The following is a 70779-nucleotide window of genomic DNA, read 5'->3' as shown; positions in this document are numbered from 1 at the left end:
TGACTGTGGTCCTGCACTACCGGATTTGTGCGTCCTGCCCTGAGTCCCTGCATCCCCCTGCTTTGTCTCCGTTCCCTGCAGGCTGCAAAAATGTCAGGGGAGGCCACCCCTCCCTTCACTCGGTGCTCCTGCTCATATCGGCCAGCTGCAGCCTCATCTCCTGGAACTCGGGCAGCTGTCACTTGATCCAATCGTACAGTCACATGCTGACTGGCTCCCCTGCCCGGATGCTCTTGTGGAAATCCCACAGGCGACGCTGCAGGACTTGTCACCACTGGTTTCTTTAATGTTGTGGTGTTTCCCCAACTGCCAGAACAAAGCCGCCAACTCACCGACTCGCATCAATCCCCCTGGTTGCCATAGAACCCTCTGCTGCTTTCCCGTTCTGCCAACAACACCAGGCCTCGCCCCCCTGCTCCTTTATCTTGCAAGCTCTGGATGTTCAGCTTCCAATATCCTCTGCCCTGGGTCAGGGAATTGCCCACATTGAGCACACGGTGAGAGCTGCGTGATCCGAACAGTCCATTGGCACCACCCTGCACTGGGCTGTCGACGTGCTCTCCTTCACGGAAATCCGGTCAGTGCGACTCCTGGCCTGTCCCCGCAGAAAGGTGTATCCCCTGCGGATGGTGTGAGCTCGGGTCAGAGGAATAGGAGGCTACCGCCCGCCCTCCACTGGTTCCACTGTGGAGAAACACGTCCTCTAAGCCGACCTCACTACAGACCTGCGCCAGGTAGTGCTCATCATAGAAGAGTTTCCTCTGAGGGTTGGAAAAACAGGACCAGCAGTCCTCAGGCCGGTGCAACAATTTAAATCCCTCACACACCCCTCCCCGACACCAAAAACCATGCAGTCTAGAGGAAGGGAGCCAGTTCCTTCATAGAACTTTCCTTTTACACCTTAACTGGGGACCATACACACTAATATAGCCAGAACCCGTGCCATGGAGCACAAAGCCCCCCAGTAATGCTCTCCCTGGTGGGAGCTCCAGCGCCTTCTGTACTCACACCTTGAATGTGAAGAACACGACTCCAACCCAACCCCATCATTCTTCCCTGGCCTGGAGGACCAGAGAGATGGGCCCTTCCACCAATCACCCTCTGCCCATCAAGCTACCCTAGTGTTGTTAATGTGCATTTCCTGAACACCCACCATGGCCAAGCCCAGCTGCTCCTAGCCAATGAACATCAAGCACCTCCTCCTGGGCCCCCAAATCCCTTCCACCTGGCCACTTTCACAGATGCCCCTTCCAGGGTACTGCCCTTGCTCAGCTGCACAGAGGAGTTTTCATCCCCTTTTCCTGCCTGTCACTGCCCAGCAGCCCTCTGGCACCATTCCTGAGGGTCACCCTGCCTCACTCTCTTCCTGCCATATTGGGTCCACCAATAACTCATGTAGGAGAGACAGTTCCCATCCTTCATTGTTAAAGGTCAGGCCAGCCAACTAGGGGCAGATGCCCACAGTATCTTTTTCTATTGCAGAGCCCAAGCTCAGGGACTTACCATGGGTGCAGGCACAACTGTGCTCCCAGAAAACAAGCCACCAGTGCACAAAGAAGGATGAGAGCACCTACCAAAGCCTGGGATTGAACCAGGGAACCTTTAGCTCTTCAAGTATCAGAGGGGTAGCCGTGTTAGTCTGGTTCTGTAAAAGCAACAAAGAATCCTGTGGCACCTTATTCAGGATGCAACTGAAGAAGTGGGTATTCACCCACGAAAGCTCATGCTGCAAAACGTCTGTTAGTCTATAAGGTGCCACAGGATTCTTTGCTGCTTTAGATCTTCAGTCTAACGCTCTCCCAACTGAGCTCCTTTGGCAGCTGTGTTAGAGTATTTTGGCCTGTTGCTTCTCTGCCCGGGAGGTTTTTGCAGCAGTCGCACTCAAAAAGGACGTCATTGGGAGCGGCCCATGAAGACAAGACTCGCTTTTCCCTGCCTTGCTCAGCTTGACTTGCGGCCTCACCCCGTTCCTGCCCTAGTGCCCGGGTTGACCTGGTGGTGGAAGGGGACTGGGGGCCAGTGGTGCGGGGAGGAGGTTGAGCTGGACCCTGAGCTAGACTAGACCCTGGCAGTGAGAGTCTGGCCACCACTTGCTGCCCCACCCTGTTGTCCTGGCTTCCCCCACTGGGTGTCATGTCGGGAGGGAAGTGGGGCTTCTGCCTCCCCTCCCCGATTTTCACACCGCAGAGGAATGCGAACAGGAAAACGAACGGCTGCTCCACACCCCCACCGGAGGAACCCGACGCCCTTAGCTGTGGGGAGTAAGAAGTGGCTGTTGGCTGACAGGGCCTGTCCCCGAGCAGCTGGAACAGCAGCTGCCGCCTCCCCCTCGGCTCCAGGCTGTGGGAAATGCTCATTGCCTGGCTGCATGGGCGGCTGCTGCTCCGTGCTCAGGAGAGCATCTGTATTGCTCTATCAACCCCCCGTCTTCACTGAGCCGGTCTGGTAAGGTCCCAAGTGCCCCCTCCGGCCTGGCAGCTGAGAGTCTGTGCAGACATCAGCCCCCCTGCCAGCCCCACAGGCAGCAGCAGAGCCAGCCCCCCAGCACCACAGGGGCACTCAATGCACTTCCTGTGGGGAAATGGCTCCTTGGCATCCAGCCGCTAGAGTGAGAGCCAGGAGAGAGCAGTGTCTGGCTCACCTTGGGGGAGAGAAGAGACCTGGTGAGTGCGGATCTCCCTCAGCCTCCCCCGCAAGGCTGGTCACTTCTATTGTCACTGTGATAGTCGGTGCTTCCCTTCAGGGCCGGCCCTAGAGGGATCTGTGACAAAGCCCCCCCTTTCCTCCTCAGGCCCTGCCCCCACTCCACCCCTTCCCCCAAGCCCCCACCCCGGTCCCATCTCTTCCCACCCTGCCCCTTCCTGCCCCATTACTCTCCCTCCCCCACCTCTTACTGTCCCTTCTCCTCCTCCTCCCCGCCCAGCGCCTCCTGCACCCCACTGAACAGCTGATCACTGGCAGGTGGGAGGGGCTGAAGGGGAAGAGGAGGAGCTTGTCAGCAAGGCCTGTAGTGGGGCGGGGGAGGGAGGAGCTGGCTGCCAGTGGGCGCTGAGCACCTATTTTTTCTCTGTTGGTTCTGCAGCCCCGTAGCTCCCATGGAGTCACTGACTCAGCTCCTTTCACACTCTCAAGAGAGGAGCAGAACCAGGGCTATGGCTGATCTATGGGGCACCAGGTGAGTGGCAGAGGCTTCAGGTGCTGAGAGTTTGCCTGACCCCTCAGGGACACAGTGTGAGGGGGTGTCCCAGGGATCTCTATGAAAGGAGCAGAACAGGATTTCCTTGGGGTGGGGAGAGAATTGAGAGTGTCTCAGGGGGTTGTACAGAGGTATTGCCCCGGTGAGACACCTGCTAAAACACAGGCCTCGCTGTGAGCAGGATTTGAACCTGCGCAGGGGAACCCCATCGGATGCAAGAAGTGGGGATTCACCCACGAAAGCTCATGCTGCAAAACGTCTGTTAGTCTATAAGGTGCCACAAGATTCTTTGCTGCTTTTACAGATCCAGACTAACACGTCTACCCCTCTGATACTCTGCTTGGTTTGTTTTTCTCATTTGAAATGTCCTTGATCATTTGTCTGGGAAAACTGTTTGGACAAGGCCAAGGAAGAGTCGGAACAATTACAAATCTCCATGGGAGTGAGGGGGTCTCTCAGCGCCGGGGGAGGGGTGGAGATTTTCATGGAGGGGAGTTGAGGAGATAAATTAGAGGCTTTTGCTCCTGCAGAGGGAGCGGCTTGGCAGGTTCATTTTTACCAAGTGAACCCCCCCCACACACACACAGACGTTGCTCCCCTGCTGCTGCTGCCCCAGCTCAAACCCCACTGTCACCCCCAGCATGTGACCTACAGCTTCCTGCTGACAAAGCCCTTATCTATCAGAGACAAAATCCCCTCGTCTGCCCCTTCTCCCAGCTGAGCCCTCCCCCCACAGAGCCCAGGACAACCCCGACCTAGCCATGCCGGGGGGTCGGGCTTAATCTTCAAGGCCGAGCGCAAAACCTTCAGCCGGGCACGTTTCGCTCCCTTCCCACCTCGGCCCAAGCGACAAGGGAGAAACGGAGGAGACACACCGGCTGGAAGACGCCTCCCTCCCACGTCTCTATAGCCTGCTGTGACGTTATTAATATAAACTGGGACCGTAGAGATCATTGTTGCCACCACTGTTATCTATGTGCAGCAAATATTGTGCAAAGGTTGGCGTGTGAGGTGTCTAGGACAAGGTTATGACTGGCTGGTGATAATGATGCTGGCTGTATGTGTGCACCATTTTTGTATTTGAAGTTATGAATATGGGCTATGTACTTGTATCTCAAATGTATTTGATTCCCAGTAGCCTCAGTGGTGTCAGCCCCCAACTCCTTCAGGAGTCCACAGCAAAGAGACCCCCCCACTGCCCTGGACTCCCTGGGAGGTGCCTCCCACCCCCCAACCCAATGGAGCACCAAGGATTAAAGTGGCAGCATCTAGTGACAGTGGGGTTCAGTGGCTCAGGCCAGACACCTGAGCTGGGGACACGCCCCCATAGCACTGCTCGAGGGCCTGGGCCTGGGGTGTTCACAGCCCCCTCCTCACCCCTCCCTGAGCCCAGCCTGGCTCCTCACCTGGAACAAAGCAGAAGCGTCCGTCGGCCTCGCTGCTGTCTGAGTCCCAGGCGCTGTTGCTGTCCCATGGGGAGCGGGCCGAGCTGCTGGGGCTGGGAGAGGGATCCTCCACCTCCTGCCCTGGGAAGGCTGGAAGGTCCCCACTGACCGGGCAGGGCGATGCCTCCTGCTGGAAATCGGGGCTGGGCTCCTGGGGCCGCTGCTGCCCACACAAGCCCCGGAGCCACTCTGCCTGGTTCTGCTCCTGGGCTGGGTCCTGCCTGCCCAGCCGCATCCTGGCCCAGCTCCATTTTGGCCTGGCCGGTGCCTCTCCCACCTCGGCGCCTGCGCCGGGAGCAGGTTTCCTCTTCCAGAAGGCTGGGCACCTCCACCTCCTGGCCCGGTCGGGAGCTCCTTCCCCGCCAGCGGGGATGGAGGGGCCACTCTGCTCCTGGGGAAGAGAGACTGCTGAATTGGAATTATTTTGCAAACTGGACACCATTAAATTAGGCTTGAATAAAGACTGGGAGTGGATGGGTCATTACACAATTAAAGCTATTTCCCCATGTTTATTTGTCCCCCTACTGTTACTCACACCTTCCTGTCAACTGTTGGAAATGGGCCATCCCGATTATGCCTGCAAAAGGTTTTTTTCTCCTGCTGATAATAACTCACCTTAACTGCTCACTCTCGTTATAGTGTGTATGGCAACACCCATTTTTTCATGTTCTCTGTGTATATCTATATATCTTCCTACTGTATTTTCCACTGCATGTATTCGATAAAGTGGATTTTAGCCCACGAAAGCTTTTGCTCAAATAAATTTGTTAGTTTCTAAGGTGCCACAAGTACTCCTCTTTCTTTTTGCAGATAAATTAATGGCGGTTAAGTCCATGAATGGCTATTAGGCAGGCTGGGTAAGGAATGGTGTCCCTAACCTCTGTTTGTCAGAGGGTGGAGATGGACGGCAGGAGAGAGATCACTTGAGCATTATCTGTTAGGTTCAGTCCCTCTGGGGCACCTGGCATTGGCCACTGTTGGCAGATAGGATATGGGGTTGGATGGACCTTTGGTCTGACCCAGTATGGCCATTCTTATGTTCTTATGAAGGGAGAGGCAGTTACCTATGACAGAGTTTCTGTAGTGTAGTGGTTATCACGTTTGCCTAACACGCAAAAGGTCCCTGGTTCGAAACCAGGCAGAAACATGCTGGCTTGTTTTTCCCAGCTCCTACTGGCCTGTCCATGCTGTTGTAGGAGCAGCAGTGATTTCTATGCTCAAAAGGTCTGTTATACTTCCCCTGCTCCCACTTTTGTCTCCTCTCCCTCTCTGAATGCCTGTGAAGTGGTTTTCCCCTCCTGCTCCCCCCTGGAATGCTCCTGGGATGAATGTTCTGGTTGAAGAGCAGAAGAGCTCCCAGGTAGACAAGGTGTCTGGGACGCTAAATAGGCAGCGATCACCCAGAGCATGGACACTGCCCAAGGTGGGGTGTGACCAACCAGATGCAGCCAAGTCATCTCTAGTCGCAGGCCATGAGGTGCAGGCCCTTAAAAGGGGGAGGGGCCCTGTGCTCAGGAGAGCACTCACAAGCTTGTACCTCCAGTGAATGCCCTTTGCCCGGACCGCCTGGCCAGTGGTTCTCCGCGTTGTATTTCATTGTGACTCAGGAAGACTTACCTTCATCGTACCGTCCATAGCTGCGCTGTGGGACACTTACCTTGCAGAATCCTGACATCTCCAGTGCTGTGCCTGTCCTGGGAGCGTGAGTATGCGAGTGCGAGTGTGACCCCCCCCCCAGCTTCTTCTTTTGAGCTTAGCTGTCATTATAACAAACGTGCTGCTTTCTGCCAAACTCTGTTGGGTCATTAGTTCTCCCTACGCTGACTAGCTGGCCCAATTTTGGGTAACACCTGCGATAACTCCAACCCCTGCATGGCAGAGGGTGGTGAAATGAGCTGAGAAAAAGCCTTGGCATCAGCAGGGGAAAGCTAGAGGATCTTGGCCAGTCACCTTTTGAAGCCTTGTGGTTTGGTCTCCTCTGCCCTTGGAGGTTGGCCGGTGGAGGCCGGCTCTTCCTGCTGCCTCCTCTGTGTGACTTGCCAAAGGAGGGAGTGAGGCAGCAATGGGGCAAAAGAGGAAAGTCGAGCTGAGGAAGGCAGGGCAGAAGCTAAGCGCCTCAGTGTGGCTAAGTGGGGTTAGTAGAGCGTCACCAGTCGTTCTGCAAAGCCTGGGGAGGTGCGGTTGGCTGCTGGGAGGTAGAATCCTGTGCCTGCCTCTTGGCTTCCCAGGGGTGGCTACTTGCAGCTCAGGAGAAGAAGGGAGGTTCTGGGTGAAAGGAAGACAAGCAAAGTTCTGGGAGGAAATTTGGGTGCGGGGTGCAGGCTCTGCGCTGGGGGAGGGGGTTGAGGTGCAGGAGGGGTGGCGCTTACCCCGGGCACTGTAGCTCCCAAAGTGACCGGTACACACAACCCTCCGGCAGCAGCTCCTAGGTGGGCCATGCCAGGGGGTCTCTGTGTGCCGCTGCCTGCAGGCGCTGCCCCCAGAGCTCCCATTGGCTGCAGTTCCTGGCCAATGGGGGCTGCGGTGTTGGTACATGGGGCAGGGGCAGTGCATGGAGACACCTCTCCCCCACCCCAGGGGATGCTGGGACATGCCGGCCATTTCTGGGAGCGGCATGGACGGATGGAGGCAGAGTGGACAGGGAGTCACCTCAGTGCTGCTGGCACATCTCTGCACACCCATGCGGGGAGGGGAGCAGAGGGCCTCCATGTGCTACCTGGGGTAGGGGCAGTGCACAGAGCTGCCTCCCCTCCCACCAGTACTGGATTTACCATGGCGCAAGTGGTGCCATGGCGCTGGGCCCACAGTCCAGAGGGTGCCCAGCCTGCTCTTCTCCGCCCCCTGCTCTCTTCTGTGGGGGCAGAAGCTTGATGCTGCCAGCTCCTGCTGCAGCAGGGCAGCCTCTGCCCGCAGCCAGGATCCCCTCCCCGGGTCTATTACAGGAGAGGGTGGGTGGGGTGTTTTGGCCTGCAAGGTGCAGCAGGTCGGACTAGATGATCACACTGGTCCCTTCTGACCTTAAAGGCTCTGAGTCTAAAAGGGAAGTAAAGGGAAAAAAATTAAAAATCAGTAAAACATTTTAATACCAGGATGACTCCACAACAGCTCACTGTATAGTCCTGCCCCTTTCTTCCTCCACTGGGTGTTTAATGACCTCCTGGGATTTGGGACATTGATTCTCTCATTCCATTGCTAAAGTGATACATTGTGAGTGAAATTAAACCAATTCCCAGGGGGGAAAAACATCACATCCCTGTATTGGCTGGGAATCGAACCCAGGTCAATTGCTTGGAAAGCAGCTATGCTCACCACTATACCACCAATGCAGCTGGTGAGAGTAGCTCTCTTATGTGCCACTTATGCTTGTCAAGTGACTCACCCACCCCACCCCACCCCACACTAAGGAGCTGACCGGAGAAGCTGGAGGCAGCCTGTCAGCTGGGAGCAAAGGCAGGTTCCCAGAGTGACTGACAGATGGGGACATGGGCTCTACATCCCAGCCTGAGGTTGCTCCAACCCCATCTCTGCCCTCAGAGAAGGGAAATTAAAATCAATGACCATAATGGCAGATTTTACCCCAGAAGGAAGGAGACAGCTCCTTTGAAAGCACATTTTGGGTTGGGTGCTGCTACGGACACATGGCTTTGTTGCGGATGATGCCAATCCTTGGGGCTCTGCCCGGAGAAGGAACCATTCAGGCTGTCACTCAAGTGAAGAAGGGAGATGATTTTTTTGACAGGGACGGCTGCCTCGTCTTACGGGTGTTGGCCTGTCACCTTCTAATCTAGTGGGTGCTTGGTACATGCAGGCAGCCCCTGCTCCGGGGTCTCTCCCGAGGAAATAAAGTTTCTACACACAATCCCAAAGCCTTTCACTGAAAGGAGGGAAAGGAAATGGCCACAAGAGGGAGCGAGGACATAAGGAATGTAACACAACCCCGTTCTTAGGGGTAATCCGTTATTTTTTGTAAAGAGCCAAAATTTTTGCTCAGGGTCTAGTCAAGGTCCAGACTGCAGTGTAAATAATAATAAAAAATAACAATAATAAAAATATTTTGGGGTCCATTCAAGAGCGATTTGGCCCACTGTCTGCCTATTGATTACCCCACATTGACTCTGAGAGGTGATTTATCTCCACTCTCTTGGATTTGAAGAGCTGGTTAGTTTTCCCCTGGGTATCCCACCAGGCTGAACATGCCATGCTATCGATGGTGACACTAGGATTGAAGGATGATATCGTATTATAAAAAACTGTAAATAAAGATGTGGTCTGAACGTGAGCGTCCTGTAATGAGAAGCTGGTTCCCCCAGTTCAGTTCCGAATGCTCTGCTAGAAACGCCCCTGGAACCCGGCACTCCCCAGCAGAAGTGAAAGGAGAAACCCTCACTCTCGGTTTCCTCCCCCCCTCCTCCTCCTGTCCCCCATCCCGCTCAGAAGTGTCCATCGTGGTTGTCGGATTGGCAGTGGGGTCACCCCCAAGTATCGCATCCATCTCCCTGTAAAAACGGCAGGTCGTGGGGGCAGCACCGGAGCAGCGGTTTCCCTCGCGGGCTTTGTAATAGGCACTCTGCAGCTCCTTTACTTTAACCCTGCACTGCAGCGCATCCCAGTCATGGCCCCTTTCCAGGATGGCCTTTGATACCTGCCCAAAGGTATCGTAATTCCTACGGCTGGAGCGCAGCTGGGACTGCACAGCTTCCTCCCCCCAAACACTAATGAGGTCCAGCAACTCGCCATTGCCCCATGCTGGGGCTCGTTTGCCGTGTGGAGGCATGGTCACCTGGAAAGATTCACTGATTGCACTCCACACCTGGCTGAGCAAACAGGAAGGGGATTTTTAAAATTCCCGGGGCATTTAAAGGGCGGGTCACCTGAGGCCAGGGCAGTAGAGTGCAAACTGATGAGCAGAGTGGCTGAACAGGAATTCTGGGATATCTCCTAATACCCTGGAGGCCAATAACAGCGCTGGTGTGTGGCCACACCTGACGAGCAGCGCTGCATCACCAGTGCTGCACTCGCTACACCCCAAGGCTTTGGCTACACTTGCACTTCAAAGCGCTGCCGCGGCAGCACTGCCGCAGCAGCGCTTTGAAGCGCTAAGTGTAGTCAAAGCGCCAGCGCTGGGAGAAAACTCTCCCAGTGCTGTCCGTACTCCACCTCCCTGTGGGGAATAACGGACAGCGCTGGGAGCCGCGCTCCCAGCGCTGGGGCTTTGACCACACTGGCGCTTTGCAGCGCCGCAATTTGCAGCGCTGGAGAGGGTGTGTTTTCACACCCTGCTGCAGCGCTGCAAATTTGTAAGTGTAGCCAAGCCCCTAGTGTACAGCCAGTGCTGCAGCCAGGGGGTTGCAGAACTGGATGTGCCTTGCAGGTGTGGACAGTTACTAAGTTGCAGCGCTGGAAAGCCTCCACCAGCGCTGCAACTCTCAAGCGTAGCCAAGCCCTTAGAGGATTGGAACTGATTTCAGCTGGGGACGTGTTTGCTAGGTTTTTATGCATTTGCACAGGAAAACATTGAGTGTGTCCATTCATTTCAGGGATCCCTATTTAGTGGAGCTCCTGAGCAGACTGGAAATTAAATTATTTTTATTAAAGAAACAGGCTTGTAAGGGAGCACTTGGATTTGAACCAAGCACCACTTGAACTACAGTCAAACACTCTACCACTGAGCTCTACCCCATGACATTTGCATATGGAACTCCATGATCTTAAGGATTTTGAAGGACGGGCTCTGCCTCAGAGAGCTCCTTTTCTATTCCCAGACCACAGGGGTTTAAAAATGGGGTTTGATTAAACTTTATATACACATGTAGACACCACAGCTTGCACACCCACCAGCATAGCTTCCCCCACTGACATAGCTACCACCTCTCGGGGAGATGGGTTAACTACACGGACGGGACAGCTCTCTCCCCTCCGCTTAGAGCAGCTTCATTATTTATGAATAGGTGGGAAATAACCTCCTGAATGGACAGGAACCAATGTATCAGATATTGCTGTGTCTGCATTCAATATGGGTAACTGGTCATATTGGGCTGGATTAGTGGGAGCGTTGCCAGCAGATCGAGGGAAGTGATTATTCCCCTCTAGTCAGCACTGGTGAGGCCACATCTGGAGCATTGCGTCCAGTTTTCACCCCCCGCCCCCCACTACAGAAACAAATTGGAGAGAGTCTAGGGGAGGGCAACAAAAATGATGAGAGGGCAGGGGACTGACGAGGAGAGGCTGAGGGCAGGGCCGCCCAGAGGGAGGGCAGGGGGGGCAATTTGCCCCAGGCCCTGCAGGGCCCCCAGGAGAATACAGGATTCTATAGTATTGCAACTTTTTTTTATGGAAGGGGCCCCTGAAATTGTTTTGCCCCAGGCCTCCTGAATCCTGTGGGTGGCCCCTGCCCAGACCGTGGTGCTGTCCCCCCCCTCATTCTGCTCCCTCCGAGGCCCCACCTGTGCTCCGCCCTCACTCCCATTTGGCCACTTCCCACCCCTGCTCTTTGGCTGAGGCCTGCTGGTCCACCTTTCGCTCGCTCCTCTCCTCCCCCAAGGCCTCCTCGCGTCTCTTCACCCCCTACCCCAAGGTCTGCCTGCTGCCCCCACCTCTCTGCCCCCTCCCCTGAGACCCACCCTGCCCATTGCCCACACGTCTCTGCCCCTCCCCTGAGACCTGCCCTGCCCATCGCCCACCCCTCTCTGCCCTCCCCTGAGACCCACCCTGCCCATCGCCCACACGTCTCTGCCCCTCCCCTGAGACCTGCCCTGCCCACACCTCGCTGCCCCTTCCCTGAGACCCACCCTGTCCACCTCTTTCTTTGGAATAAAAAGCTGAGTTTACTCCAGGGTGAGGAAAGAAAGGAGCCACCAACCCCCTGGCAAAGCTCAGTGCCCCAGAGAAAACCTGCCCCCTGCTATCACAATCACTGATGTACTGGGGATATGACGGGAAAGGAACTGTCTGAATGATCAGGGCAGGAAATGGACAACAAGCTACAGCAACATCATTAACCACAAACGCACTCTCCTCATGCTCCAGCCAGAAGGGAACAGAGCAGGAATTCTTGCAGTTCAGCCATGGACACCCTTACACAAGGGCACAGCAGTGGGTGTGTTGTGGAAGCTGGTCTGAGGAAACAACTGGAATTGATCACTCAGTGAGAACAGAACTAGAGTGCAGTGAGAACCACATATCCAGCAAGTAATTGTGGCCAAGTGGTTAAGGCAATAGACTAGAAATCCATCGGTGTTTCCCTGCACAGGTGCAAATCCTGCAACTACAAAGGATGTTGTGGTTCTTTAGTTTCAATGGAGCTGGGTCTTGTCTCACTCTTAAGCTATGTCTACATAAAAGAGTAACATGGCTTTAGTTAAGGTGTTTTAATTGAACAGCTGTTGCATGTCCACCCTATGCCCCTGTGTCACCAGAGCACATCCATGTTAGCATCTCTTGGATTACCGCAGAGAGCAGTGCACTGTGGGTAGCTATCCCACTGTGCAGCTGGCTGCAGGGTGCTTTGGGGAGGGTTTGCAATGCCTCACGGGCTGGTACAGCATCACATGATGCAGGTTTCTATCCCATTGGTCCATGGGCATCCTACTAGATTGCCAGCTGCTTTTCAACTGCCGTGTGCGTGGTGGGGTAGAGAGCATGTGTGTGGGGGGGGAGAGACAGTGTGTGCGTTGCGGAAGAGTGAGTGTGTCGCACACTGTCTCTAAGCTCAGACAGCTGCTGGAAGCAACCAGTCCTGAGGCAGGGGGAGGGGGACAGCCCCGACATCAGCCCCCCTTCTCTCCCTGGCTCAGCTCAGCACAGCACTCTCTGTCACACACACACGTACACACTGCTGCCTGCTTATCTCTATGTCAGGGGGGCTGGAACAGGGGGTTTAGAGGGCCATGGCCGCACCACTCTTTACTGGCTGTTAGGACAAATGATGTCGGGGGGAGGGTGCAGTCTTGGGGAAGAGGCGTCTGTGGGTGTGGCCTCGGGGGGAGAGGTGGTGTGAGTGGGGGTCCTTAGGGAAGGGGTGTCATGGGGGTGCCACAGTTCAGACAATGGTGCCCCCCACACTGTAAGGAAGCTTCTGCCGCCCCTGCTCTGTGTTCGCAGAGCGGGAGAGAGCAGCATCCACAGCAGTGATTTGCTGCCTGGGGCTCTGGCAGGGGGGTTTGGGAGGTGATTTAAAGGGCCCAGGGCTCCAGCCGCTGCAGGGAGCCCTGGGCCCTTTAAATCACCAGCCTGGGGAAGCCGGGCCGGTCTGGCATAACGTACCGGCTCTTGCCGGTACCCCATACCGGAACATACTGGCTTACTTTCACCTCCAGAAGGTCCTCACATGGATCAATAACTGGTTAAAAGACAAGAAACAAAGGGTAGGAATAAACGGTCAGTTTTCAGGATGGAAACAGGTAACTAGTGGTGTCTGTATTGGGACCAGTACTAGTCAACATATTCATAAACAACCTGCTAAACAGTGAGCTGACAAAATTTGCAGATGATCCAAAACTACCGGCTTGCTGCCTAGAACGAACGCTCCTTGAATGGGGTGATCCACAGGGAATCATAGAATCATAGAACTTAAGATCAGAAGGGACCATTATGATCATCTAGTCTGACCTCCCGCAAGATGCAGGCCACAAAAGCTGACCCACCCACTCCTGAAATAATTCTCTCCCTTGACTCAGCTGTTGAAGTCCCCAAATCCTGATTTAAAGACTTCAAGTAGCAGATAATCCTCCAGCAAGCGACCCCTGCCCCATGCTGCGGAGGAAGGCGAAAAACCTCCAGGGTCTCTGCCAATCTACCCTGGAGGAAAATTCCTTCCCGACCCCAAATATGGCGATCAGCTGAACCCCGAGCATGCGGGCAAGACTCTCCAGCCAGACACTCAGGAAAAAGACTTTCAATATCCCAATATTGACCCTCGGTACTAATTACCAGTGGTTGCACGTTATTGACCTATTGACTAAATCACGTTCTCCTATCAAACCATTCCCTCCATAAACTTATCAAGCTTAATCTTAAAGCCAGAGAGGTCCTTCGCCCCCACTGTTTCCCTCGGTAGGCTGTTCCAGAATTTCACTCCCCTGATGGTTAGAAACCTTCGTCTAATTTCAAGCCTAAACTTCCCGACTGCCAATTTATATCCATTTGTTCTTGAGGGAGTAGCTCAAACCTCCAAAGTGCCTGGCCAGGGGCAGGACATTAGTCCAGCAAGGGAGGGGTGTGGCAGTGACATCACAAAGGCCTTTTGCAGGACCTCAGACTATTGGCCAAAGGCGGTGGGGAGGTGGTGACCTCACAGAGAGATGCTGACATCAGCCAGGCAGGACAGGGGTGAGGGGCCAGGGAAACCTCAGAGACCCCTGTGGCTTTGCTTCAGCAAGTCTCCTTCTCCAGGTCTCTCTTTGAGGACTGAGAGTATTCGGGTTCATAGACATGAGCGCCAGGAGGAACCTCTTTCGAGTTTTCTCCTTCCCTTTTCCTGATTTTACTAGAAAACAGACGTCCCTGTTTGGAGGGTAAGAGCCTCCTCGAGGTCTGAAACCTCTTCAGTCTGATCCATCTGGTGACAGTTGAAATCTAGGCATGGAAAACAGTTGAATTCTAGGCAAGGAAGCAGAATTTTATTCCACACCTGGATTTTGTCCCTTAGAATCACTGGGGACATTAGGGTTTGTCCATTTTGTTTCACCTTTTCCTCAATCCATCTCTCCCTCCTTTCTCTTCTTCTCTTGCTTCTTTTGTCCTTTCACCTGTTCCCCTCCCAGCACCAGGAGCGTGTGTGTGTGTGTGTGTGTGTGTGTGTGTGTGTGTGTTGAGGGGGAGTGCTCTGCAGCTCCCACTGTGGGAGGTCCACCCAAAAATGTGGGGCTGAAATAGTGCTCGGGCAGTGATCCCCACCGGTGACCTGGGCCATCCTTTGGGCTCTCTGGTGAAAACCCTCAGCCTCCTGTTCTCAGTCTCTACCCTGATTGGCTGAGCAGGGGGTTGTTGACAGGGAAGAGACTCAGGTCCTTGTTGTTCTCTTTTAAGACCAAGTAAATAAGTCAGATCCAGTTCTATGTTTGATTAATTTTGCTGCTTCTCTGCATTAATTGTCTCTGAGCAGTTCATGATTCCCTCTAAGATTGCAGTGCTCCTCAAATACTTGCTGAATAATTACTGTGCACTGTTGTTGGTCTGGAGCTCACCTGAGAGCACTTTATTCAGGTCATTCAATGTCTGAAATTCAAGATCTGATGGTTAGTTTGAAAATCAGGGCTCTTGGGTCCTATTCCCAACTCTGCCACTGACTGGCCGTGTGACCTAAGACAAGTCAATTCTCCTTTCTCAGCCTTAGCTTCTCCCTCTTTCAAGTAGGGATAATAATGATCCGCTCCTAACTACGTAACGGTGGGTCGAGGATGGGGATCCATTGGAGAGCGTCACTAGGAGTAGTGCATAATATGAGGTGTTCTATCACGTTTACTCCGATCAGATTATGACATAATAGAATAGCTGAAATAGTCGATTTGATTTGTATTTTTTTTGTTTTGAAATTGTTAAGAGCAGCAACTACTTAGCTCAGACTGAAGTATCTTATCTCATGTTTGTGATCTAAGTGTCTCCTCTTTGTGTGCGACGAGACAATTTAACACACTCTGACAAACAGGAGATGCTTTTGTTTTGCAACAAAATATTTTTGCTAAGAACTTTCATCCCACTTGTTTTGATTTTGAGAAACAAACTGGTTTAGTCTGAAGGGGATTTTCTGACAGAAATGGTTTCAATGAAATTTCCCCACCATCTCGATTCCTGGGCTCTATCCCTGCCTCTGGTGGGTTTTGCTGTTTGTTAGAACAGGAGTCGGGACTGGTGGCTTCTCTCTCTGGCTCTGCCACCGCCTTGCTGTGTAGGCCCTTGGGTAGGTCACTTCCCTTCTCTGTACCTCAGACTCCTCCCCATCTGTCCAATGGGAACAGGGACAATTCTCGAACTCTGGGCAGTCGTGAGCCTGAGTGAGATAAGGGGCGTTAAAGCCCTCTGTGAAGGAGAAAGGGGAGTTTCTTGGTGTTTAGCACCAAGGAATTCTAAAGTTTGCTAAAATGTCTAGTCTGTGGAAACAAGAAATGGTCAGAGCCAAACTTTTTAACCATTGCGTTTTTTAAAGCTCATTCAGGGATGTGAGTCCCTGTCTCTTAGGTACCTGGGGTTCTTTGCCAGCAGGAGAGAAGAGGTTCCTGCCTCTGTTTTTGTGGCCTTAACAAACCAGGCGTTGTGCCCCAGTTCTCGTCTGAGATCCCTGAAAAAGAACATCTTCCCATCCTTGAACAAGACAGGACCTATCTTTAAAAGGGGAACAAAGAGACCCCTGGGACTTACAGACTAGCTAGCCTCACTTCCACAGCTGGAGAGATACTGGAATACATTCTTAAACAATCACTTTGTCAGCAGCACCTACAGGATACTTTGGTTCTTAGGACTAGTGAGCATGGATTTGTCAAGAACAAATCATTCCAAACCAATCCGCTTTCCTTCTTCGGCAGGGTTCCGGGCCTAGTGGAGGTGGGTAAACAGTAGATGGGATCGATCTCGGTGTTACTAAGGCTTTTGACACAGTCCCGTAGGACATTCTCACAAGCAAAGGAGGGAAATGCGGTCTAGATGCAATCAGTGTCATGTGGGTGCAGAGCTGGTTGAAAGCCCAGACTCCAAGAGCCCTTCTCCATGTCTGGCTGTCCAACGGAGAGGGTGCACCTAGTGGGTCCGGCAGGGATCGGTCCGGGGTCCGGTACTAGTCAATATTTTCATGAATGATTTGGAAGATGGAGTGGAGAGCATGCTGCTAAAATGTGCAACTGACACCAAGCACTTTGGAGCACAGGACTGGAATTCAAAACGCCCTTAACAAATTGGAGACTTGGTCTTCTTGAGCCAAACTCCATGGCTGGGCCCCTCTCTCTAGACTGGGCTGAAGTGAAACCCCAGAGCCAAACCCTCCCCCTCCTGGGCCGTGCGCTCCGCCCTGGAATGGTCAGATGCTGCTTAGCGCTGTCAGAGCAGCTTTGGCTGGGGGATTCTCCCAGCACTTTCCACTAGCGGGAAGAAGAAGGAGGAGGAGGGGGGGGGAAGGGAAAAGCCAGGCAGAGCGGAGAGGATGGCGGGAGGGTCACAGTGGAGGGGGGGCACTGCGGGGGCCGGGTGGGGGCGGGGGGGTAGGCCTCTGCCCGGTGCCCCCCCCCCCACCGGCCCGGCCCCCCGGTGGGATGCGCACCCCACCGGCCGCAGCGCGCCCGGGGGTGGGGGTAGCGAAGCCTCGGGGCGAGGGAACCGGGGCCTCCCCCAACGCGCCGAGTCTCTGTCCCGCGCTCTCTCCGCCAATCAGGGAGCGGGGAGGGGCGGGGCGAAGTGACGAGTTACGGCCCCTCCTCCAATAGAGGCCGCGTGTGTGAAAGGGAGAACTACGCTTCCCAGAGTGCACTGGGAGGGGGCGCGTTGTCTGAGCAACTCTCCGTCACTTCCGCTCTGAGACGAGCCAGGAACTACAACTCCCAGCCTGCCCCGGGGCGCCTCCGTCCTCCAGCCCAGGTGCGGGCGGGTCCCGGGGGCAACCTGACACCGCCCCCCCCCCCCTCCGCAACGCAAGTCCTCATCCCCGCCCCCAGAGAGACCCGGCCCCGCCCCCCTCTGGCTCCTGACCAGAACTCGTGTGTCCCCCCTGCTTCTCCCTTGGCCTCCCTCTCTCCGACTCAGGGGCAGGGGCTGTTGGATGGAGCCATATGGGAATACGGGGGAGGGGCAGGGCTGGGAGCCAGGACTCCTGGGTTCTCCCCCAGCTCTGGGAGGGGAGTGGGGTGAGGAGAGTAGAGTGGGGGAGGGGCTGGGGTGCCTGCTGCCCTCGGGGTGACCAGCAGAGCCCCCCCCCTACTGCTTGCCCCCCCCCCAACCACGTGCTTGGGGTGCTGGTGCCTGGAGCCGCCCCTGGTTCCCGCCCCTCTGCCCAGGCAGCTCCCGAGCCTGACACACCACCCCACCCCCTGCACCCGCCCCACCCCAGGGCTCCTCAGCCCAGAGGGGAGCCCCCCGGCTGAGTGGGTAATGAGAGCCCCACGTAATTTCCCTGGGACCAGCTTGATCTGCCTCCGCCCTGCCCTGCTCTGCATGTATTCGGAGTGAGTCAGTTTCCCTGTCCCAACATGTGTCCTGCCCTGTGTCTCTTCTCCTCCCCAGTTCCCTCCAAACCACCCCATTTCCCCTGCACCCCGAGCTGGGTCTCTGCCAACCCCCCTTCTCCCCTCCTGCCCCCCATATCTCCCTGCCCCTACGGGTCTATAGGGCTGGATCCCTCCCTCCCCCCTTCTCCCCTCATTTCCTGCCTCTGGGGGTCTATGGAGATGGGTGTCTCCTCTGCCATCCCCTCTCCTGCCCCCCCATATCCCGCTGCCTCTAGGGGTCTATGGGGCTGGGTCTCTCCCCCCTCCATCTCCTCCCCTGCCCCCAATATCCCTCTGGGGCTCTGTGGGGCTGGATCTCTCTCCCTGCCCCTGTGCTTCCCCCTGCACAGCATGTCCTGGGAGTGACTCAGATTCCCTGGACCAACATTTCACACACCCCACCCCCACCCGACATGTCTCCCTCCACTCCACCCCATTTTCCCTGCACCCCAGGCTGGGTCTCTGCCAATCCCCCTTCTCCCCTCCTGACCCCAAGATCCCCTGTCCCTGCAGGTCTATGGGGCTGGGTCTCTCCCGTCCCCCATCTCCCCCCCTCCTTCTCCCTTCCTGACCCCAATATCTCCCTGCCCATAGGGGTCTATGGGGGGTGGGTCTCTCCCTCCCCCCTTCTCCCCCCATCCCCTCCTCCCTTCCCGCAATGTCTCCCTGCCCCAGTCTGTCTATGGGGCTGGGTCTCTCCCTGAAGCCCCGCCCCCAGCGCGGGGCTCACAGACAATCCCCGCCCGGCGGCTGTGACGTGCGCTGGGGCTGTGACGTGCGCTGACGGGCTCACTCTCTGCAGGCAACTCATTCACTCGAGATCGAAACGACAGGAGGTGTCACGTGTCCATGGGCGGGGCTATGCAGATGAGCAGTGTCTGGCGGCAGGACGGGGAGCAGCGAGAGGAACCGAAGGAGCCCGGCGGAGAGAATTCTCTGCGTGTGGACAGAATCCGGTGTGGGGAGTTCGTGCTGTGGGTGCCTGCGCCGGAGTCACTTCGGGGCAGTGATTGCCACTGAGCTGCATAGTGACCAAAGGCGTGTGAATGGGGTGTGGTGCCTGGCGGGGAGCAGCTCATGGTGATAACGAAAAGGTGGGAGCAGCAGATCCTGTCCTAGCAGGGGGCTGGGTGGGGTTTCTTTGCAACCATGAGGGGGATTGTTGTGGGTGCAATTTGACTCCCCCTTCTGTGGTGGGCGGGGCTTCTACTGTCTGCCTTGGGGAGGGAGGAGTCCATGATGTCACAGCCCATGGTGGAGGGGAGGTTGTATCATGTTTCTGAAGTGGGAGAGCAACTTCCCCGGCTCCCACTCACTCTCCACTAGGGGGCTGGGCTGGGATCTCTAGGGAGGGAAGCACAAGAAAAAACAGTCTCCCCTATGGAACCCAGGAGTCCTGGCTCCCAGTCCCCCGGCTCTAGACCCCCTCCACGCCCAGGACCAGGGTAGAACCCAGGGTCCTGCTGCCCAGCCCTCCCTGCTCTGACCACTCAACCTCCCCTCCCAGGGTGGTGCAGGGGTCACTGGGTCTGTGTCCCAGCTCTGCTAAGGGCCGTGACTGATTTTCCCAAAGTGCTTCCTTTTGAATCCAGCACATCTGCCCCCCCCCGCCCGGTCGCTGCCCACCCCCGTGCGGGGGCACCAGCACTGTGCCGGGTCATGATGGGAAATTGTCCAAGCTGGCCCAGGAGAGACGTGTGTGTCCCTGCTGCCCCTGCTGGTGGGGCTGAGCCCTGCTCTGTGTGTGTGTGTGTGGTGGCGGCTTTGCAGAATTTTGTATCCTGCAGCAAGTGACACACACACACATATTGATGCACAAAGACACTCACACAATCCCAAGAACACTCACACACAACACACCCAGAGGGACATGCTAGCCCAACCCCCAAAGAGAGAAACAATCACACCTCCAGCCACACACACCAGAATATTCACAATCATGCTCAGAGACACAACTGCACGCAGTTCACTCTCACTGCTCCCAACACAAGGACCTCCTGCCCCATGCAGCCTGCGCCGAGGCCTGTGGAACTCACTGTCACTGGAGTCCCCCCAAGCACACATCCTCTTCCCCTCGTGCTGGATCATCTGCTTGGCCCCCTGCCCCCTCTTGGGGTGTGCTGTGCGGCGTGGCTGGGGATTGTGCACTGGCCCAGCACCAGGCAATGCAGAACGGACACCACATGCCCTGCCCCACCTCACCTGAGCTGCTCTCCAGGTGCATCGGAGCCCAGTGCCCTGCACCTTGGCACTCCTGCCCCACAGGGGGTGAGCTGCAGCCCCCGCCACACTCCGCAGAGGGGAGAAGGGTCAGGCCAGCCAGCCCTTGTAAGATGGGGAAATCACCACCGGGGTCGACGGTATGGGGGCTGTGACATATAGAGAAACGGTTGTTGCGCAGAAAGAGGGCAGCAGAGCACACGCGCACACACACAGCTACCCATGAGAACGGACCTTTCCAGGAGACCAATAGACATGGCCGTGGTGACAGAGGGGGCTGGGCTCCTAGGGTCTGACCCGGGCAGAGACTGGTTCTGACCTAGAGGGGTCTATCCAGCAAGGGGCAGCGTGACCCACACACAAACCCACCAGAAGTGCCTTTCTTAGCGGGTCTCCCAGGCCATCCCCCACCCTGCCCCGGGGTGGGTAACAAAGGGGCAGCACAGGACTCTGGGCCATGTCACAACCCGGCCCCAGCCCCTCGCTCCCACACGCTGGCGAGTTGGGTAACTGCAGAGGGATTGCACAAGAGAGAGTCAGAGCCAGGGAGAAAACCCAGGAGTCCTGGCTCCACCCCCCCCGACACACACTCTAACCACTGGACCCCACTCCCCTCCCAGGGCTGGAGATAGAACCCAGGAATTCTGACCACCAACCCCCCTCCCCCGCTCTGACCACCAGACCCCACACTCCCCTTTTAGATTTTAGTTCCGCTGCCTCTTCTATCCACCCAGCCCACCTGTCCATCCCTTTGCTGCAGGTTTTTGGGGTGTCACCTCTGCTGTGCGCTCCCCCAGTGCAGCCCAAGGCTTTTCCTCCCCCCAGCCACACATCCTCACCCCCCTCGTGCTGGATCATCTGCTTGGCCCCCTGCCCCCTCTCGGGGCGCGCTGTGCGGCGTGGCTGGGGATTGTGCACTGGCCTAGCACCAGGCAACACAGAACGGACACCACATGCCCTGCCCCACCTCACCTGAGCTGCTCTCCAGGTGCATCGGAGCCCAGCACCCAGCACCTTGGCACTCCTGCCCCACAGGGGGTGAGCTGCAGCCCCTGCCACACTCCGCAGAGGGGAGAAGGGTCAGGCCAGCCAGCCCTTGTAAGATGGGGAAATCACCACCGGGGTCGACGGTATGGGGGCTGTGACATATAGAGAAACGGTTGTTGCGCAGAAAGAGGGCAGCAGAGCACACACACACACACACACACTTGCAAACATGCACAAACACATGCATGAATCCAGCCACACAAACACACACACACTTGCTAATATACACAAACACCCGCACAAATCCAGCCAACATCAACACAACTGCTAACAGATGCAAACACATGCACAAATCCAGCCACATGAACACACACTTGCACAGCCACAAACACAACCCCCACAGCTGTAATAACACCCCCCCCACAAAACCCTTACAGAAAACCACACATATACAAATACATGCAGAAATCAATCCATCCATCCATACACACACATACACACACACACTCCATCCCCATTCTGTGCACACACCTTGGGTCACTGCAACACTGAATACTTCAATTGGATGGGGGGCCCAGCACCATGGCTATTCCCTGCCCCCCAGGGCTCTCAGGGGGTGGATTGGGGGGCACAGGGGGCACAATCCAGTGCCAGCCAAGGGGGGCGGGGTTAGAGGTGGAGATGAGGCCATGGTTTGTGCACCACTCGGTTCCTGGCACAGTCTCCTTTTAGGATTTGCATTTCTTGGTAGTTTTCACCTCATCACCACTTCCTGCCCAGCTCCCTCCTGCTGTGCAAGATGGTTTGGGGGGGGGAAGGGGGGATGGGAAGAACCCAGGAGTCCTGGCTCCAGCCCCACCTGTGCTAAGCTACGAGACTCCACTCTAACCCCAGCGCTGGGACTGGAACCCAGGAGTCCTGACACCCATCTTCCTTTCCTCTAACCACTAGACCCCACTCCCCCCCTTTTGGGGAGCCAGGACTCCTGGGTTCTGGCCCCAACTCTGGGAGCAGAGTGGGGTCTAGTGGTTAGAGCAGGAGGAGCCAGGACTCCTGGGTTTTGCTCTCAGTGCTGCTGTGTGACACTGGGTCTGTTTCTCCTCCCACTTTTTGGGTATGGAGCCTGTAAACTCTCTGGGGCATGGCCTGTATCTTGCTGTGTCTGGGCAGCGCCTGGCCCAACGGGGGCCTTGATTCTGCCTTGTCAACGGCAGCGCAGAAAGCCTTAGTGCCAAAAGAAGATGTGGGGCGGGGGGAGGGGGGAAGCTTTGCAAAAATCGGTCACACCAATAGGAAACCAGCCCAAGCAGTTTGTGACTTCACTTCCCAAAATTAGACACACACACACACACACACACACACAGAACCCTGCTCAAACCGCCCCCTTTGCCAATGCACCACCTCACCTCGTCCAGGGAGGTCTAGGTGGGAAGCTCCATGTGGGAGCGGTGATGGACGGCACCATCAAGGTAGGTGGCGCGGCCAGCGCGGCGAGCGCTGCGCCGCTTCCCCGGGCGCTGGCGCGTCCTTCTTCCGGCTGGCTGGTGCTGCCTGCCGGCCGCTCTGCCGGTCTCAGGAGCCGGGGGGCGGACCTGCCGAGGCCGGCTGCTGCGGAGCTCAACCGAACCGCCGGAAGGGAGGACCGCGCGCAGTCATGCCCCAGGCATGCGCCCGCCGTCGTCCCTCGTCCGGGCTCTGCCGCAGGCATGCGCCGGGCGGCGGAGGCGAGGAAACAAATCGCGCGAACGGCCGCCGCCAAAGCGCCTGCTTGGCGCTGGGGGTAGAGCCGCCCTGAAGGTAGGTTCTGGAGATGGTCCTCCAGGTATGGGCGTCTCGGCTCCAACTGGCACTGGGCTCACGCTGGGCTGCGTTCAGTTCCTCTCTCTGGTGTGCGCCCGGCTCCACAAATGCCCCGCCCCTGCTCTTTCCTTCTGGTACTAAAAATATCCTCTTCCTTCGCCCCAGAGAGACACACCCATGGTGCTGCTCAGCACACGCCTACCCCCACCTTCCCCATTCCCAGGAGCGTGCAGGAAGGGAGTCAGGATTGGGAGAGCCCGTGTCCCGAGGGGAGGGTATGGGAGGGCTTGCCTCCTCCTCAGAGCATGGAAGTGCCAGTAGACACCTATGGATGGTCCCCCAAGCAGGGCCAGGACTGAAATGGGAGGACTGTGCCCCAACATGGAGAATCGGGTGCAACCTTACTTAACGGGTCAGTCTGTCCTTTCTCTGACTCTCCCATTCCAGCTTCAGCTCGCGCTTGTGGTTCATTTGTTCTTTTTGTTTCGTTTCCTTCTCTAGCTTGTATGTTCTTGCTTTCTTTTTCCCCCTCTACCTTTCATGCTGTTCCTTTCTTTCCTCCTTTTTCTAATTTTTTCTCTCCCTTTATTTCTTTCTCTGCCTTTCACGTTCTTTTCGCTCTCTCTCTCTCTCTCTCTCGCTCTCTCGCTGGTTATTTTTTTCATTCTATCATTATCCTATATCCTTCAAAGCCAAGCGGGTTCTCCTCGCACACAGATTTTGACAGGTTTTCCTCCTGATCAGCAAGTGGATTAAGCACGTCTTCAGTGGGGGTTTGCCATGCCAGGGAGCAGGCTGGCTGGGTGTCTTTGTGGCCGTCTGGTGGCCACACATACGCATGGTCCTCTCCTCCTCTGGCCCTGCCCTCAGTTGCTCTGTAGCTTTTAAGCCTTCACTTGGAGCTGTCAGCACCAGCCGCCTCTGCTCTAGGTGCCCAGAGGAGGAGAGGTGTTGCTGGGTCACTTTTACAGATGGCCCCTTCCCTGGTACTGCCCTTGCTCAGCTGCGCAGAGGAGCTTCCATCCCTAATCCCTGCCTGTCACTGCCCAGCAGCCCTCTGGCACCATTCCTGCCTCACTCTCTTCCTGCCATGTTGGGAAAGACAGCTCCCATCTCGCCTTGTTAAAGGTCAGGTGGGCCAACTAGGGGCAGAAGCCCCTTCTATGTTTTCCTACTGCAGAGCCCAAGCTCAGGAACTCACCTTGGGTGCAGGCACTGCTGTGCTCCCAGAAAACAAGGCACCACTGCACAAAGACCAAAGAAAGGGCCTGCCAAAGCCTGGGATTGAACCAGGGGCCTTTATATCTTCAGTCTAACGCTCTCCCAACTGGCTACTTCAGCAGCTGCATGGAAGCATTTTGGCCTGTTGCTTCTCTGTCGGGGATGTTTTTGTCAGCAGTTGCACACAAAAAGGACAGGAAAACGAACGGCTGCTCCACAGCCCCACCGGAGGAACCCGGCGCCCTTAGCTGTGGGGAGTAAGAAGTGGCTGTTGGCTGACAGGGCCTGTCCCCGAGGAGCTGGAACAGCAGCTGCCGCCTCCCCCTCGGCTCCAGGCTGTGGGAAATGCTCATTGCCTGGCTGCATGGGCGGCTGCTGCTCCGTGCTCTGGAGAGAGTCTGTATTGCTCTGTCAACCCCCCGTCTTCACTGAGCCAGGCTGGTAAGGTCCCAAGTGCCCCCTCCGGCCTGGCAGCTGAGAGTCTGTGCAGACATCAGCCCCCCTGCCAGCCCCACAGGCAGCAGCAGCGCCAGCCCCCCAGCACCACAGGGGCACTCAATGCACTTCCTGTGGGGAAATGGCTCCTTGGCGTCCAGCTGCTAGAGTGAGAGCCAGGAGAGAGCAGTGTCTGGCTCACCTTGGGGAGACAAGAGACCTGGTGAGTGCGGATCTCCTCAGCCTCCCCGCAAGGCTGGTCACATCTATAGTCACTGTGATAGTCAGTGCTTCACTTCAGGGCCGGACCTATACGGGTTCAGTGCCCAGGACAAATCCCCATTTCTGCCCTGCCCCACTCCACCCCTTCCCCCAAGCCTCCACCCCTGTCCCATCTCTTCCAGTCCTGCACCTTCCTGCCCCATTCCTCTCCCTGCTCCTCCCCCTCCCCGCCCAGCGCCTCCTGCACCCCACTGAACAGCTGGTCACTGGCAAGTGGGAGGCGCTGAAGGGGAAGAGAAAGAGCTTGTCAGCAAGGCTTCAGGCACTGAGAGTTTGCCTGACCCCTCAGGGACACAGTGTGAGGGGGTGTCCCAGGGATCTCTATGAAAGGAGCAGAACAGGATTTCCTTGGGGTGGGGAGAGAATTGAGAGTATCTCAGGGGGTTGGACAGAGGTGTTGCCCCGGTGAGAGACTGGCTAAAACACAGGCCTCGCTGTGAGCAGGATTTGAACCTGCGCAGGGGAACCCTATTGGATTTCAACTCCAACGCCTTAACCACTCGGCCATCACAGCTGTGAGCACAAAACTGCCCCAATGCCAGAGAAACTGGTAAAGAATCACAATGCCCAGGTGTGAAGTCATCTGAACTACAGGATTCCCACCGCAAACCTGGCTCCCAAAGCACAGGGGGGGATTGGGGGTTTGTTCTCTTTGCTTAGCCATGTGCAGTCGCTCATGCTCCAATACGTCTGTTAGTCTATAAGGTGCCACAGGACTCTTTGCTGCTTTTACAGATCCAGATTAACACGGCCCCTCTGATACTCCTAGTGACACTCTCCGATGGATCCCCATCCTCCACCCACCGTGAGGTAGGTAGGAGCGGATCATTATTATCCCTACTTGAAAGAGGGAGAAGCTAAGGCTGAGAAAGGAGAATTAACTTGTCTTAGGTCACACAGCCAGCCAGTGGCAGAGTTGGGAATAGGACCCAAGACCCCTGATTTTCAAACTAACCATCAGACCTTGAATTTCACACATTGAATGACCTGAGTAAAGTGCTCTCGGATGAGCTCCAGACCAACAACAGTGCACAGTAATTATTCAGCAAGTATTTGAGGAGAACTGCAATGTTAGAGAGAATCATGAACTGCTCAGAGACCATTAATGCAGAGAAGCAGCAAAATTTGTCAAACGTATGACTGGTTCTGACTTATTTCCTTGGTCTTAAAGAGAACAAGGACCTGAGTCTCCTCCCTGTCAGTAACCCCCTGCTCAGCCAATCAGGGTAGAGACTGAGGACGGGACGCTGAGGGTTCTCACCAGAGAGCCCAAAGGATGGCCCAGGTCACTGATGGGGATCACTGCCCGAGCACTATTTCAGCCCCACATTTTTGGGTGGACCTCCCACAGTGGGAGCTGCAGAGCACTCCCCTGCAACACACATACACACACACACACACACCGCTCCTGGTGTTGGGAGGGGAACAGATGAAAGGACAAAAGAAGCAAGAGACAAAGAGAAAGGAGGAAGGGATGGATGGAGGAAAAGGTGAAACAAAAAGGATAAACCCTAATGACCACAGTGATTCTATGGGACAAAATCCCAGGTGCGAAATAAAATTCTGCCTCCTTAAGTTCGTGTTTTCATTGCCTAGAATTCAACTGTCACCAGATGGATCAGACTGAACAGGTTTCAAACCTCGAGGAGGCTCTTACCTTCTAAACTGGGACGTCTGTTTTCTAGTAAAATCACTCAAAGGGAAGGAGAAAACTCGAAAGAGGTTCCTCCTGGCGCTCACGTCCGTGAACCCGAATACTCTCTCAGTCCTCAAAGAGAGACCTGGAGAAGGACACTTGCTGAAGCAAAGCCACAGGGGTCTCTGAGGTTTCCCTGGCCCCTCGCCCCTGTCCTGCCTGGCTGATGTCAGCATCTCTCTGTGAGGTCACCACCTCCCCACCACCTTTGACCAATAGTCTGAGGTCCTGCAAAAGGCCTTTGTGATGTCACTGCCACACCCCTCCCTTGCTGTGCTAACGTCCTGCCCCTGGCCAGGCACTTTGGAGGTTTGAACTACTCCCTGTGGATCACCCCACTCAAGGAGCATTCGTTCTAGGCAGCAAGCCGGCTAGACAGGAAAACATCAGACGCTGCTCCCAATGCTACACTCAGTTTTTCAGAAATTAGTTGACTTTATGGCCAGAAGAGACCATTAGAGCATCTAATCTGACCCCCTGCATATCACAGGCCTCCTGTATGACACAAGAGCTACTTTGGGGCAAACACATTCCAGAAAGGCATCTAGTCTTCATTAAATGACATCAGGAGATGGCAAATCCACCACTTTCCTTGGTAGCTTGTTCCTGTGGTGAATCATCCTCGCTGTTGAATATTTGCATCTTATTTGTAATATGAATTTGTCTTTTTTCACCGTCCAGCCACTGGGTCTTGTTATGCCTTTCTCTGCTAGATTCAAGAGCCCTTTCATATCCAATCTTTTGTCTCCATTAAGGCCCTTCAACACTTCAATGAAGTCACCTTTCAATCTTCTTTTGATAAGCTAAACAGGTTGAGCTTGTTCAATAGCTCACTAGAAGGCATTTTTCTCCAGGCCTCAGAACATTTATTGGCTCTGTTGGTGTCACTAGGCCTAAGTAAACCAAAGTTGTGACTGCAGGCCTGAGTGAACCAGAGGTCTTCCATGCTGTGAACTTTAACCAGCCCAGCGCTGAGAAAACTCTCCCAGCCCCAGTGCTGGGGCTTTGACTACACTGGCGCAGCGCTGCAGAGGGTGTGTTTTCACACCTGCTGCAGCGCTAAGATGCTAACAGACAGCAAGCAAAATGTGTAACTGTCAGCTGTCTCAGCTTGCAAATGCAGGAGTTTAAAACAGCAGAAGCGGCGGGAGGAGGGGAGAGGGGGGCGGAACATCTGTATGCGTTTGTGCTGTAAAGGCCATAGATAAGCATGCGAATGAGAACTTTTCTAACACGCTGAAATGTAATGTTTAAAGTAACTGCTGTTGGGAAGGGAGGGGTGAGGGGGAAAACCAAACAAAATGCTTACACAAACAAGTGGGGTATAAATGCTGGGACCCTGCCTGCACGGGTGTGCAGGATTTGAGATGCTTTTTCTCCCTGGCACCTTATTTGGGCTCAAATAAAACTGGTTTTGCTTCTCCACCCTGGTGTGTCAATTAGTGCTACGCACACCGGGCAATGAACCCTGCTGTTGCTCCGCCTCAGGCTCTTTGAGCTGGCAACAGCTCTTTGGTTATCAGACTCCTGAACTGCAGCTGGATGTGACTCTTGTTCTTCTGCACAGCACAGCTCCTGGAGAAGAGGGATCTGCAAATGTATATTCATATGATACCTTTGTTTAATTGATGAAAACATAAATTGACACTTTGAGGACTGAAACTGATTTCAGCTGATAGACAGCTTTGCTAGGTATTTATGCATTTGGACAGTGAAATGTTGAGTGTTTACATCCATATCAAGCACCCCTGTACAGTGGAGCTCCTGAACAGAATGGAGAATGAAAATGAACATGTTTTCCTTTTTTTAAAAAAAAGAAAGAAGGTTATAAGAAAACACTGGGGGTTGAATCAAGGACCACTTGATCTGCAATCAAGCACTTTACCACTCAGCTATACTCCCATGATGGCAAAAGCATGGACTCATGATCTCCAGGACTTTAAAGGACAGACCCTCCTTCATCGAGGTCCTTTGCCATTCCCAGGCTACAGATAGTTTTAAAAATGAGGTTTGATTAAACTTGTTAAATGTGGTAAACACCACAGCTTGCACACCCACTGATATAGCTTCTCCCACTGACATAGCTGCCATCTCTTGGGGAAGTGGATTAACTACACCCACAGGAAAACTCTCTCCCTTTAGCATAGAGCAGTGGTTCTCAAACTGTGAGTCAGGACCCCAAAGTGGGTCATAACCCTGTTTTAATGGGGTCACCAGGGCTGGCATTAGACTTCTTGGCGCCTGGGCCTGAAGCCAAAAGTCTGAGCCCCACCACCCAGGGCTGAATCCCTCAAGCTCTGGTTTTGCCCTCCCCCAACTGGATAAGAGGGCACAGTGTGAAATGTTTGGGGACCACTGGTTTAGGGTGATGTTCTCAATCACTTCTATGAAGTCCAATAAAAGCTATTCCTCACCCACCTACCCGTCCATCAGGACCGACTAGGTATGTTCTGCTGCCCTTCACTCATGCAGGAAGGATAATAACATTTCATTCCACTCAATCCTAAAGTGATTTGTAACCTGCCACCAGCCAAAACTGGTCATTTTTGGGAAAGTGGCCCCATCATGCTGCATATCTAGGCAGAGTAGGTGTGTCTGTGCAAACACGGTCTGTTCCTGAAGTCTTTCCCCCAGCTCCTCACTAGATGTGAGGAGGGAGCTCATTCAGCCCTTGCTTCCACTTAGTATTTAAAAATGCCTTATTGCCCCTGTCTCTGCCGGCCTTAGATTTCTCCTCCTGTCCTTTTCTTTACAGTTCTGATGAGGTGGCCGAGTGGTTAAGGTGATGGACTGCTAATCCATTGTGCTCTGCATGCGTGGGTTCAAATCCCATCCTCATCGGATGCATTCAGTCTTCACCCATCCTTTATAGACAACCATCTCCCCCTTTGGTACAATGACTGATCAAACAATTGTACTTCTTGTAAACAGAAACTCAGAACTCCCTTACTTTAAATAAAATGTCTAAATCCCAGATTTCTAAAAAAAAAAAAAATTATCTAGTTCTGTATTTCTTAGTTTTTATCTCAAAAGGAACATCCTCCTCATCTCCCTCAACCACCCTGGCACCTCCCCAAATTATTAAAATATCCTCAACCCGAGCAAGCCCAGAGCAGTGAACCAGAGCTAGTGTCTAGACCAAGCTGTTCTGAAAGAGGCAACTCAAACATTTTCTCCCTGCTTCCCTTGGCAAGGTCTGACTGAGAAAACAAAATTCCCCAGACTGAAAATTTTCTGCTGAAACACCCATACTAGTCTGTTTGGGGACGTTGATTTGAATCTATTATTATTATTCTCTTCTGAATCAGTTCAGTTCAGTCTTTGTCCTCCAGGTGTGTTTGCAGCTGTTGAGTTGTGGGGGAGAGAGGCCAAGTCATGATGCCTCTTCCCCCCTTTCATAGTTTCTTCCAACTTGCTAGGAAGCTCCTTTGCTACGATGTGAGTCAAGCAGTGTCCATTGTCGCTGTGCTATCTCGGAGAAGTCTGCATTGTACACGGTTCCTGGGATAGTCCTTGGGAGTGTGGATCCCTTCAATGGACCAGCAGCGAGTCTGGCTCCTCCCTTGTCACACCTGAAAGGCTGGTGGGGGCATTTCCCAACCTCATAACATATCTCAGTAACACACACAGAGCAAAACTTCATAACTTCCCAACCAATGCGAGCACACACAATCCAACACGATATTAATGTTCAACAGATCAAGACTTTTGAAATGACACCTCACCAGGCAGACTTTGTACAAACCATCTCATCATTATATGAGAGTGGTGAATATGGGGCTTGCAGGTGCTGCTTTGAGCACAGCGTGCCACACCTGGGCTTCCATTGCAGTGGAGACGTACCTTAGAGTCCATCTCTCCTGGGATAAAGATGGCAGCAGGGCTGGCCTGGGTCATCTGACTTGGGCTCCTGGAGCTAAAGCTGAGGGGCTAAAAACTGTGGTGCAGATATTTGTGTTCACACTGAAGCCTGGGCTCAGAAACCCTCACCCCTCATGGGGCCTCAGAGACTGGGCTCAAGCCCATATGTCTGCACTGTAATTTTATAGAGGTTGGGAGGAGTTTAGCAAGTGGAAATGGTAAAACCACATTGAGGACTGGGCCACTGACCTATCAGCTCTTAACACCCAAACTTTCAGTAACTCTATTATCAGTGCCTGTGAGTGTAATTTAAGCCATAGGTCCATCTAGCTCTGAATCTTGTCTTCTGACAGTAGCCAATACCAGGTGTCCCAAAAGCCACTCCTGAAGGTACCAGTGGGAGTTGAACCCAGAATCTTTTGTTTACAGGACAGGTGCTTTAATCAGCTAAGCTATGACACCTGTGGTTATTTAAGCCATTGTGTCTGCCCACACCTGAATCTCTGCCAATCCCCACTGGGCCCTGACAAGCTTTGCTCATGTTTGGATTCTGTAAAGCAGAGGAGTAGGTGAAGTTTTGGTCCCAAGGTGTGTGTGTGATTCTTTAGACAGGTCTACACTACAAAATTAGGTTGGAGTAATTACATTACTTAGGCTGACAATGCAGTTATATTAACCTAATTCCAGTGTAAATAGCAGCTCAGCTGTCAGAACTTTCTGGAGCTATGAAAGGGGAGGTACCCAACCTCTGTAACAGGAATGCAAGGCAGGTGATTTCACGGCAGGCATGGTGGGATACTGGTGGAGGCCAGTTATGGTGATATAATGACCAGCAGCATTTACACTGACAATTTGTCACTTTGAGTTTGCTGCAAAAACCTCTAGACCTCTTGTCAAGGTGGTTTTATTTTGTCACCAAAAGAGGGAAGTTTTGTCACCAGACATGGCATTGCAGTGTGTGCACCAGCCACAAGCTGCTGACCGAGGGAGCATTGTGTGTTTTTCACATACCTGAGCAATATAATGATGCTGAAATACCTTTGTAGTGCAGACCTGGCCAAGATATATATATATATATATATATATATATATATATATATATATATATATATATATATATATATATATATATATATATATATATACACACACACACACACACACACACACACACACACAGAGAGAGAGAGAGAGCTTGCAAGGAAAACCTCACCAGCTCCTCTGCTTTGCAGAATCCAGACACAAGCAAAGTTTGTCAGTCCCCAGTGGGGATGGCAGGGAGTCCGCTGTGGGCAGACACGGTAGTTTAGCTACAGGCAGGCACCATGGCTTAGCTGCCTAAAGTGCCTGTCTTGTAAACAGGAAATCCTGGGTTCAACTCCCAGTGGTGACTTGTTGTGTAACTCTTGGAGCACCTGGTATTGGCTACTGTCAGAGGACAAAACACAGAGCTAGATGGGCCTTTGGTCCAGCCCAGTATGGCTGTTTAGATTATACTCACAAGCACTGATAACAGAATTACTGAAAGTTTGGGAGTTAAGAGCTGATAGGTCAGTGGTCCAGCTTCTCACAGATGACCCCCCTCCCTCTGGGACAGGGGCAGGTCTGGGCTCTCACAGCAAATGCTCATTGTGGCTGCCAGAATCTGTGAGCAGCTCATTTAGTTTCCACTGAGGGTTGCGTCCTGCTTCGTGCACCGTGTGTGAGAAAGAAAATCCTAAACCACCCTTTGAAATAACGAATGCAGCAGGACGTGTTATTGTCCCTGCCCCAAAGCAGACAGACCAATGGAGAACTGCCATTGAGTCCAGGGTAATACTCCACTGCCATTTTACCTTTTTTGCTTGCTAAACTCCCTCCCAACCTCGTGGGGTCCCAGAGCCCAGTATTGAGCTTGATCTGAGATGTCTACGGTGCAAATTTACCACCCCATGGCCCTAGCCTGGGAGCCTGCACTGGCACACGACAGCCGTAGGTGTTTCATTGCAGTGTGGACATAGCCTAGCATTATGTCTACACTGCCATTAACACACCCAAGTCACTATTCTCAAGCCCTGGGTCAGTTGATTCAGGCTTGTGGGGCTTGTGCTGCAGGGTTATAAAATTACAGTGTAGACACTTGGGCTTGAGCCCAGCCTCCGAGACCCCATGAGGGGTGAGGGTCTCTGAGCCTGGGCTCCAGTCTGAGCTCCAGGATCCCAAATCAGCTCATCCAGGCCAACCGGGCCAGTGGGATTTTCTCACAGTCTAGATGCCCTCTCAGGGTATGTCTACACTGCAATGTAAGCCCAGGGTTAGCAGAAGTCATGTCAGCAGCCCCAACACATAAACGTAAACCATGAGGGAAAGACCCACCCCCCAGATAAGCTGGGCAGTGTACTTCTCCCTACGGTTCATAAGTCCAGCAAACAAAAGTCCTTTAACATGAGCCATCCCCTCTCTGCACCCCACTCACAGCTGTTGTCCTTAGTCAGTGCAAGCCCAGAGGTGCCTCTGTAGAGTTCACCTGCCATCCTGGGTGGAAAAGGGGGGAAATAAGAAGGCTCCATACTCACTATGTTGTCTAGGGACTCACTCATCTCTTCACAACCACCCTGTCCTAATGTTGGTCTGACACCTCAATTTTAGTATTGAGACCCAGAGCTTGGCCCACTTGGCTTTGGAACCCCTGTCCCTGCCTAGCAAGTGCTATTGAATTGAGGGTGAGTCCTCAATCAGGGTCTGCCAAGCACAGTTGTGCTGCCCTCGATTCACACAACAAGGATAACAACCCTTTATTTCTCCTGCCCCTGTAACATGGAGACTGGGAATCCAACACCAGCCACAAGTGATCATTTCGGCAAGCAACCCAACAGATTTCCAACATATTGTAAAATCCACATGCAGACTCCTACACGAAACCTTGCAAGAAAATCTTCCTGAGGGGGTCTGAAGCACCTGCTGCTGGAGGGAAGGAGGGAGCTGTGGGTTGGGATTGAGGAGCAGCGTGAGGAGAAGGGGCCTGTGGGTTGGGATTGAGGGGCACTGGGAATAGAAGGGGCCTGTGGGTTGGGATTGAGGGGCACTGGGAATAGGAGGGGGCTGTGGGTTGGGACAGAGGAGAAGGGTGAAGAGGAGCAGGCTCTGGTTGGGAGTGAGGAGCAGTGAGCATAGGAGGGACTGAGGGCTGGGATTGAGGGGCACTGGGAAAAGAGGGGACATGGGTTTAGGCTGAAGAGCATCTTCATTTGGGGATCCAGCAGGACAGGGGAAGGCAGCAGGTGATTCTAATTCCTTAGGGATATTCAGTTGTGTTTATATATGTGTGTGTGTGTGCGTGCGCGCAGGGAAGGAACATGCTCTATGCCCAGAGACCTTTATTCCTCCAGGCTGCAAGGACAGAGGGGCTGTCAGGAAGTTGCCCCTTCAAACCCACACACAAAAAGGCCCTTCTGAGGAAAGGGAAAATCCTGAAGAGAAAAAGTAACAAAGAGGACATGAGAAAAACAGTTTAAGATCTTGGGGAGTAGTTTATCACATGACCAGAGACTTGAACTGTGGACCCTCAGATTAAAAGTCTGATGCGCTACCAACTGAGCAAGAAACCAAACAAGTTGGTGTAGAGGAGAAACTAATCAAGAAAACAAGAGTGGGAAACAATAGGGGAAACCTGCTGCTCTCTCTGGCCCGGTCAATACTATGATTTTATATCAAATTTAGCAGCATTAAATCACATTAACCCTGCACCCGTCCACACAATGAAGCCCTTTATATCGATATAAAGGGCTCTTAATACCAGTATCTGTACTCCTCCCCAACGAGGGGAGTAGCACTGAAATCGGTATTGCTATTTCGGATTAGGGTTAGTGTGGCCGCAATTCAATGGTATTGGCCTCTGGGGGCTATCCCACAGTGCACCATTGTGACCGCTCTGGACAGCAATCTGAACTTGGATGCACTGGCCAGGTTGACAGGAAAAGCCTCATGAACTTTTGAATTTCATTTCCTGTTTGCCCAGCGTGGAGCGCCGATCAGCACAGGTGACCATGCAGTCCCAGAATCCAAAAAGAGCTCCAGCATGGACCGTATGGGAGATACTGAAGCTGATCTCTGTATGGGGAGATGAATCTGTTCTATCAGAACTCCGTTCCAAAAGACAAAATGCCAAAGCATTTGAAAAAATCTCCAAGGCCATGATAGACAGAGGCCACAACAGGGACTCGACACAGTGCTGAAACTTAAGAGCTGAGAGCTGAGACAAGCGTACCAGAAAGCCAAAGAATGAAATGGATGCTCATGGAGGGAGGGGCAACTGACGTCTGTAGCTATCCCACAGTTCCTGCACTCTCCGAAAACCATTTGAATTATTGGCTGAGTTCCCAAAGCCTAAAGGGTCAAAAATATTGTCGCAGGTGGTTCAGGGTATATGTTGTCCCCCTCCCTCCCCATGAAAGCAAAGGGAAAAAATCATTTCTTGCCTTTTTTTCCAATGTCGCTGTATGTCTACTGGATGGTGCTGGCAGATATGGTGCTGCAGCACTACACAGCAGTGTCCCCTTCCCTTCTCTAGATGGTATGGTAGGGCTGATATCCCTCATCGTTGTCCCATGAGTGCTCCTGGCAGGTCTTGGTGAGGTCAGTTGGGGGTGCCTGGGCAAAAATGGGAATGATTCTCAGGTAATTCTCTTCTTTAAGCTTTGTCTAATGGAGATTCAGTCCTGCCTGGAATATCATAGCAGCTGGAGGCTTCTCTCCCCTCCCCACTTTGAACTCTACTTGCAGAGGCAATAAAGTCAGTGTTGTTTCAAATTCCTGCATTCTTTATTACTTCATCACACAAATGGGGGGATAACTGCCACGGTAGCCCAGGAGGGGTGGGGGAGGAGGGAAGCAATGGATGGGGTTGTTGCAGGGGCACCCCCTAGAATGGCATGCAGCCCATCATTTCTGCAGGATGTCTGGGGCTCTGAGCTGGAATGACCGTTTGTCTCTCTGGTTCTTTAGGAGGCTTGCCTGATAGTCTAGGCAGGACTGACTCTCCCTTCAGACAAAACTTAAAGAAGAGAATGACCTGGGGAGTCATTCCCATTTTTGTCCATATACTCCTGGCCAACCTCACCTAGGCTGGCCAGGAGCATCCAGGACAGCAGCAGACAGTACAGTATAACTGGTAACTATCATTGTAAACTTGCAAAGCAGCAGATGGTACAGTATGGCTGGTAACCATCTTTGTTAACTTGCAAAAAGCAAGGGAATGCTGCTGTGTAGTGTTACAGTACCGCGTCTGTCAGCACCATCCAGTAGACATAAAGTGACGGTGACAAAAGGCTGAACGGGTTCCATGATTGCTGTGCTATGGTGTCTGCTCAGGCAATCCAGGGAAAAGGGCGCAAAATGATTGTCTGCCGTTGATTTCACAGAGGGAGGATTGACTGATGACATTTACTCAGAATCACCCGCGATGCTGTTTTTGCCCCATCATGCACTGGTATCTCAACCCAGAATTCCAATGGGTGGGGGAGACTGTGGGAACTGTGGGATAGCTACCCACAGTGCAATGCTCCAGAAATCGATGCTAACCTCGGTACATGGACCCACACCACCGAATTAATGTGCTTAGTGTGGCCGCGTGCACTTGACTTTATATAATATGTTTCCAAAAACCGGTTTCTGTAAAATCGGAATAATCCCATAGTGTAGACATACCCTGAGACAGCTTTAGAACCCTCTACCCACTATACGGCCAAGAGACAGCTACTCTCAGATCCTGTGTGGATTGTCTGATGGGCTTGGGGCCAAGAGCAAACTGTGTACCCCCTGCCAGAGCAGGAGAAGTAAAAATAGGGGCTTCCCAAAAAATGGGACAGGAAGAAGAGAGAAGTGGAGAGGCAAATGGAAAAGGAAAAGAACATGCAGACACAGGACCCTACCTAAATACTGAAATAGATTACAAGAAAAAAAAGAGAGAGCAGCATAAAGAAATCTTTAAACTCTTTCAGTAAGTACTGAACTAGAAACTTCTAAAACACCATTTTCACACTACCTTTACTTTTTTTAAAGAGAACTGAAGAAAAGCTTTAAACAAGTTCAGATAATACAAAAAAAAGCCAAAACATTTATTTTTAAACTTGTTTTATAAGGACTAACTACTCAGTCTGTGCTCTTTTCCTCTCAGCTTCCCAAAAGGAAAACAAGAACACTCATCAATAGCAGACAGCAGATACATTAAAGCAATACTATCCACTCACTTCATGCTCAGAAAAGAACACTTTAACTCATTCTCGTGGTTAGCGAGATCATACACTTTCAACCACACTTCTCTAGTTACAAACTATAGAAATGATCCCTGAAAGTACAGTCTTAACAAAACTGTCCTCGGCTACACATCCAGGCTAATATGCACAAGCTTTCTTCCCACGGTGAATGTTTTCATACAATGGGTTTCACCCCCAGCGAATTAAAGAACAAAAATCTAAAACCAGGTCCCCATTTCATTAAAGCACAATTGAGACAGCTTTAGCACACTGGCCATTAGAAGATGTTTATGTCGCTATTTACAGAAACACACCTCCTGATTAGCATGTGGAGCTCCTAGCAACTAATCAAACCCTCTTGCTTTGCCATACCTCTCACAGGCTCCTCCGTACCACATGACAGCTTGTCAGGCATAGACAATCCGGACAGGTCAGCCTTATCTAGCATGCTCCGCAGCTGTTTCTCTCTGGCTTGCTCTCAAATTCATCTGCACTAGACGTTTTTGCAGGGTTCTATGTTACCGGTGGTACCTGCACTAAATCAGTGGCTCTCAACCTTTAGAGACACCTGTACCCCTTTCAGGAGTCTGATTTCTCTTGCATACCCCCAAGTTTTACCTCACTTAAAAACTACTTGCTTACAAAATCAGATGCAATATTTATAAAAATAAATCCCTTGAATATAAGTATTGTACTTACATTTCAGTGTATATAGAGAACAGTATAAACAGATCAACATATGAATTTTAATTTGTTACAAATTTGCTAGTGCTTTCTATGTAGTCTGTTGTAAAACTAGGCAAATATCTAGATGAGTTGCTGTACCCCCCAGAAGACCATTGGATACCCCTGTTTGAGAACCACAGCACTAAATCACCCTTACTTTTAGAACTGGTGCCACTTGACCCAAGGCATTCGGAACCATTTCAGGGCTAGTAAACAGTGGCAACACAGCTGCACTAGGTCTGTTGTTCCTCCCTGCACAATTCCCACTTGGAAAGAAGAGAACTTCTGGTCTGACTTTATTTACTATTGTGAGCTGCATAGGCAACTTTCTCTGTGTTATGTGAGCACCATTCACACAATATATTTACTACCTCTGCAGCCATGGGTGGCAGGGGAGCCCCCACAGCCCCACACCACTGTATATGGACCCTGCAGCTCCCAGCTCCTACAAGTAGACCCCAGAGCTCCCAGCCGCTGTGAGCGGACCCAGGATTTCCCAGCAGGCATTGATGGCGTGAGGACCCTGCAGCCCCACGTCATTGCTAATAGACCCTGCAGCACCGAAGACCTTGGAGCTCCCAGCTGACACAGGCAAGCGAGGGAGCCCCCAGCTCTCAGACACTGCAGGCAGAGCCTGGAGTGCGCAGTCACCATGGGGGGTGAGGAGAAGCCTCAGCCAAATGCCATTGCAGATGGCCCCATAGCTCCCAGCCACTGCAGGTGGATGCCAGAGCCCCCAGCTGCCATCGGGACCCCACGGACCATGGCCACCATGGGCAGCGAGGGGACCCCATGGCCCCCAGCCACCACGGGAAGCGAGGGGACCCCATGGACCCCGGGCGCCATAGGCAGTGAGGGGACCCCACAGCCCCCGGCCGCCACAGGCAGCGAGGGGACCCCATGGACCCTGGGCGCCACAGGCAGCTAGGGGACCCCACAGCTCCTAGCCGCCATGGGCGGCGAGGGGACCCCATGGCCCGGGCCGCCACGGGCAGCGAGGGGACCCCATGGACCCTGGCTGCCACGGGCAGGGAGGGGACCCCATGGCCCCCGGCCGCCACGGGCAGCGAGGGGACCCCCCAGCTCCCGGCCGCCACGGGCAGCGAGGGGACCCCATGGACCCCGGGTGCCATGGGCAGCAAGGGGACCCCATGGACCACGGGTGCCACGGGCAGCGAGGGGACCCCCCAGCTCCCGGCCGCCATGGGAAGCGAGGGGACCCCATGGACCCTGGGTGCCATGGGCAGCGAGGACCCCGGATCCTGGCCGCCACAGGCAGCGAGGGGACCCGCAGCCCCAGCTGCCACAGGCAGGAACTGTCACCCAGCGACCAGCAGAAAACAGCAGCGGCGAAGGCATCAAGCAAACTCTCAGCTTCTGCTGCTGCCACTCCTTCAACTGGCTCTCGGTTTGCCCTGTTCACTCTGCGTCGCTGCTGCTCCACGGCATTGTCCTTCACCCTGCTGCTGAGAGCTCCTGTGTCGCCACTTCCCCTGCAGTCACCTGCCTGTCTCCTGCAGCCACGTAGTGGGGGAACCTCACTACAAGTGCAGACTGGGCAGCCTCTTTCATTGCAACACCATGGGCAGGGCGTGAACCGCCAGCTGGGGGAGACTAACGCCCTGCCCCGCCCCTTCCACCTGAGGCCCCGCCCCTTCTGCGAACACCCCTGTGCCCGGTGTACACCAGCCCTTAGATCCCTCTTGGTATTTCAATGCAGGCACTGACCTGTGAGAGGAAAACATCAGCTCCAAACACAGAGACTGAATTCCCCACATTCAATCTCGCTGCGCTTTCCAGAAAGTCACAACATTCATTTAGTTCTTGTTAGGACAGAGAAAAAATAAGTGACACTAAGTTTTTGGCTTGGTTAAATAAAAGTATGTGTTTAATTAACATAGTAAAAATATGTCCTGATTCCGCTAAATAACACATAACCGGAAATAAGAAGAGACAAATCTTGTCAGTGACGACTAATTTTGCAAATGATCTTCCCATTATTAATTTCCACACCACCCCCGTTGGAGGTCTGGGCACCTCCAGTGTCACTGCTCTGCATTCACCTTCCCCTTAGAATTGTTCTCGGACATTCCCAAATTTGGAAAATTGTGCAGTTCAGAATGTGAACAGTGACCCCGGCTCCTTCCTGCACCTGCTCTACATTGCTCCACAGCAGCTTCTCCCCCTGCAGAGTCACCCCAGCACTGCAGTGCAGCCCAGGGCTTTGCAAAAATTAATAATACAGAGTTTGGAGGAAAGTAAACATTTGTGAGTTGTGGAAATAGCAAAAGGCAACAGTTGTAGTATTACAAGAAGGGCAGTTTTTGGTTTAATAATAAAACCCAGTTATATAAATGTAACTGTATGTGCAGCTCTGTGCACTCACGTTGGATGGAAGCTTAGTAATTAAATTATACAAGAGGGTCAGGTAAAGTGGCTGCTACCATCACTATGTTTTGTCCCGAGAAGCCTTTACAGCCATTCTGAGGGGAAATGGGCCCTTTGCCCACAGAAATGGTCTATAGGGGACGGCTGCAGGCAGCAGGCGGAGAGATAATCTCATCAAAATGATTTGACTCCTGGGTAATGTAATCAAAATCACTACAGGAATGTCAGGGGTTTCTATTGGCACTTAACTTGCCTGCCCCTGGCTGGCTCTGGTTGTACAAGATGGACGTGTAATCGGGGTACAGTTGTGTAAAAAAAAATTATTGCAGTGCAAGGGCTGTTAGACAAAACAAAATGTTTTGTGTAATTGTGTAAGGTTTTAAAAACCTAAACTGAGACTTATGGTTTGTAATATAATGTTATGAAGGTTAAACTATGGAAGGAATGTGCTTTTTCCCAGGACGTGTGCAGTGTATATTGGAGAAAGGGTAAAAGAAATGCAAACAAAACATGGTACTTAGCTCAAACCCTATTAGGGCTCCAAAGGGAGCCACAATAGGTTGAGGTTTCTTTTTCAGATCTGTGTGTTTTGAAGCAGAAGATGAAAGTGGAAAGTAATCAGAACTCGGGTGGAAGTTGATTGTGTCCCTTTTAAGGGCTTGTCTACACTACAGGACTATTTCGAATCTACTTAAGTCGAATTTGTGGATTCGACCTTAATAAGTCGAATTTGTGTATCCATACTAAATACACAAATTCGAACTAATTAGTCCACATTCACAGGGCCAGCTTCGACTTTGGAAGCGGTGCACTGTGGGAACCTATCCCACAGTTCCCGCACTCCCCGCTGCCCATTTGAATTGTGGGATTTCCCCCCAATGCATGCTGGGGGGAAAAATGTGTCGTCATTGAACCGTCAATCCCGCCCTCCCTGTCTTCCTTGAAAGCGCCGGCGGAAATCTGTTCGCCCTTCTCTGGTCGGTTACAGCGTGGACGCCACAGCACTGCGAGCATGGAGCCGCTGCGATCATCGCTGCACTTATGGCCATTGTCAACTCCTCGCACATTATCGTCCACCTCTTCCACAGTCAGATGCTGAGAAACCGGGCGAGGAGGCTCCGGCAGCACGGTGAGGAGAGTGGCGCAGACCTCTCACAAAGCAGGGTACGCCGGGCAGTGGAGATCATGGTGGCAATGGGTCAAGTTCATGGTGTGGAACGGCGATTCTGGGCCGGGTAAACAAGCACAGACTGGTGGGACCGCATAGTGCTGCAGGTCTGGGATGACACAGAGTGGCTGCGAAACTTCAGGATGCGTAAGGGCACTTTCCTTGAACTGTGTGACTTGCTGTCCCCTGCCCTGAAGCGCCAGGACACAAGGATGCGAGCAGCCCTGACTGTGCAGAAGCGAGTGGCCATAGCCCTCTGGAAACTTGCCACGCCAGACAGCTACCGGTCAGTAGCGAACCACTTTGGCGTGGGCAAATCTACCGTGGGGATTGCTGTCATTCAAGTAGCCCACGCAATCGTTGAGCAACTGCTCTCAAAGGTAGTGACTGTCGGAAATGTCCAGGCCATCATAGATGGCTTCGCGCGATGGGATTCCCAAACTGCGGTGGGGCTATAGATGGGACTCACATCCCTATCCTGGCACCAGCCCACCAGGCCAGCGAGTACATTAACCGAAAGGGCTACTTTTCAATGGTGCTGCAAGCTGTGGTGGACCATAGGGGACGTTTTACCAACATCAACGTCGGGTGGGCGGGCAAGGTTCATGACGCGCGTGTGTTCAGGAACTCTGGTCTGTTTAGACGCCTCCAGGCAGGCACTTTCTTCCCGGACCACAAAATAACGGTTGGGGATGTGCAGATGCCTACAGTGATCCTCGGGGACCCGGCCTACCCGCTAATGCCCTGGCTCATGAAGCCCTATACAGGCGCCTTGGACACTGAAAAGGAACTCTTCAACTACCGGCTGAGCAAGTGCAGAATGGTGGTGGAGTGTGCTTTCGGACGTCTCAAGGGAGATGGCGGACCTTACTGACTCGCTCGGACATCAGCGAAAAGAATATCCCCGTAGTTATTGCTGCTTGCTGTGTGCTCCACAATCGCTGTGAGAGCAAGGGCGAGACCTTTTGGCCGCTTGGGAGGTTGAGGCAAATCGCCTGGCTGCTGTTTACGATCAGCCAGACACCCGTGCTGAGAGAATATCCCAGCGGGAAGCGATATGCATCAGGAGGCTTTGAAAGCGAGTTTCCTCGCAGAGCAGGGTAACCTGTGACTGTCCACTTGATTTTAAGAGAGCCTGATCATAAACCAAGTTTTCCCCACTTCCCAAGGACGTTTTAAAACTAAGGACATGTTTTAGTAATTAATAATAAATCTTTCGTTGACTTTGCATTTCTGTTTATTCGTTGAAACATGGAAGCATTCTGTGCTGGTTAAGGTGTGCACTGATGGGTGGGTTTGCAGGAAGGGCGAGGGTGCCGTCCTTGGATAGGGGTTACCATGACGGCTGTGGGTTTGGGCGTTGGAAGGGTGAGGGTGTGGGGAAGGGTGAGTATCTGCCCCTGGATGAGGTCTATTTTTGGGGCTCGGGGCACCGGGAGGATCGTGACTACGGTCCAAATGCATGTGAAGGAAGCCTGCCTTTACATTCGGGGATGTCAGGCACCAGGACCCTGCACAAGCATACACATCAAGGAAAGACCCGGGCAGCATACACCACACAGACTGTCCCTGGTGCCTAGTGACTGCAGTCTGTGTGTGCCCTGCAGTTGACCCTGCAGCCAAGTCTGTAGCATGGCACTGTGGGCTCTGCAGTGACATTACAATTCCCACAGAACAACAGAAAGTCTTCTGACACCAGAAACGTGACGGAAACAGTCAGTAACACCAAACCGCTTTTAATAATGTAATACACAGTGGGGGGTTTGAACTTGGAGTTGGGACTGGTTGATGCTGTAAAGAAAGAGCTTGTACAAATTTACATCGATACAGTTTTCTATAAAAGTATCGGTGTGCTGCGGTGCAGGGACAGTTCTCACGGCCCCTACCGCCCCTCCGTCTTGTCACTTTGGGTGAGGGGGGGACAGGACTTCTTGGCGTTGGAGGGCGGTTGCAGATGCACTGCAGGGGGGCTCTCTCCTCCTGACTGCGGTCTTGCAGAACATCTACAAGGCGCCGGAGCGTCTCCGTTTGCTCCTCATTAGACCAAGCAGCGTTTGAGTCGCCTGCTGGTCTTCCTGCCACCACCTATCCTCCCGTTCCAGGTGTGTGCGATGCTGCTGACACAGGCTCTCCTCGACTGTCTCTGCTCTGCCGCCTCCGCTCTGGAGCTGGCCATCAGTTCCTGGAACATGTCGTCCCTTGTCTTTTCTTTCGGCGTCTAATCCGAGCCAGCCTCTGCGAGGGGGGGCAGTCCGGGAAGGAGCCGAAGCTGTGTGATGTGAAAAAGTAGGTGATTTCCTTGAACACATACATGTTTGCCAACAGTAAACACAGTCTAGTCAGTTTCAGTGAACAAGACCAAAGAGGGAACCAAGTCTCAGGAGATCTCAGAACTAGTCCGAGATTTCGGAATACGCTCTCATTGGCGGCGCCATTGCACTGGAGAGCGCACAAGCGAGAAAGATAGCTGCATCCCTCTTGCACAAAGTCCTGGTAAGCCTTACAGTACATACTGCTTATCAGTTACTGGTTAGCTGTGCTCTCCTGCTAAAGGCAATGTGCAAAGCAGAAAGGATAAGCCTTTTGCAGCCCCTCCGCCAGCGCGCAGGAACGATCAATGCATGCTTGTTCTCTGTGGCCTCGCACGTGGCTGTTAGGCGAGGGTCATTGTTATGCAACCTAATTGTAAACCATTAACAATAGTAACACTACACTAATTGCCCTACTTAGATGCAGTATTTGCAGACCGAGATCACCCTGAGGCGGGTCACTCGTGCCCAGAAAGACCGCATGTTACGGGACGTACTGCACAGACCAGGACCATATGCAGCAATGCTAGTAGAGGCGATGGTTCCACTCTATATTCGGATGTCCTGGCGTGGAAGAGTCTGCTTCCACGGAGCGCCCAACAAGCGACCTCTTCCGACGAACCTCATGCGGAGGCTTTGCGAGGAACTGAATGACACCTTCGTAGAAATGTCGCTAGAGGACTATTTTTCTATCCCCATTTGTGTGGACCTTCTCTTCATATAATTTAATATATATTATAGTTTAATATTTAGAATTTTGTAAATACTGTTTCTATTTTTTCTATAACAATGTTATAAAAAATAAATGTTTATACGTGTGTTGCACTTACCGCCTGATCCTTCCCCTGATTCCGAGTCCTGGTTAACGGGCAGGGACGGTTGGTAGGGGATCTCTGTGAGGGTGATGAAGAGATCCTGGCTGTCAGGGAAAGCGGGAGTGGGTTCGATGTCGCCTGCGCCGTCCTCTAAAGACCCTTCCTCATCTTCCCCATCGGCGAACAGGGAGGGGGAACTGTCCCGGTACACTATTCCGTCCTCGGAGTCCACCGTCACTGGTGGGGCACTGGTGGCAGAGCCACCTAGAATGGCATGCAGTGCCTCGTAGAAGCGGCATGTCTGGGGCTGGGCTCCGGAGCGTCCGTTTGCCGCTCTGACTTTTTGATACCCTTGTCTTAGGTCCTTCACTTTCACGCGGCACTGCATCGCATCCCGGCTGTATCCTTTGTCTTTCATGGCTTTAGAAACCTTCTCGAACGTCTTCGCGTTCCGCTTGTTGGAGCACAGCTCCGAGAGCACAGACTCCTCGCCCCACACAGCGATCAGATCCTGGACTTCCCGGTCACTCCATGCTGGGGACCTCTTTCTATTCTGGGATTGCCCGGACTCCTCTGCTGGAGAGCTCTGCATCGTTGCAGGTGCTGCGGAGCTCGCCCCGATGTGCAACCAGAACGTCAGATTCAAACCGCCCAGACAGGAAAATGAATTCAAATTTTTGCGGGTCATTTCCTGTGTGGCTGGCCAGAGAATCCAAGCTCGGACTGCTGTCCAGAGCGTCAACAGAGTGGTGCACTGTGGGATAGCTCCCGGAGCTGCTAAGTTCGATTAGCATCCACACCAAGCCTAATTCGAGCTAGCAAGTGCGAATTTAGCGTTACTCCACCTGCCGGGGTGGAGTACCAAATTCGAACTAAAGAGCCCTCTAGTTCGAATTAAATGGCTTCCTGGTGTGGACGGTTGAGCGGTTAGTTCGAATTAACGCTGATAAATTCGAATTAAAGTCCTAGTGTAGACCAGGCCTAAGACAGTCTCTGAGCTGCTGATGGCTTTGGATCCAAAAGCCAAGCCCGAAAGCGGGTGTGAATGCAAATGACCTAGCTGATGGGGGAAGGAGAGAACTGCCCATCAGTGGCAGCAAAAAGGAGCTGCAAATAATAAATACATCTGGTCAGCAAACAAGCTACTGGAAGACTCAGATTGTGGCCCTCCAGGAAAGGGAGATGAAAAAACAAGTCAAGTCTGAAAATAAGGGGGACAGTTAACCCTAAGGAGTGTGTGTGTGTATGTACAGTGCTAAAGCTAAATCTAAAGCTGTCTCTCAGCTGTTACCTGAGGATAAACTTAATGCTTGGTACAGCAGAGAAACTATTGCAAACTTGGTCTGTTGTACAAGAGGGAAAACTGAGGCACACCACTTCATGAATTTCATAAATGACCAGTGAGGGGAGTAATTCACTATCTGACTATAGAACAAAATAAGGACAGCCTGGAGGGAATTCTTCTGTTTTTCCTGCAATTAGCAAGGAAATTTGTAAAAGGAAGTGGTATTATTATTATTAAGCACTAATCTGTCCCCACGGCAGGTGTGTGGGTGGAAATTGTTTCTTTTGTTTTTCAGACACTCTACAAGCAAGCTGGTGCCAGCAAAAGACTAAACCATAATACCATGAATCTATGTTTTGTATTGTTTGTCTGTGGTGTTTGTCTTGTTGTTAGCATTGTTGTGTTTCAATGAACAGAAAAACCTCATGACATGAGTGGGGATGGCTTCAAAAGGCTGACCTGGGGGAAGATGTGTGTGGACATTCAAAATGCTCGACAAGGAGGCCAGCACCTGTGTAATAGCTACCGTGGTATCTGGAAGTGAATCGGCAGCTGAGGTGGGCCCCACAAGCCCTATGGGAATAATGAGAAGGGGATTTGCTCGCTGGGAATCAATGGAGGAGTGTGTAAAATGGTGTAAATCCAGAGAAGATGTTTGAATGTGCCCCTCCCTGATGGCCGTGGAGGAGCACACCCAATGGTCCATGGCAAGGGGTGGACAATTGGGTGTACTGTGTATGAGGTGTTTTGCTGGAAATGTACATATTACTGGGGGCACAATTACCCCAGCCCCATACCAAATTCCACACTACACACTGCTCTCTGGGCTTTGGCGCACAGATAGACCTGTGAATCTTCCTGCTGTGAATAATCGAACCAGCGCATATGGCCTGATTCCACAGCACGTGGTTAAGTTGGTTTGGACAATAACCCATTTCTCTGTGGACATTCAATGGACTTATGATATGGACAAAAGCACGAAAACCTGCAGCGGCAGCGTATTGCAACTGGGCGTGTTAAGAGCTTGACCCCGTCGAAGGAGGAGAGGAGGTGTTTCGGTGGTGGCCGGGATGTTGCAGTGCTCAGGTCTCTCGGTGTTGCTGTGGATTGTTACAGTGGCTGGTGTATTGCTAAGTATACTTGTGTTACGTTGCCTATGGAAATAACCGAGAAGTAATGGAGTAAGCCCCTCCCCCCTGTACTAGACAACTTGGACCCAACCTTCCCAGGCCCACTATAGTGGGAAGTCTGGAACGCTAATTGGAACAGGTGTGGCAGCCCGTACGAGAGAAGGTGCAGGGCACTGCACTACGCACGGGGCAGTGGGACAAATGGAATATCAACACCTTCCACCTTGATGCCTGGCCCAGTCAGGAAATGTGTCACCATATGTCCTATGTTTTGCTAAGGGGGAGAATGGGAACAGGGACACAGGCAAGGCTCTGTGGCGTCAGGGCTGGGATGGGGACACCGAGGAAGGAAACTGGAATCATTGCTTGCTGGAAGTTCAATCCAATAAACATCTAATTGTTTGCACCTTGGGACTTTGCGTATTGCTGCTCTGTGTGTATGCAAGAAGGACCCGCTAATGGGAGGGTGAAGGGATAAACCCTCTAACACTAACTAACATCTAACACACATTTCAACCTCTTCTTTTCACACTGTTGCTCATTCTCAGGGGCTGCTTTGTCTCCAGACAGATCCATTCTCTTTCAGGATGGCCTTGCTCTTTCCGTCTGTTTCACTCACTGAGGTGTGGGAGTAAACACTCCTCTTCCCTCTAGTCTCAGACAAACAGTAGCATTAATTGTTTGCTACTGCGGGGTTTAGAAAGCATTTGTCAAGATGCCCATTTCTGGGGCATTTTTCCCAAGATCCAATATTTTGCCTTCAAACATCTCCCAGCTTTCTTGGTGAAAATAAGGCCAAGGTTTCCTTGCAATATAGAGGCAGTTTTTCACCCCAGATGGAACTTGAACCCACAATCTCTGACTTAGAAAGACATTGCCTTGTCCATTAGGCCACTGGGGCCCTGTAGAAAAATGGAAATTCAATCTCCTAAATGCATATTTCTCATATTAACTTGGAAGCCAAATAACCTCTTTCTGCACCTTACAGAAATGTCTGCATCCCCTGGCAGCGAGGCTACTGGGGAGGTCGCTTACAGAGCTGAGCACCACCTTTCTGCCAGCCATCTTTAGAGAAGAAGGGTCTTTCCCCTGACAGCCACACAGAGCTGCCTAGCATCCCGAGAGCCTCCCTCGTGTTCTCCCGCAGCAGCCACCTGCTGGTGTGGGGGGGAAAAGGGACCAGGAAGCAGTGCGGCCTCATTATGGGGCAGGAGGCCCTCACCACCCCCAGGCCTGCCTCTTGCCTTCAGCCCAGGCAGCCAGAGGTGCCGGGGAGCTCCCTGGCAGGCCGCCGCCTCAGCCAGGAAATAAGGAAAAGGGGATGAATGAAGAAGTCAGGAAATAACAAGGAAATGAAGAGGTTTGTCGAATGGGTTTCTGCCCGATTTAACATCTTCTCAGCTACCGCTCAAAGTTAAAGACCTAAAGTCGACCTATCGGCATAAGTACAGATGGTTGGATGGGAATTAAAAGGAGCTGCTGTCACAAGTGTTAGGTGCCTCCAAGCAGCATGCAGACTGTTGAAAACCACCGCAATTAGAGGCTCAGATGAAACGTTTGCCCTAAATCAGAATCGACAATTGGAGGACCAGCAGAACGCCACTCTAGGTAAACGGCCGAGTACTGGAGGCTATTAGAGGCAAAAAGTCATTCCTTAAAATTTGGAAATCAGATCCTAGTGAGGATAATAGGAAGGTGCACAAACTCTGGCCTGTTAAGTGTCAAAGTGTAACAAGTCAGGCCAAGAAAGAATCTGAGAAGCAACGTGCTAAAGATACAAAAGCTAAGCATAAATCCAGTCAATGCGAGTCCTGGTCTGTCCCCGCAGAAAGGTGAACCCCCTCTGTGGCTGGAGTGAGCTCCTCTAAGCCGACCTGCGCCAGGTAGTGCTCATTGTGAAAATGTTTCCTCTGACGGTTGGGAAAACAGGACCAGCGGTGCTCAGGCCGGCTGACACAATTAACCCCCCCCCCCAACAACAACAACGAACACCATGCAGTCCAGAGGAAGGGAGCCTTTGATCTTCCCTCTCATGCCTTAACTGGGGACCATACACACTAATATAGCAGTAACCAGTGCCACAGAGCACAAAGCCACCAGTAATGCCCTCCCTGGTCGGAGCTCCACCACCTTCTGTACTCGCACCACGAATGTGACTCCAGCCCCATCATTCTTCCCTGGCCAGGAGGCCCTTCCTCCAATCACCCTCTGCCTATTGAGCTACCCTAGAGTTATTAATGGGCATTTCCTGAACACTCACCATGGCTAAGTCCAGCTGCTCCAAGGCACTGAACATCAAGCACCTCCTCCTGGGCCCCCAAATCCCTTCCATCTTCCACACGGCCACTTTTACAGATGCCCCTCCCTGGGACTGCCCTCGCTCAGCTGCACCGAGGAGTTTTCATCCCCTATTCCTGCCTGTCACTGCCCAGCAGCCCTCTGGCACCATTCCTGAGGGTCACCCTGCCTTGCTCTCTTCCTGCCATGTTGGGAAAGACAGCTCCCATCTCTCCTTGTTAAAAGTCAGGTGGGCCAACTAGGGGCAGAAGCCCATTCTATGTTTTCCTACAGCAGAGACTCACCTTCAGGGCCACCCAGAGGGGAGGCAAGTGGGGCAATTTGCCTCAGGCCCTGCAGGGGCCCCGTGAGAATACAGTATTGCCACATTTTTTAATGGAAGGGGCCCCCAAAATTGCTTTACCCCAGGGAAACCCTGCTCATCTTGGGTGCAGGCACCACTGGGCTTCTAGAAAACAAGCTGCCCCTGCACAAAGAGGATGAAAGCACCTGCCAAAGCCTGGGATTGAACCAGGGACCTTTAGATCTTCAGTCTAATGCTCTCCCAACTGAGCTACTTTAGCAGCTGCATGCTAGTATTTTGGCCTGGTGCTTCTCTGTCTGGGATGTTTTTGCAGCAGTTGCACACAAAAAGGGCGTCATTGGGAGTGGCCCATGAAGACAAGACTCGCTTTTGCCTGCCTTGCTCAGCTTGACTTGCTGCCTCACCCCGTTCCTGCCCTAGTGCCCGGGTTGACCTGGTGGTGGAAGGGGACTGGGGGCCAGTGGCGCGGGGAGGAAGTTGAGCTGGACCCTGGGGGTGAGAGTCTGGCCACCACCTCCCGCCCCCCCCGTTGTCCTGGCTTCCCCCACTGGGCGTCAGTTCGGGAGGGAAGTGGGGCTTCTGCCTCCCCTCCCCGATTTTCACACCGCAGAGGAGCGCGAACAGGAAAACGAACGGCTGCTCCACACCCCCACCGGAGGAACCCGACGCCCTTAGCTGCTCCCCCTGCTTCCCCTCCCCAGCTATGCTACTGAGTGGAAGTGTCCTGTGCCCATAACACAGAGGTGGATCAATCAAAACCCTCTTCTGCCAGCACCAGGCCTCCTGCTTCTTACACTGGGCCTGCAAGCGAGGGGGCGGCTGGCACGGTGCCAAGAGTCTAACCTGTGAGGCAGGAGGCGGCTGACGCCCGCAGCCTGCTGGGGAGCTCCCAGAAGTTATTAAGGGACAGAGACTCCTCAATGCCCTTAGTAACAAGGGTTTGGGGGTCACCGAGGCCAGTAAGGGGGTCACTATGTCGGCCCTGTAACCCTGGGTGTCAGGTCACTGTGCAGCTTTCATCTAGAGCTCGGATCCCAACAACCGACCAGCAGCCCACAGCCTCCCCCTGGGTCTGCCCCACCTGGTTCCTCCTTACAGGCCGACCTTACCCCCCTTCCAGCCCCGGATTCACCCCCTAATCATCCTACTGCCACTCAGAGCCACAGCCGTGGAGGTGCTGAAGGAGGGAGGGGTGACGCTAGGGTGGGGTTCTTCTCTAACGATGGCTGGCAGAAAGGTGGTGCTGAGCTCTGTCAGCGACCTGCCCAGGTGCCTCGCTGCCAGGGGATGCAGACGTTTCTGTAAGGCCATTAAATGGGGTATTTGGCTTCTGAATGAATGTGAGGAATGTGCAATCCTGAGAGGGAATTTCCACCTCTCGCTTCAGGGCCCCAGTGGCCTAATGGATAAGGCATTGGCTTCCTAAGCCAGAGATTGTGGGTTCAAGTCCCATCTGGGGTAGAAAAACTCCTTCCTTCCTGTATATTGCAACAAAGCCCTGGTGTTATTTTCCCCAAGGAAGCTGGGAGACGTTTGAACCCAAAGTACTGGATCTTGGGAGCAATCCCCCAGAAACAGCATCTTCCACTTGACAAATCCTTTCTAGACCCATCAGTAGCAAACACTTAATACTAGTGTTTGTCTGAGAATAGAAGGAAGGGGAGTGTTTACTCCGACACCTCAGTGAGTGACACAGACAGAAAGAACAAGGCTGTCCTGAAAGAGAATGGATCTGTCTGGAGACAAAGCACAACCTGAGAATGAGCAACAGTGTGAAAGAAGAACTTCAAATGTGTGTTAAGTGTTAGATAGGTTGGTCTGACAAATTTCAAGAAAATACCAATGCTCGTAGACTGATGCGGACACTGGCTGCTACTGATCTTTTACTGAGAATTCATTGAGAAATATTTTCCTTAACTATGTTATGGAATATAAGATGGGCTATGAAGGCACCATTCCTCCTGCTTTCGCCCTTCGAGACAACACGGCTACATGGCATGCGGCCAGTGCTCACCTTCCAGTCAACTGCTAGAGAAGACAACACAGATAGGGATGGCAGCAGGGCAGACTGGAGCTCCACGGAGACGGTGGGACCAGCTCTCATCAATGGGGAGGTGGCCACCCCAGCAAGCACAAGGCTGAGCCAGTAAGTGCGGCGTGTGCTCCACGGTGCCCCTACTCCCTGCATGTGGTGGTGGAGGGCAGTTACTGAGTTCGGTTGGTTTGGGAAATTTAGGGCTTGGCTACACTTGCAGAGGTAGAGCACTGGGAGTTAAACCACAGCAGGGAAACCGCTGCCGTGTGTTCACACTGACAGCTGCAAGCGCACTGGAGTGGCCACATTAGCAGCTCTGGCAATGCCACAGAGAGCAGTGCACTGTGGTAACTATCCCAGTGTGCAAGTGGCTGCAATGTGCTTTTCAAATGGGGGGCCGGGGTGGAGTGTGACAGGAAGTGTGTTGTGTGTACGTGGGGGGAGTGACAGTGTGTTTGGGGGGGGCTGTGAGTGTGTCCGCATGCTGTCTTGTGTGGTCAGACAGCAGCAGACCCCACCTCCCTCATACACACTCACAACAGCAGCACTCCACACTAATGGTTGCTTTGTCCCAGAGCAGATAAGCAGCCGGCTGTCAGAAACGGAGCTTCGAAAGGGGATATCCGCATGCCTGCAGCCGATTTCAAAACAATGACCAGAGTGGGCACTTGACTTCAGGGGATTATAGGACATTTCCTGAGACCAAACACAGTGCAGTGGTGCAACACGTCATCCACACTGATGCCCGGGTATTTCAGCAGGGCTCAGCGAGCTTTATACTTCTCATGGAGGTGGATTACCAGGAGCGCTCCACCTACAGAGCCCAGGTGCTCCATGTGCCTTGCGAGTGTGGACACCTCAGGAGTTAGGGCACCCGGGGCTGCTTTAATGGGCTCTAATTTGCAAGTGTAGCCAAGCCCCTAGACTATGTCACTTGTGTGACTTACTTGTGCTATTGTAATAAATACAATAGACGTGCAATGGTCAGAAATTGCACCAGCATAGAAGTATATTAAAGGGAAACCCTAAGGAAATTAAGAGTTTAAATTATCCTCCACATGTCCCGCATCCCACTAAAATGAATCCAACCCACAGGGCACGTGGGCAGAAGTATCGGTGTCAGGATGCTACATTGTAAGCACAGTAAATGAAGCTGCAAAATAAATGATGTTTAAATGACCTCACTCTATTTTTTACAATCCGGTGTTAAGAGGTAATAGATACAGATGGGCACCAGGCAGGGTCGTTTGGAGGACGAAGCCTTTATGGTTCCATCCCCCACCACTGTCAAGTTTTAGCCAATTAGGACAAGTCAGCAAATAAGAACAACCTCAGGTATCAGTAACTGCTACAGGTAGCAAAGTCCTACAGGGAGCAGTTTCTGGCACTACACCTGCGCAGCTCTGCTCCCCGGCTCTTCTCGGGCTCCTGCTCTCTCCTTAGCTCTGCCCCACTCTGGCCCAGGCAGTTCCAGCTCCCACGGAGGATGGGACCCCCTGGCCTGGTGACTCCCTCATTACACTGCCTGGCCTGTCAGTCCAGCTAACTTGGAGCTTTGGCCTCTCCCCGTTGCCCCTGGGAACTGTCAGTCTCAGGGTCCTGATTTCCCATTGACTCTTCCCCCTTCTATTGCTGCTGGGAACTAGCCAACCAAAACCCCCACTAAGTTTTAGTAAGGGGTCAACAGTCCCTTACTTGATCCGGCCCCGTGAGGGTCACTGATGCACAGAGACAGCAGCATGAGCTGGTCCCATGGTGTAATGTTCCATGGGCATCCTACTAGATTGCCAGCTGCTTTTCAACTGCAGTGTGGAGACTGTTTCTGTGTGGGGAGAGACAGTGAGTGTGTTGAGGTAGGTAGGAGCGGATCATTATTATCCCTCCTTGAAAGAGGAAGAAGCTAAGGCTGAGAAAGGAGAATTGACTTGTCTTAGGTCACACGGCCAGTCAGTGGCAGAGTTGGGAATAGGACCCAAGAGCCCTGATTTTCAAACTAACCATCACATCTTGAATTTCAGACATTGAATGATCTGAATAAAGTGCTCTCAGATGAGCTCCAGACCAACAACAGTTCACAGTAATTATTCAGCAAGTATTTGAGGAGAACTGCAATGTTAGAGAGAATCATGAACTGCTCAGAGACCATTAATGCAGAAAGCAGCAAAATTTGTCAAACATATGACTGGTTCTGACTTATTTCCTTGGTCTTAAAAGAGAACAACAAGGACCTGAGTCTCCTCCCTGTCAATAACCCCCTGCTCAGCCAATCAGGGTAGAGACTGAGGACGAGAAGCTGAGGGTTCTCACCAGAGAGCCCAAAGGATGGCCCAGGTCACCAGTGGGGATCACTGCCCGAGCACTATTTCAGCCCCACATTTTTGGTGGAGCTCCCACAGTGTGAGCTCCAGACCACTCCGTCGCAACACACACACACACACACACACACACACACACACACACACACACCTCGCTCCTGGAGTTGGGAGGGGAACAGGTGAAAAGACAAAAGAAGCAAGAGACAAAGAGAAAGGAGGAAGGGATGGATGGAGGAAAAGGGGAAACAAAAAGGACAAAACCTAATGTCCCCAGTGATTCTAAGGGACAAAATCCCAGGTGCAAAATAAAATTCTGCCTCCTTAAGCTCGTGTTTTCCATGCCTAGAATTCAATAGTCACCACATGGATCAGACTGAACAGGTTTCAAACCTCGAGGAGACTCTTACCTTCTAAACAGGAGGGCTGTTTTCTAGTAAAATCAGGAAAGGGAAGGAGACAACTCGAAAGAGGTTCCTCCTGACGCTCACGTACGTGAACCCGAATACTCTCTCAGCCCTGGTCTACACTAAGGTCGGGGGTCGAACTACGGTACGCGAATTCAGCTACGTGAATAACGTAGCTGAATTCGAACTACCCTAGTTCAACTCACTTACCCGTCCAGACGCCGCCGAAGCGAACTCCGCGGCTCCAAGGTCGACTCCGGCAACTCCTCCTGCCGCGGTGGAGTACCGGAGTTCAAACTAGCGCTTCCGGGGTTCGAACTATCGCGTCTAGATCAGACGCGATAGTTCGAACTCCGAGCAGTCGAACTTGCCGCGTCGACCCAGCAGGTAAGTGTAAACGTGCCCTCAGTCCTCAAAGAGAGACCTGGAGAAGGAGACTTGCTGAAGCAAAGCCACAGGGTCTCTGAGGTTTCCCTGGCCCCTCGCCCCTGTCCTGCCTGGCTGATGTCAGCATCTCTCTGTGAGGTCACCACCTCCCCACCACCTTTGACCAATAGTCTGAGGTCCTGCAAAAGGCCTTTGTGATGTCACTGCCACACCCCTCCCTTGCTGTGCTAATGTCCTGCCCCTGCCCAGGCACTTTGGAGGTTTGAGCTACTCCCTGTGGATCACCCCACTCAAGGAGCGTTCGTTCTAGGAAGCAAGCCGGCTAGACAGGAAAACATCAGACGCTGCTCCCAATGCTACACTCAGTTTTTCAGAAATTAGTCGACTTTATGGCCAGAAGAGACCATTAGAGCATCTAATCTGACCCCCTGCATATCACAGGCCTCCTGTATGACACCAGAGCTACTTTTGGGGCAAACACATTCCAGAAAGGCATCTAGTCTCCATTATATGACATCAGGAGATGGCAAATCCACCACTTTCCTTGGTAGCTTGTTCCTGTGGTGAATCATCCTCGCTGTTGAATATTTGTGTCTTATTTCTAATATGAATTTGTCTCTTTTCACCTTCCAGCTACTGGGTCTTGTTATGCCTTTCTATGCTCAATTAAAAAGCCCTTTAACACCCAATCTTTTGTCTCCATTAAGGCCCTTCAACACTTCAATGAAGTCACCTTTCAATCTTCTTTTGATAAGCTAAAGAGGTTGAGCTTGTTCAATAGCTCACTAGAAGGCATTTTTCTCCAGCCCTCAGAACACTTCGTGGCTCTTTGGTCATCAGATTCCTGAACTGCAGCTGGATGTGGTTCTTGTTCTTCTGCACAACATAGCTCCTGGAGAAGAGGATCTGCAAATGTACATTCCTATGATACCTTTGTTTAACTGATGAAAACATAAACTAGACACTTAGAGGATTGGATCTGATTTCAGCTGATGGACAGCTTCGCTAGGTTTTTATGCATTTGGACAGCGAAATGTTGAGTGTTTACATTGATATCAAGCACTCCTGTATAGAGGAGCCCCTGAACATAATGGAGAATGGAAATGAAAATGTTTAACTTTTTAAAAAAAAAGAAAGAGGGTTATAAAGGAACACGGGGGTTTGAACTGAGGACTACTTAAACTGCAGTCAAGCACTCTAACACTGAATAATAACCCCATGACGCTAAGAGTATGGAACCGTGATGTCCAGGACTTTGAAGGACAAACCCTGCTTCATCGAGGTCCTTTGCCATTCCCAGACCACAGGTGGTTTTAAAAATGGGGTTTGATTAAACTTCTTAAATGTGGCAAACACCACAGCTTGCACACCCACCGATATAGCTTCTCCCAGTGACATAGCTGCCATCTCTTGGGAAGTGGATTAACTACACCCCCAGGAAAACTCTCTCCCATCAGCATAGAGCAGTGGTTCTCAAACTGTGAGTCAGGTCCCCAAAGTGGGTCATAACCCTGTTTTAATGGGGTCGCCAGGGCTGGCATTAGACTTGTTGGTGCCTGGGGCTGAAACCAAAAGTCTGAGCCCCACCAGCCAGGGCTGAATCCCTCAAGCTCTGGTTTTACCCTCTCCTAACTGGGGCAGGGCTCAGGCTTTGTCTCCTCTGCCTGTGCTCAGTGTAGAGGGGCTTGGTGTGTCTTTCTAGGGTCAGGTAGTACGTTTTTGGGGTGTTTTTTGGCAAAAGGGTTGTAGTGAAAGGAAGTTTGAGAAACCCTGGTGCAAAGCCCCTGAGTATGTCTAGACTTGGCTCCCTGTGGAAAATCAGACACTGGAAGTACAGCCATGGAGACACCACACACCAGCCTTGCTTAACAGGCAAGAATCAAACCTCCACAGACAAGTGCCTGTTGTTTTCTATCCCATCTCCCTAAGCCCTCAGCCACCACCACTTAACAAAGGGGCTTTGCTACACGATGGGTCTGGTCTCACGGAAGGGTCATTTCAATTGTTTGCTCAAACCAGCATTAGGAAAATGGTGCCTGGGCAAAGCTTGTACTGGCACTTCCCATTGCCCCTGGGCGATCCCCACTCCCCCTTTACCGCTAGCTCCTGTGCTCCCAAACCTTGTACCTCCTTCACCCCTAACTCCTGCCCCTCCTGTGCCCCCTTTGCCCTTAACTCCCTGTGTCACCAGCCATTGCCCCTCTCCTGCAGCCCCTTTACATGGCTCCAGTGCTGGGGGCCCTGCACTTGTTCTCCCTTTCCCTGGGTTTTGGCATCACTAGCCGCTGATTAGTGAGTAGGGTTCAGTGGTTCCCAAAATGTGGGGCAAGACTCCTAGGGGGACACAGAGGAACATTCATGGAGTCAATGAAATCAATTGAGCTTCTTCAGTCTCTCGCTGCAGACATTTCCCTTGTTTTTAAAGGCAAAAATCCTGATCTTTCCAACGGGAGCTGCTGCTTCAATGTTCAGTTTGGGGAGGGATCTGGCTGCACTCAGAGATCTGCCCGCGGGTTACAATCCGTGATCCGAAGGGCCGAACGCAAACAGCGTTTAGATGGGACCGTTAGTGCCGCCCCCGTGTGGCCAAAGATCAGAACTGACCAGCAGAGTTTACAGCTGGAGCCTGGGACGCTCCTGAACAAACTGGGCCCGAAGCCTCTCGCGTGGGATCCTCGCTGTGCAGCAGGAGGCGGAGGAAGCTGATTGTCAGGGCTCAGGGCAGCTCCCTGCCAGGCTGAGCCGGTGTCTGTGCTAAGCTTGGCATCAATCAGGTGATTCTGGGCAGTTCGGGGTCCCCGGGCTCCCACAGGAGGGTGAAGCAGGTCACCCCTGGAGCAGGTTAAAGCTGCAGGGTGACAGTGGGGTTGCTGCCCCTGTGAACAGCTGCTGTAGCACCGCCTGGGCAGGACAGGAGAGCCAGTTATAATCCCCAGCCTGTATCGGGGATGGGAGCACTCACACCCTGGGGACCCTGAGCTGGGGCGGAGGGAAGCCCCGTGCCCCAGGGTTGCTGTAAGGGCGAACAGGGGCACCCCACCCACCAGAGATCTACGGGGAGAGTGGCACCCACACATCCAGGATCTTGTGGGGGGACAAGGGCATCCACATTGCAGGATCCTCTGCAGAGGGACGGACACCCACACATCCAGGATTCTGTATGGGGGCAGAGGTACCCGGACACCTGGGCGGGGAAGGGGGCACTGAAACATCCGGGATCTTACCTGGGAGGACAGCGGCACCTGCAGCTCGACATGAGATGGGGCGGGAGCAGGAGCATTTCCCAGTTCCAGGCTGTCCCTGTCTGGCCCAGGCACAGAGCTCAAAAGCAGAGTTTAAAGCTCCAGCTGCCAAGCAATAAAAGCAGCTGGGCTCCATGGCTGGTGCCTGTGATCCCAGCGCCTGGGAGGCTGAGGCCAGTGTATCGCTTAAGCTCAGGAGTTCTGGGCTGCAGGGGCTGTGCCGATCGGGTGTCCGCACTAAGCTTGGCATCAATATGGTGATCCCGGGAAGCTTGGGGTCCCCAGGTTGCCTAAGGAGAGGTGAACTGACCCAGGTTGGAAACAGAGCAGGTGAAAACTCCTGTGCTGATCAGTAGTGGGATTGTGCCTGTGAATAGCCCTGCAGTGTAGCCTGGGCGAGACACGGTCTCTTTATACAGACACCCCCGCAGAGCCTGCAGGGGGATGGGAGCACCCACACGCTGGGGATGCTGACTTGGGGAGGACGCACCCAAGCAACACAGATCTTGAAAAGGGGAACAGCGACACCCACAGATCCCGGATGGGGGCAGGCAGGGAAACCACACACGGGAGGTAGTTCATGGGGTGGGGACAGAGACACCCACCAGAGATCCTGGATGGGAGCACCCACATGATGGGGATCTTGAACTGGGAGCAGGAAAGCACCATGTACCAGAGGTTCTGAAGGGGAACAGGGACACCCACACACCACGTGTCTTGCAGCAAGAGCTGCGGTCTTCATTACACAGGGCAGTGATGGGGACTTAACCACGTCCCTCGCGGAGCTTGTTCCACTAGATGATTAGCCTCATTGCCAGGGCGGCTTCAGGAAGTGCGGGGCCCAATTCGAACAGTTTTGATGGGGCGGCAGTAATGACTAAAACAAAAAAACACTTAAAAAAAACCCTTTCATGTCTTCCATGTATTATTTACTTTCCATGACTATATAAATAATAACAAAATTATCTATTACATACATTGCATCATATATTAATTAGCTGATTTGCACTTTCATATCAGGAAAATAATTTGTTTTGATAGTTGTACAACTGATTTTCTTCACTATTTTATTAAAATTTATAAAATATTTCCTTATTAATATAAAATTTCCCCCATCCTTCCCCCCCCTCCAGCGCCACCCAGCCCTGTGGAAACAAACCCTCCTTCCCCAGCTCCGCCCCATTGAAACAAGGTTCAGGGGCGGGGGGAGGAAGAAACAGCACACATGGGGTGACCAGATCACAGCAGTAAAATAGGACCTGCCCCCTCCTGCTCAGCCCCACCATCACATCCTTCTTCACCCCTAGCCCCCGCTGGCTTGCTGTATCCCTCCTAGTCATTCCCCCCCCACCACTCGCCTCCTTTCACCTTCTCCCTCCCCTGCCAGAAACCCCCATGCCCGCCCCTAGAACTCCTGCTGGCTCACTGCTCGACTCTTTGCCCACTCACCCCCTCACCCTTCCCTCCAAGTATAACGCCTCATTCAAAGACCCAGGGGTCACTATATTACTGCACATTGCAGTCCATCAATGCAGTTGTAGATAAATCTCTGCATTATGCATTTTTGTATAACTTTTATATGACTTTGTATTGAACCTTGGTAATATGTTATAGCAGGCCCTAAAGGTAGTGTAATTAAGGTAAAAGAAAAATGTCTTTTTGCTTGGAGTAGAATAAGATCTTCCCCCCACTTTGTAATCAGTTGCCCTGTTGAATGGATGAGGTGGGACTGAGGAAGGTGTGGAAGGCAGCACCTCCAGACACCTGCAACCCTTGGAGAGGGGCTGGGAGCCAGACGGAGGAGAGCTTTGCCCAGGCTGAGTGGGACGGAGTTTGGGTGCTGGGTGCAGGCTCTGGGCTGGGGCACAGGTGGGGTGCAGGAAGGGTGGAGGGGTGCAGGCTCTGGGAGGGAGTGCAGAGGGCTGGGTGCAGGCTCTGGGATAGATTTTGGGGGCCGGAGAGGGGGTGGTGGATGCTGGGAGGGGACTGCCATCACATGTGGCTTGCTTTCTCCTCTGCTGCCCCTCACCATAGCCTTGGTGGGGAATGGGGCTGCCCCTTGCCCAGTGTTTGCAGGAGTGGTGGCTGGGGGGAAACCCAGTCAAACTCTGGTTTTACTCTTTCGTTGATGGGTCACTTTAACCCATTACACACCCTTTCCCGCCTCTCTCACCCCCCTTTTCTACTGGGCTTGCTTGATCTTTTCGGTGGAGCCAGATGAAAACCACAAACCCCAGTGAGAGCAACAGGCTGGAAGACTAGACTGAACCCACCACCCAGCCTAGTCCATCCCAGAGCTCAGGACTGAGGGCAAATGTCCCCCCACCCCCAGGCCACCTGTTTCCACTCCTGGCCTCTCCCAGCACTTCCAGCGATTCTGTATGGCTGCATCAGGCGGGATTTCAACCGGACTCTCCTGCTAAATTCACCCCTGTTTGCACCAAGAGCACCTTCCTTCCTGCCTAGAGCTGCTGGATGGCTAGAAAGCTGAGCTGGGCATTTGATTGGTCTGGAATATTATCATGCCCCCCCACAAAAAAACCTCAATACCCACACAGCTTTGGGGGGAGATAGCCCCCCCCCAAGATGGTCTAATCTATTGATGTAGGGCAAACGAACGAGCCAAAGTTTTATGGAAATCTACAGCCCCTACAGCGGTCTTGCAGCAGGAAAGCAGAGTTGATGGGAAGGGAACTGGTCTGGATAGAAGCCCCAGTCCTCGTCCTGTGCAAAATAATTTGGAGAGGAATCAGATCACTCCGTGCCTCAGTTTCCCCTCTTGCCGGAGAGGCGCGGGGAGAGAAGTCTCAGCCTGCCCTGTTGCAGACCTTTCGCATTCTCCCCTCTTGATGTATTTGGTTTCCTCCTCAAACCTCCTCTCTCTCACCTGGAGTTCACAGCACTAAGTACCGGCTCGGGGCTTTTTTCCTGGGTTACAGGATCCCGGCTTTAGTTTTGAACCAGACACAGGCAGGCACCAACTCACCCTCAAACAGCAACACTACGAAAACCACAACACCAGCCCAATATTACAACCCTCCGGGAATCACAGGGTCAAACACTCACGGCTGGAAGCCCCAGCAGCTGCTCAGGTGAGTGAGGTGCGGCAGAGATTCCTGTCTCCCACCGGGCCGGAAGCTCCTCGGCGTCTCCTCCAGGTGAGTGCTGGGGGTGGGGAGGAAGGAGGGCTGCAAAGCACATGTGCCTCCTCCCCCTCCCCCCCTCCTGACCTGCAACACCCAGGCGGCTGCCTCTGCCTCAGCCCTCAGCCGGCCAGGGTCTCTCGTTGCCTAGCAACAACAGCTGCTGCTTCCGGGAGACGCTGCCGGCGCGGGGGGCCCAATTCGGGGGAATCGGGCAAATCGGCCTAAAGCCGGCCCTGTGCTCAACACTACGAGTTTATATCGAATTGAGCAGCGTTAAATCGCATTAACTCTGCACCCGTCCACACAGCGAAGCCCTTTATATCAATATAAAGGGCTCTTAATACCGTATCTGTACTCCTCCCCGACGAGGAGTAGCGCTGAAATCGGCATTGCCATGTCTGATTAGGGTTAGTGTGGCGCAATTCAATGGTATTGGCCTCCGAGCGCTATCCCACAGTGCACCATTGTGACCGCTCTGGACAGCAATCTGAACTGGGATGCACTGGCCAGGTTGACAGGAAAAGCCCCATGAACTTTGAATTTAATTTCCTGTTTGCCCAGCATGGCGCCCGATCAGCACAGGTGACCATGCAGTCCCAGAATCCAAAGAGCTCCAGCATTGACCGTGACGGAGATACTGAAGCTGGTCTCTGTATGGGGAGATTAATCTATTCTATCAGAACTCCGTTCCAAAAGACAAAATGCCAAAGCATTTGAAAAAATCTCCAAGGCCATGATAGACAGAGGCCACAGCAGGGACTCAACACAGTGCTGAAACTTAAGGAGCTGAGACAAGCGTACCAGAAAGCCAAAGAATCAAATGGACGCTCAGGGAGGGAGAGGCGACTGATGACTGTAGCTATCCCACCGTTCCCACACTCTCCGAAAACCATTTGAATTATGGGCTGAGAGGGTCAAAAACATTGTCGCGGGTGGTTCAGGGTATATGTCGTTGCCCTCTCCCCCTACCCCCCATGAAAGCAAAGGGAAAAAAATGGTTTCGCGCCTTTTTTCAATGTCACTGTATGTCTACTGGATGCTGCTGGCAGATGCGGTGCTGCAGCGCTAAACAGCAGCATCCCCTTCCCTTCCCTTCCCTTCCAGACAGCAGACGGTACAGTAGGACTGGTATCAGTCATCGTCATCCCGTGAGTGCTCCTGGCTGGCCTCGGTGAGGTCGCCCAGGGGCGCCTGGGCAAAAATGGGAATGACTCCCAGGTCATTCTCTTCTTTAAGCTTTGTCTAATGGAGAGTCAGTCCTGCCTGCAATATCATAGCAGCTGGAGGCTGCCCTCCCCTCCCTCCTTTGAGCTCTACTTGCAGAGGCAATAAAGTCAGTGTTGTTTCAAATTCCTGCATTCTTTATTACTCTGTCACACAAATGGGGGATAACTGCCACAGTAGCCCAGGAGGGGGTGGGTGAGGAGGAAGCAATGGGTGGGAGTTGTTGTTGCAGGGCACTCCCTAGGAGAGATGGCATACAGCTCATCATTTCTCCCATGTGGGAGTGTCTGGGGCTCTGACCTGGAACAGCCATTTGCCTCTCTGGTTCTTTGGTAGGCTTGCCCGATGAGTCCAGACAGGACTGAGCTCTCCCTTTGTAGACAAAACTTAAGGAAGAGGAATGACCTGGGAGTCATTTCCCATTTTTGTCCCATGCGCACCCAGCCAGTGACCTCACCGAATACTCAGAACACCCATGACAGCAGCAAATGGTACAGTATAACTGGCAATTGTCATTGTCAAGTTGCAAAGCAGCAGACAGGACAGTATGGCTAGTAACCATCTTTGCTAAAAAAAGAACAGGAGTACTTGTGGCACCTTAAAGACTAACAAATTTATTTTTAGCATGAGCTTTTCGTGAGCTACAGCTCACCCTTCTTCAGATGCATAGAATGGAACATACAGACAGGAGATATTTATACCACATACAGAGAACATGAAAAGGTGGAAGTATGCTATAACAGCAGGAAAAGTCTAATCGAATTGAGATGAGCTATATCATTGCTTGGGAGGAAGAAACAACTTTTTGGGCTGATAATTAAGATGGCCCATAGAAGGTGTGAGAGAACTTAACATAGGAAATAGATTCGAATTAGTGTAATGACCCAACCATTTCCCAACTTGCAGAGAGAGCAAGGGGATGCTGCTAGTGTAGCGCTGCAGTACCGCGTCTGTCAGCACCATCCAGTAGACATATGGTGATAGTGAAAAAAGGCTGAACGGGCTCCATGGTTTTGCCATGCTATGGCGTGTGCCTGGGCAATCCAGGAAAAGGGCACTAAATGATTGTCTGCACGTTGCTTTCACAGGAGGAGGGGATTGACTGAGCCCGACATTTACCCAGCATCACCCACGACACTGTTTTGCCCCATCAGGCGTTGGGATCTCAATCCAGAATTCAATAGCGTAAGGAGAGACTGCGGGAACTATGGGATAGCTATGGGATAGCTACCCACAGTGGCAACTCAGGAAATTGACGCTAGCCTCCAGTACATGGATGCACACCACCGAATTAATGTGCTGTGAGTGGGGCCGCGTGCCTTTCGACTTTATACAATCTGTTTCCAAAAACTGGTTTCTGTAAAATTGGAATAATCCCGTAGTGTAGACATACCCTGTGATTAACAGCACAATTGGTGGCTAATTGAAGGCTGATGGTTTCAAACCCAAGTGAAGATGGAGGGTGTTTTTTTTTTTTTTTTTAGTGATGAGAATCCAGTACATTTTAACAGGCAGAAAATCTCCTCAGCATGCTTTACTCTAGCCTCATTAGAGGCAAGCATAAGGAGCACTTTTGCCAGATGCATTGGTTGAGTATAGTAGGTGAGCATGGCTGCCTTCCAGAAGTAGTTGACCTGGGTTCGATTCCCAGCCGATACAGAATATGATGTTTGCTCCCCTGGGAATTGGTTTAATTTCCAGTCACATTGTATCAGTTTACCAAGGGAATGAGAGAGAATCAATGTCCTGCAGGTCATTCAACACACAATGGAGGAAGAAAGGGGGCAGGACTATACAATGAGCTGTTGGAGTTATCCTGGTATTACAATGTTTTGGTTTATTTTTAAAAACATCCTTTACTTCCCTCTCCCTTTTAGACTCAGGGCCTTTGGGTCAGAAGGACCAGTGTGATCATCTGAGTCAGCCTGCTGCCTTGCCGGGCTCTGAGTCTAAAAGGAGAGGATGTTTTTAAAAAATAAGCCAAACGTGCAATACCAGACCAGCCAACAGTATAAATAACCTGCAGATGATAATTCTCTCATTCATAGTAAACCCAATCCACAATGTGACAAAATGCTCCAATTCCCGGGAAGCAAGCTATCATCGGCGGAGTCGAACAGTCTTTACGGAAGGCAACTATGCTTTCACCGCTACACGGCCATCTGGCGAAGTGCTGAACTGAAGTAACGTGAGAAGATTTTGCTGAATTCTCATCGCCAAAAAAACGCCTCCATCTTCGCGGGTTGAACATCGGCGCTTTCAACCGCAAAAGGCCGGTAATCACGAGGTGCTCGGATTATTCAATTTTACGAAACCGTTTTTGAAACGGGTAATATCAAAGTCTGCGCAGCAGCCCCACTAAGCGCATTAATTCGGTGGTGTCCACATCCATGCCGCTGAGCTGGCGTCGGGCGGGCGTTGCACTGTGGTAACTATCGCAGCTGTCCTGGTTCACGGTCTGGTGGTTAGCCCAGCATGAGCAAGGCAATGATGGTGTCGTCGATCTGATCTCCCTGCCAATAACGACGATGTCATTTAGTGCTTTTTCCTGGTTACCCAGGCACGCCATAACATGTGACCATGGAGCCCGGATGGCTTGCTGTCGCCGCTGGATGTTAGCACGACGAGGCTGCGACTGCTCTGGCGTACGCAACGCTCTAGCGGCTAAGTTGGAATAATTTAGTCGTACACTGGTGAATCTATTTCCCTAATGTTGGTTTAACTCTCACGCAACTCATCTTATTAACTCGGTGTTTTTTCCTCACTGCTGATGGCACATGATTGAACTTTCTGTTGTTATGCATACTTCCTTTTCATGTTCTCTGTCTTATAAATATCTCCTGTCTGTATGTTCATTCAACGTCCGAAGAAGTGACGAAGGCTCATAACTCATGCTAAAATAGAACTGTTAATGTGAACAACACAAGCATCTTCCTGTTTAGCAGATCGATTGTACCAGCCTGTCCGTCTGCTGCGAGCAATGACAATTGCCAGTTATCCTTGCCATTGCTGCTGTCATGGAACCGGCGGCTGGCACTCGGTCGACCGGTCATCGTGGTTGAAATGGGAATGTCCCGGAGTCGTCAAGTTTGCAGGGGTCGATCCTGTCTGGACTATCGAACAAACTATGGAGCGGAGCGATGTGCTCGAGTCGGGAGCCCAGACACCGTTCTGGCCCCACAGCTGCGCCTCGCCCGCCCACTCTCGGGCTGCTGTGGCAGGATTATCCCCGGCTGTGGCAGGTGATGAAAAATTGCGAGGTGCTGACTTTGTTAACGCCCAATGAAGCTCCAAGAGTGGGAGGAGCAGCCTCAGCTGCTGTGATATTGCCGGGCGAGACTGACTCTCCGTTGAACAAGCAAAGAGAAGAATGACGCGAAGTCATTCATTTTACCCGAGCCCCTGGCGGCTCACGAAGGCCAGCCGAGCTTGCTGCCGGACCGACGTGACTGATACCGGTCTGCTGCAGTCTGCTGTGAAGGAAGGAGATAACAACATGTGGCTGCGGCTTCCCGGCGTCTGACGGCTGGCATCAATGAACATCGACGTGGCGAGGCGACGCTGCTGCAGGGCGAGGAGGAAGCGTGCGCCGAGCCACCACGACCTTCGGCTTTGAGGCTCGGCGAAATTCAAATGATTTTCGAAGAATGCGAGGCTTTAATAAATCGCCCTCGTGGCGTCCGGTAACTTCTGTACGCTCGCAACGCTGTATTGATCCCTGCTGGCCTCTGTCTATCGTAACGCGGAAAATTTTCAGAAGTAACGGCCTTTGTCTTTGGGGCTGAGTGATAAATCTTCCCGAAGACAGCCGGCCCGTGCGATGTGCGGGCTCTTTGCGAGACTTTGCATGTCACCTGTGCTGACCGTGCATGCTGACAACGAGGTAAATTCCAAGTTCGCGAGGGCTTCCTATCGACGCTCCGGATGGTGCTGGTCCAGCGGTCCGCAATGGTGCACTGTCGCCGGCGACATACCGACGAATTCGCGACACGCCTAATCGAGCGTAACATGCGCGTTTGCCTAGTCGGAAAGCTACGAATACCCGTCATTAGAAGCCCTTTAGATCGTCTGAAACGGCTGTGAACGTGCGAGGTATCATTTAACGCTGCTCGATTCGATATAAACTCGTAGTCACACCGATGGGCCGGCACGCCTGAGAGGGCCCGGCGCCCGACTGGCGCTCTCGGAAAGCTTTGGCGGCTGTTGGTGCCCAAACGACACGAAGGCTTTGAACGCCGGCTGGTAAACGTTGCGAATCAGGAGAGGGGAGGGAGGGAGGAGGCGTGCTGCGGCTGTACCCAGCACTCACGGAGGACATAGAGAACTTTCGACCGATGGTGGGCTCTGCGATACCTGGTACGGCTGCTGAAACCGGCCGTGATGTACATTTGTGATCCCGGGTTCATGTCTTGGGCACAGTGTTTTCGTGGTGTTACTGTTTGAAAGAGTGATTGTCTGCAATGTCTGGTTCAGAAACTTTAAGCCGGATCTAACGAGGCGAGCATGTGCTGCTGTGTTTCAGGTGAAGAGGAGGTTGAAAGGAGAACAGAAATGCATCAGAGGGAGGAATCTTGAAGTCTGCAACAGGCACAGGCTGGGCTTCTTCTCAGCCCCTCGGCAGAGAAAATTTGAGCACGCGGTGATCTGATTCCCCTCAGAGTATTTTGCGCAGGAAAGAAGGACTGGGACTCTATCCCAGATTGATTCCTTCCCATCAACTCTGCTTTCACTGCTGCAAGACACTGTGAGGCTGAAGACTCGCAAAACTATGGCTCCTTTCGTTGCCTACATCAATAAATTAGACAAATATTGAGGCTATCTCCCCCAGAAGCTGTGTAGTGTGGGTTTTTGAAACTTGACATTCGGGCCAATCAAATGCGGCTCAGCTCTAGCCGTCAGCAGCTCTGAACGAGAGAAGGTAGCTCTTGTGCAAACAGTGGTAACGGAGCTCGGTTATCCGCCTGATCTGGCCAAGGCTCGCTGGGGCTGGGAGGCAGGAGTGAAACAGCAGGCTGACCTGAAGTGAGGACATTGCCCTCGATCTAGGCTCTGAGATATTAGGCTGGAGTGTGGTCAGTCACAGTCTTCGACCTTTCTCACTGAAGGTTTGTGGACACTCGTGGCTCACGGCGATAAACTGGCCAGTGAAAAAGGGTGAGAAAACGAGAAAATGACCTTGACCAGGTTAAGTGTTCCCATCAGCAGAAAGCAAACCAGTTTGTGGGTTCCCCCAGCCACCACTCACTGCAAGCTTTACTGAGCTTCGTTACCCACCGGGCTATGGTGAGGTGAAAAGCCACGTGTGATGGCATCCTGCCTCTCCCGGCCCCCAAGGCAGAGGCCTACGCCCAGCCCTGCTGCCTCCTCCCAGAGCCTGCCCACCCTTCTGCACTTGTGCCCAGAGGCCAGGCTCCGTCACTCGGCGCCTCCTCAAAATGCGGCTCCCAGCCCCTCTCCCAAGAAGGAGTTGCAGGCTCTCTGGGTCCACACCTTCCTCAAGTCCTCATCCTCGGCCAGGCAACTTATTACAAAATGAGAAAATGCTATTCTACTCAAGCAAGACATTTTCTTTACGCTAATTACACTACCTTTGAGCCTGCTGCAACATACGAGTTAATACAAGAATAAATATAAGATTATGCAAATGCATAATGCGAAGATTTATCTACAGCTTTGCATTGATGAACTGCAATGCGTAGTGACACAGATCTTTGAATGAGGCGTTATACGGAGGAAAAGTGAAGTGACAACAAATTCTGAGAAGCGACATATGAATTTCTGGCACGAGAAGGAAGAAAGAAAAACAGAGAAATGTTAGGAAGATACAGCACTAAGCCAGCACGTGAAAGTGGCAGAGATGATGTGAAGCTGGCTGAAGGAGGAGCAGGCCCCTGCTGTGACCTGGTCACCCCATGTGTGACTCCCCGCCCTGAACGTGATGATGGGGAAATGAGCATGAGAAAGGAGAACAAACACAGGGCTAGTGAAGAGAGAGGAAAGGATGAAATTAATTTTTGTTAATAAAATATTTTATAAGGTACAACAGAGCATTGAAAATCGTTGTACAACCATAAGGCTCAGATTATTTCCTGATATGAAGTGCAAATCAACTTTAATTAATATAGTACAATGTATGTAATGAATTTTGAGCCCATTATTTATGTAGTCATGGAGTAAGTAATACATGGAAGACATGAGGGTTTTAAGTATTTTTTTATTTTAGTCATCCCTGCCGAAAGCCCCATCAGCACTGTTCGAGGTGGGCCACGCTCGAAGCCGCCTAATGAACTTCAATCATCTGGTGGAACGAGCTCGTGAGGGCGTGGACTAAGTCCATCGCGCCGCAATCAACAAGTGAAGACACGGCTCTTTAGCTGTGGTGTCCTGTTCCCTAGAACGCTGACGTGGTGCTTTCTGCTCGATTCCTCGTGTGAATGTCCCCGTCGAAATGCTCTGGTGGTGCTCTGTCCCCCATCGAAACCCACTCCCGTGTGTGGTCTGCCTGCCCCCATCCGGATGCGTGAAGCTAAATGACCCCCTTTCAGATCTGTGTTTAACAGGTGCGTCACAAGTCATCTGGCGATGGCCTCCCCGGGCTCTGGCGGTGTGCTGGCGTGTCGCGAGTGATACGAGCGCCGTCTATTCGGCGCGGGTTTTTGCTCTGTTCAACCTGGTCGGTTCACCGGCCTGGGGACCTGCTCTGCCATTGATGCCCAGCGCCGATGCGGCACGGCCACTAAGCAGGCTCCTGACAGCGACTACGCGGCCTCCTTCCCCGAAGCGCTGGATACGAGCACCGGCCATGAGCAGCGCTTTGTGCGGCGGCTGAACTGCGCTTCTTTTGAGCTTTCTGTGCTGGGCCAGGCCGAGACAGCCTGGAACAGGAAATGTCCTGCTCCCCACCTCGTGTCGTGCGCTATCTCCGATGGGTCCCGGATGGCTCCGTGCCCCTTTCCCCGCACCGGGTGTCCGAATGCCCCCATACGAATCCTGGTCAATGACGGTCGTCCTCTGAGATCGTATGTATCTGGATGTGGTGCCCACTCTCCCCGTGCCGTCTCTGGTGGAAATGAGATATGCCCTGTTCGCCTGCAACCCTGTTTACGAAACTCCCTCCGCCCCAGCTCCCGGTGTGGTCTCCATCCCCGTGCGAGCTGAGATTGCTCTCCTGGCCTGCCCGAAGCGTGCTAGCAGCTGTTCACGGGAGCAGCGCAACGTCTTAACCTGCTCGGGAAATGACCTGCTCGCCCTCCTGTGGAAGCCGGTTTCGAAACTGCCCAGAATCGCCTGATGTCTTGGCTGCGCAGACGCGACTCGGCCTGGCGAGGCTGCCTGAGCCACCACTCGCCTCGCAGCTGCAGCGAGTGCAGCGGAGCCGAACCAATTCAGGGCTCCGGCAAACTCTAACGGTCAGTTGATCTTTGGCCGCGAAGTAACTGGTCCCCATCTGCGTGTTTGCGATAGGCCCTTCGAATCGCGGCTTCCGGCGAACGAGTCTGGTGCAGCCGGATCTCACAAGCGGGCGTTGAAACGGCGGCTACGTTGAAAGATCGGGATTTTGCCTTTAAGAGAAGTCTGCGGCAGGCGACTGAAAAGCTCGGTGTTCAGCAGTGTTCCTCTGTGCCCCCCTGGGTCTTGCCCCGCATTTGAACCGCGAACTTCTCGCAATCGGCGTAGGCGGGGAAAGAGAGAACAAGTGCAGAGCTGGCACTGGAGCCGTAATGCGAAGGAAGAGTGCTGGTATTTTTGAGAGATGAAGAGGTACAGGAAGGGCGGAGATTAGGAGAAGGAACTGGAACACGAAACTAACGACCAAAGGGAGTGAAATTAGGGCAATGGGGAAGTGCTTGGTAAGCTTTAGCAGGCACCATTTTCTAAATACAATGAAATGACCGCTCGAAGAGAACCATCGTGTAGTAAAAAGCGCTGCAGTGGTGGTGGCTGAAAGAGGCAGGAAGATGAGATAAGCAACGAGCGCACTGCTCTGTGGAGGACGATTGCTTGCCTGTTAGCTGAGCTGGTGTGTGTCTCCGTAGCCTTCCGGTGTCTGTTTCACGAGGGAAGCAATCTGAACGCTACTCGAGGAGCTCACGCGCCGGAACTGCTGAAACTCGCTATACAACCCCTTTATAGCTACCCCGAAAAACGTGCTACCTGACCCTGGCTTGCACCAGCGCCTCTGCACTGAGCGCAGGCAGGAGATGAAAACGACCCACCTTTGGTGAAAGTAGACAGGCAATTCGGCTTGGCGCAATGAAACAGAACTTTGGTTGCCCAGGCACTAACAAGTCAATGCCAGCCTCAGCATTTCTAAAGCGGTATGTTTCTTCAACTGAGTTGACACTGCTCTGGGCTGATGAAGGCTGAGGGTATGGTGTCACTTCCCCGAGATAACGAGAATATATCGATGGTGTGCAACTGGTATTTGCTACATTTAAGAGGCGAAATCGAAACCCATTTTAAACCGCACGTGTCTGGCAATGGCGGTTGTGGCTGGGGTTTCAGAAGTCCTGGATGCAGTTCCACGCTACTCTTAGCGTCGTAAGGTTGTGTTCGGTGTTGGTCAACTTGACTGCAGTTTAAATGATCCTCAGTTACAAACCCCGTGTTCTTGCCAACCTCTTTCAGCACGAGATTAAACATTTCATTTCCATTCTCCATTATGTTCAGAGGCTCCTCTATCTGAGTGTGACATATCAATGAAACACTCAACATTTAAACTGTCAAATGTAAAAACTGGCGACTGTCCATCGCTGAAGTCGGTCCAATCTCTAAGTGTCTGGTTGTTTTCATCGGTTAAACAAAGGTATCATGAGAATAGCGCATTTGCAGATCTCTTGGAATATGTTGAAGACAAGAACACATCATTTGCGGATGAGAATCATTGACCAAACTGCAGTATTCACGAGGCTGAATGCGTGAAGTGGTATTGAACTAGCTCAACCTCAACATCAGAAGATTGGTGACTTCGTGGCGAAGAACGCTGTGGAGACAGGTGGTGTTAAGAGCTTTTATTGAGCGCGTAAATAACAGGGCCCCG

The 70779-nt window shown here is 52.5% G+C and overlaps 7 non-coding genes across 7 annotated transcripts; 3 read left to right on the top strand and 4 right to left on the bottom strand.

The window, feature by feature from the left end:
- Positions 1-5715: 5715 nt before the first annotated feature.
- TRNAV-AAC lies at positions 5716-5788 on the top strand. The gene has a single exon. It is a non-coding gene; the product is annotated as a tRNA-Val (tRNA).
- A 2107-nt stretch (positions 5789-7895) lies between these two features.
- Positions 7896-7967, bottom strand: TRNAG-UCC. The gene has a single exon. It is a non-coding gene; the product is annotated as a tRNA-Gly (tRNA).
- Positions 7968-25205: 17238 nt separating this feature from the next.
- TRNAS-UGA lies at positions 25206-25287 on the bottom strand. The gene has a single exon. It is a non-coding gene; the product is annotated as a tRNA-Ser (tRNA).
- Positions 25288-29228: 3941 nt separating this feature from the next.
- Positions 29229-29310, top strand: TRNAS-GCU. The gene has a single exon. It is a non-coding gene; the product is annotated as a tRNA-Ser (tRNA).
- A 7144-nt stretch (positions 29311-36454) lies between these two features.
- Positions 36455-36671, bottom strand: LOC120393656. Its single transcript, XR_005592108.1, has one exon. It is a non-coding gene; the product is annotated as a small nucleolar RNA U3 (small nucleolar RNA).
- A 12501-nt stretch (positions 36672-49172) lies between these two features.
- Positions 49173-49245, bottom strand: TRNAF-GAA. Its single transcript has one exon. It is a non-coding gene; the product is annotated as a tRNA-Phe (tRNA).
- A 1129-nt stretch (positions 49246-50374) lies between these two features.
- TRNAR-CCU lies at positions 50375-50447 on the top strand. Its single transcript has one exon. It is a non-coding gene; the product is annotated as a tRNA-Arg (tRNA).
- The last annotated feature ends 20332 nt before the right edge of the window (positions 50448-70779 follow it).

The sequence above is a fragment of the Mauremys reevesii genome, unplaced genomic scaffold, assembly GCF_016161935.1.
Source record: "Mauremys reevesii isolate NIE-2019 unplaced genomic scaffold, ASM1616193v1 Contig29, whole genome shotgun sequence".
Lineage (NCBI taxonomy): Eukaryota > Metazoa > Chordata > Testudines > Geoemydidae > Mauremys > Mauremys reevesii.
The sequence above is the reverse complement of the archived record's forward strand: the minus strand, read 5'-3'. Positions and strand labels throughout refer to the sequence as shown.